This window comes from Dromiciops gliroides, chromosome 2, assembly GCF_019393635.1.
Source record: "Dromiciops gliroides isolate mDroGli1 chromosome 2, mDroGli1.pri, whole genome shotgun sequence".
NCBI lineage: Eukaryota > Metazoa > Chordata > Mammalia > Microbiotheria > Microbiotheriidae > Dromiciops > Dromiciops gliroides.
Window position 1 is genome coordinate 55,242,941 of NC_057862.1, and position 71,738 is coordinate 55,314,678.

At 42.5% G+C, this 71,738-nt stretch overlaps 2 protein-coding genes across 2 annotated transcripts; one reads left to right on the forward strand and one right to left on the reverse strand.

Moving 5' to 3' along the window:
• Positions 1–338: 338 nt before the first annotated feature.
• VDAC2 (voltage dependent anion channel 2) lies at positions 339–22,728 on the forward strand. Its single transcript, XM_043982728.1, has 10 exons — positions 339–473; positions 729–786; positions 2,159–2,227; positions 3,630–3,679; positions 13,557–13,709; positions 13,813–13,865; positions 14,465–14,692; positions 18,195–18,345; positions 19,418–19,475; positions 21,944–22,728. The coding sequence occupies exons 2-10, from the start codon at positions 753–755 to the stop codon at positions 22,033–22,035; spliced, it is 888 nt and encodes a 295-aa protein (XP_043838663.1). The 5' UTR covers positions 339–473; positions 729–752; the 3' UTR covers positions 22,036–22,728.
• A 1,628-nt stretch (positions 22,729–24,356) lies between these two features.
• COMTD1 (catechol-O-methyltransferase domain containing 1) lies at positions 24,357–28,520 on the reverse strand. The gene is made up of 7 exons (XM_043982729.1): positions 28,366–28,520; positions 28,094–28,239; positions 27,691–27,796; positions 27,380–27,498; positions 26,835–26,889; positions 25,682–25,815; positions 24,357–24,638 (listed from the first exon to the last, which is right to left on the reverse strand). The coding sequence occupies exons 1-7, from the start codon at positions 28,451–28,453 to the stop codon at positions 24,483–24,485; spliced, it is 804 nt and encodes a 267-aa protein (XP_043838664.1). The 5' UTR covers positions 28,454–28,520; the 3' UTR covers positions 24,357–24,482.
• Between the last annotated feature and the right edge of the window lie 43,218 nt (positions 28,521–71,738).

Here is a 71,738-nt window from a genome sequence, read left to right on the forward strand (position 1 = left end):
GAAGGGGGAGGCGGGCCTTTGCGTTACGTACCCCCCTCGGCCCCGCCCTTCCCCTCCCCCCAAGTCGCGCTCCGGCCCCGCCCAGCCCCTCGCGCCGCGGCTACAGCGCCGCCGCGGTCCCCGCTGTTCCCCGCCCCCTCTGCACTCGGGCTGCCCTCGCAGCTGCCTGATCGCCGTCCCCGCGCTCTCCGGGTGTCCGAGAAGCAGACGCAGAGGCGGCTTTCGTCGAGCGGGAGCGGCGTGTTGTTGGGCCGGGAGGGAGGCCTTCCGGCGGTCGGAGCGGTGGGAGGGCGGCCGCGGTTGGGAGCCGGCGCGGCGGGCAGCTGCAGGGGGCCGCGGCGGGGTCCTGGCGGGCGGAACGGCGGTGTCTCCTTCACTTCGCCCTCCAGCCGCCGCAGCTACCCCCGGAGCCCGAGCGCGGCGAGCGGCCCGAGCAGCTAGCGGAACGCCGGCGGCCCTCACCCGATCTCCAGGTATAGCCACCCCGCTCCGCCCCTGGCCTGCCCGGGCCCGACCTGGACCCTGCGTAGCCTCCGGCGCTCCTTAGCCGCGCCGGGCCCGGGCCAGGCCCCTCAAAGATGGCCGCGTCGGCTCCGGGGTCCCGGCCGGGGGGCGGGCGCGGCCTGAGGCGCCCCCGAGGCCTCGGCCCCGCCCCGCCCCACCCCGCCCCGCCCTACCCTGATCGTCCCGGGCTGAGCTGACGGCGCTTCTCGTGTCCTTCCCCGCAGGTCAGCCCTTTCCTCGGTCTCGCCATGTCGTCGTACCTGCAGAATTGTGATCCTTCTAGTAAGTGGGCCCGGCTCGGGGGGAGGGAGGGGGTGTTGGTGGGCTCTGAAGGACAGCGTGAGGCCAGCCCGGGGGCGGGGGGCTCCTCCCAAAGTCGGGGCTTCCCGGGCCCTTGGCACGGGAAGAAACGCTTTGCATCTTCCGAAGCGCTTTGGAGAGGCGAGCCTGGGGGCTCTAGAGCGGAAGAGAACTCGGGTGCCTTTCCTTAATGTGAGTGACCCTGTGGGTCCTTACACCCGCCCCCCAAGGCATGCAGGACGCCCCCGGAAGCGGGACCCTTCGGACCTGCACCCGGCAATAGCCCAGGCCTTGCCGGGGCTCGGCCCGGAGGGCTGCTCCTGATAGCGGAGGGGCCGGGGATCTGCGGCAGGGCCGGGGTGTTTGTGTGGGGGTACAGTTGGACAGATAACTGTGCAAGGCTTCTCGGGAAATCGGGAGCCTCACATGGGAAACTTAGGGGTGTAGAAAGTTACATGTGCACGAATTAGCGAAGAGCGAGGCAGGCCTGCAACACGAGGGGTTTTTCTGTAAGGAACTGAAAAGTCCCTTCTGTCTGAGCTCAAGGTCATTCAATGTCCGAGGAAGGGCGTGGAAGCTGCTAGGTGGAGTGAATGAATGAATGAGTGAGTGAATGAATGAATGAACGAACGAACGAATGAACAAACGGGCAGATCTCAAATTCTTAGATTTCCGGCTGAAGTGTCCTATATAGGGCCATACTTAGTTGCCGGCATTAGATCTTCAAAGTCAAGCTGAGTCGGTCTTTTCTAAATACCGGTATTTAAAGTGCCCGGGGCAGCACTTGTCTATCTTTTCTACCTTCCATCCGCTCCCCTTCCCAACCCTCAACTTTGTTATGACCTAAGTGAAGACACTAAGCCAGATAAGGGAGTTGGATACATCTACTATTAAGATTTGCCCATTATCGTTTTGTTGAAGCTATGCACAGTTTTGTGGTGCTTCTAGTCACTGTTCAGCGGTATGCAGATATTCTTTTTTAGCTATGATAACTTGGAAGTTTCTGATAGAAGAATACTGCAAACATGCTAAATTCAGGAACTTGCACATCCATAATAACTTATAAGGAATTTTCAGCATCTTTGGTAGCCACCTCAAACCCCTTTATTTTGAAATAAGGTGTGGTTTGAGAACAATGAGCAGCCACAGAGTTCAATAGAATAAGGATTTAAAAATTTGAACCATATTTATTTGAGGGGGGAGCCCCAAGAAATAAATTGCAACAATATATGAATGCTTGTATTTTCAGGAGTCAAGAGTTAACCATCACTGTAGGTTTACTGTCTCTGTAGAGTTGTACAGGAATAGGGTGGAAGAAGGGAGAGCACTAATACTATGGTTTTTTTCTTACCAGCAATGTGTATTCCTCCATCATATGCTGACCTTGGCAAAGCTGCCAGAGATATTTTCAACAAAGGATTTGGTAAGAACTTAAGACATAAAAGGGATGAATCCCTATGTACCCACTTTTTTTTTAAGGGAACAATGTAAATACCTAATAAGCTTTGGAATTTGAACAAATTGCCCTGTTGTCCTATCTGTACTATGACATAGCCCTTAATAACCTTCCTGCTACCCTTTAAATTAAGGAACCTGTGTGTATGCTGTTCTCTTACTTTCAAGCCCAGATTTGTAATTTTTTTTTTCAAAATGCAGCTTGCCAAATAAACCATGTTGAGCTCCAACCTGAAATTTTTTTTCTTAACTTTTAGGTCAGGCCTGTTGTATAGATCAAACATTTTAGAATTTTGAAATCTTAGTACTATTTGACTTTAGAGAAGTGGGTAACTGAAATCCTCTTACACTAAAGTAAATTTTTCTTTGAAAATTCATGACTCCTCTCTGGTCAATTAGAGATGCTCTAGAATTAGGCAAAACTCTAGGTTTAGAATGGATGTCTGTACTGTAATAAACTGTAACCTACCCTAAGGTTAAAGTTGAGTTAAATTGTTTTATACGTGGACAACTAAACTGGTGAGAAAGCACTTTTGTGTCAGTGCTATAGAAAAAAACCATTGGTCTTGTCCTAGAAATTTTAGCTTCTTTTAATACTTCATATATATTCGTATATATGTATATGTGTATAGATATACATACACACATGTATACATATGTGCATACATATATTTGCTGTGTGTACTTTCACAAATTGCAACCCCTTCATGTTTTATTAGGTAGACAGTATCTGAGTAGCTGAGGCCAGAAGAGTTAATCCCCAGGTAGTCAACCTGATGATGAACTTCTACATTTTACTTGGCTGATCCTTATTGGACAAGTAGTCTATAGGAAGGAAGCCTGAATTCAAAGCCTTTTCAGTTTGATAGGGCATATTAGAGCTTGCATTCTTCTGACAAAGAACCTAGGCTCACTGATAACTACAGTGAGCCATCAGACACAGTAGGATTTTTTTTTTTAGAAGATTTTGGGGGTGGGGTGGGGCAATCAGGATTAAGTGACTTGCCCAGGGTCACACAACTAGTAAGTGTCAAGTGTCTGAGGTCGGATTTGAACTCAGGTCCTGCTGAATCCAGGGCTGGTGCTTTATCCACTTCGCCACCTAGCTGCCCCCCACAGTAGGATTTTTGAGGAGGTATTATCAATTCCACCAGTCTAGTGCAATTAAACAAAACTAACCAAAATGTTCAGTATCTCCAACAAACATTTGGGTACCTGTGGAACATGCAAGAACTCTTTGTTTTTAACCATGTTTTTAACTGTTAACTTAGCTGGGAGGGTGATTCATAATTTAATAGGTAAATCTATTATTGTATTTATTTTATACCACCTAGAATATTTTCATGATTCTTTTTTTCATACTTATTAAGGTTTTGGGTTGGTGAAACTGGATGTAAAAACAAAGTCCTGCAGTGGAGTGGTAAGTGTTTATTATTACATATCTAATTGTTGTTGATATACCTTTACATCAGATTGCAACCCTAAAATATACTTCTGACTAGATATGATCTACCTGAATATTTTTTTCCTGCCAAAGGAGAGACAGAAATGTTTTCTTTGCTTGATTTCTCTTGGGATTGGATATGATTTCTAATTTGCATAGTTGGACTTTTGCCCTTTCATTGCCATATATCTAAAGACTTCTACTACTTTTTTTTGTTTTTGTTTTTTTTGGTGAGGCAATTGGGGTTAAGTGACTTGCCTAGGGTCACACAGCTAGTGTTAAGTGTCTGAGGCTGGATTTGAACTCAGGTCCTCCTGACTCCAGGGCTGGTGCTCTATCCACTGCGTCACCTAGCTGCCCAGACTTCTACTTTTAAAATCATGTTACCCCAATAATTTTGTGAGCTCCTTGAGGGTAGAGATTGTGTTACAAATTCTGTCTCCCTTCCCCCCACCCCCTAATGTTTGGCAAAAGGTGCTTAATAAATACTTGTTAAATTGAGTAGGATACTTCTTGATATGTATATGGGAAAGCCCTCTTTTGGCACTATTTGATGGGGAAGATTTAATATCCAAATGAATTTACAAAAATGTGCATTTTGGTGGATTAGAGATCTATTTTAATTAATAAATTTGTTTTAAAAAGAACATTTTAGATAATAGAATAATATAAAACTATTTAAGAAGGGAAATCTGAGGATTTGGTAACATTTAGTTTTGAATGTGGTTTTTCTGACCCCAGGAAGTTTAGCTTTTTGTCAGTATTAGTTGTTTTTTTTTTTTTTTTTTTTTGGTGGAGCAATGGGGGTTAAGTGACTTGCCCAGGGTCACACAACTAGTATGTGTCAAGTGTCTGAGGCCGGATTTGAACTCAGGTACTCCTGAATCCAGGCGCCGGTGCTCTATCCACCGTGCCACCTAGCTGCCCTGCAATTGTTTTATTTTAAAGGGAAAAATGTAAATACTTAATGAGCTTCAGAATTTGAACAAATTACCCTGTTTTCCTATCTGTACTATGACATAACCCTTAATAACAACTTTCCTACTATTTGATAGATTGGTATGTTGGTGACCATGGGCAGACCTCTCAGGGCCTCAGTTTTCTTGTCTGAAGAGATTGGATTAGATGATTCCTAAGGTTCCTTCTAATTTTAATGACTATGAATAGATATTTGTACGTATATGTATATTTCCTGGTTGAATGAGTTCTACCAGTGGACAGTTAGCTCTTTAGAAATATGTAACTCTCACTTAGTTTCAGATTTGTTCTTAAATTTTTTTTCTTGGACTGCACAGTATCGATAGCTAGTTCCTGCTTTCTGTCTAATTTGTAACAAATATAACATTCTGTTATGATGACAACAGTCAAGAACTTTCCCGATATATGAGGGTTTATGTGAGCCATACGGTCAATTAAGCACAATGCTGATAATCTTGATATGGATAACCAAGAATTGGGAGTACAGGATGTACAATTATAATTTGTTTTCTCAGAGGTAGAAGATGATTGTACCAGACTAGAAGTCTTTGAATTCTGTTTTGCTGTTGGGTGATCAGGCAGCTTAGGTTTTGTGTCCTGGATGCAATCATTTAACCTCTCAGGCCCTCAGTTTTCCCAACCATAAAACAAGGACCTTGGATCAGGTGAGCTCTAAGATCCCTTCTAGTTGTAGGTACCATAATCTGGGGCTTCTAGAGAAGCAGGTGTTGTGGTTAAAGGTAAAGAATAATAGATTTGTTACTGGATTTTGGTACTAATCTTATTCTGATATTTACAATTGGCAGATAGCTTTTTCCAAGAAAATCCCACGAAGTAGGTAGTGTGACTATTACTTAAATTTTGCAGAAGAGGCTACGTGATCTTCTGAATTTGAGTTTGAAGTGATGGAGCTGTGATTCAAACCCAGGCGCCCTGGTGCGCCGCCCCCCCTCCCCACCCCCCTTGTCTTGCCTCTTACTGCACTACAGTGTCTTTTCTATATAAAGTGTCCTTGATTGTCAGCCCCACAATTTAGGACAAATTTCAAGTCAACCTGAAAACATTAAATTCAAATTCATGTTACTTAAACCAGTTAGCATATATTAAGTATCTGTTGCATGTTTGCCAAAATAAACATGACATTTCAGAGGAAGAGGAAAGAAACAGAAGATAATCCCTACCCCTAAGCTAGTGGCAGAAATAAGGAGTACAACTATAAAGCTATAAAGGTAATTCATTTTGATGGAAAGACCACTGGACTGGGAGTCCTGGCTTTGTTTGAATTTGCTTCCTGGCTGTTTGACCTTGGGCAGATCACTTAAGTTGCTGCTTACTTGTTTGTAAAATGCAGATAATAGTATCTTATATAGGGTTTTGAGGAAAGCAATTTATAAACTTAAAAAGCCATATATAAATGAGTTATTGGGATCCAGTGCTATACTGAATAAAAAGACAGGTGCCCTAGGGGAAGGAAAAGCTCATTGAAGGCTGGAATTAGTTCATCATTGCTGGATGGATGGCTTCTTTGAGGAAGTATTGGACTTGGGGCTTCAAGGAAGTATTTGTTTTAGATTATTTTATTGTATTTTTTGTTTGAATGTGGATGAGTCACTAGCAAGCTGCCTTATTTCTCTCTGGGTTACCTGACCAACAGAAATGTGTTGTGGAAGGAAACCTGATTGATGGGAGAAAGGAAGCTTTTCAGTCCTTGGATCCCTATGCCTTTTTGTTGAGGGTCTTTTGGTGCATTGATAAACCAACTTGGTGAATGGGACTGCTGTGGGGATTAAGAAGAGAATCCAAGACTCTCCATTCACTGTCTCAAATTTGAATTTGCATGGTAGGTATTATCTTATGGTGGGAGGGGGAGGAGATTGTGAGGATACCTGTTCATTTTTTAAGTGCCATGGACTTCTGGTCTGAAAGATGGAATAAATTTAAATTCATATCCACAGTTAAAATCAGTGTGTCACACTCCCATAGAAAGGAGGGCCACTAATTCGTATGTAAAGATCCCTGTGACTGCATATTTATTGACTTTGTTTTAACATGTAATAATTGCCCACGTTTTATTGTATTTTTATTGATTTTGTTAAATATTTTCCAATTATATTTTTTAATCTGCTCTGGGCCAGGCTACAGGGGTGTTGTGGGCTGTGATAGGGGCCATTTTTGATACTTCTGGTTTAAATCAATATAAGGAGGCAGAGAAAGGTAGAGTATGATGTGTAGTGTATAGAGTGCTACACTTAGGCAGGCCTCAGGTCAGGTCCTGCCTCTGAGAGCAGCTCTGTGACTGGACAAGTCACGTAACCTCTCTGAGCCTTGGTTTCCTCGACTGTAAAATGATCTGTGATCCTGTGAAATAATGAAAATTAAGGATTATGATGCTTAAAAACATGCCCAGGATTCTCCATCAGCAATTTAGCAAAGAATTACCCAGTCTCTACTATGTGCAAGGCAAAGGCAGCTGGGTGTCAGTAGAGTACTAAGTTCAGAATCAGGGCACCCATAGATCTTCCCTTAGGAGTCTGGTGACTCTGAGGAAGTTGCTTCAGGCCACTCCCCAGGACTTTCTACTCAGTTGCCTCTTGGTGGATTGAGTTACCACAGCAGTAGTAAAATCACAGATACTTGCATATTTTGGAATGTGTAAAACACTGGCTCAAAGGAGAATATTTGTAAAGCTCTTAGTACAATGACACATAGTAGGCCCTCAATAAATGGAACAATAGTCCCTGTCATGAAACTGCTTACATCTTTAATATACTTCTTTCCAGCACCCCAGACTAGCCTCCTGTCTTTCTTACCAATATCACTGCCAAACTCCTACTTGCCATAATTTCCTCATCACCTGAACTGAACCCCTTGCAGATGGCAATACTGATGAATCTGTTCTCAAAGGTCATTGGCCATTTCAACTGCTTTTGACCTTTTCTCAGTGTTCTTTTTTTCTTGGTTTCTCTGAATCTGTCAATTAACTACTCCTACATATTATTTCCTGCATTGGCTTTTGTGATAACACCACTCCTGTCTGACTGCAGCTTCTTCTTGTTCTTTGCTAGATCATCCTCCCCTGGATGAATGTCCCCCAAGACCCTGTCCTAAGGCTTTTTTTTTTTTTTTTTGCAGGCAATGGGGGTTAAGTGACTTGCCCAGGGTCACACAGCTAGTAAGTGCCAAGTGTCTGAGGCCGGATTTGAACTCAGGTACTCCTGAATTCAGGGCCGGTGCTTTAACCACTGCGCCATCTAGCTGCCCCAATAAGGTTTGACTGTAACCTGATAATTGCCAAATCTATTCTTTTTTTTTTCTTTCTTTTTTTTAGTGAGGCAATTTGGGTTAAATGACTTGCCCAGGGTCACACAGCTAGTAAGTGTTAAGTGTCTGAGGCCAGATTTGAACTCAGGTACTCCTGAGTCCAGGGCTGGTGCTCTATCCACCGCGCCATCTAGCTGCCCTGTCCTAAGGCTTTTTTATCTGAATCCATCATGCAGATAGATGATTCCCAAAATCAAATATCTTGGCCTAATCTCTCAGTAACTCCATTTCTCATTTATACTACATGCCCCAAATAGGACTAACTCATCACTTTTCCCCAAAATTAAAACTTAACAGCACCAGACTTTGCTATTTGGTTATTTAAAAAGCTTATAATCTGAGGCAACTAGGTGGTGCAGTGGATAGAGTACCGGCCCTGGAGTCAGGAGTACCCCAATTGCCTCACTAAAAAAAAAAAAAGCTTATAATCTGAACTAAATTGAGTATTTTCATATATAAACAGAAAAGGGATTGATGAAATTATGAGTCCTCTATTATGTACAGTTTTCTATTTTTTTCAAGTGAGGCAGTTGGGGTTAAGTGACTTGCCCAGGGTCACACAGCTAGTAAGTGTTAAGTGTCTGAGGCTGGATTTGAACTCAGGTACTCCTGACTCCAGGGCCGGTGCTCTATTCACGTACAGTTTTCATATTAAGTATATCACCATTAAAGCTTAAAGCTGAACTAAGACTTTTTGGGACACTGTAGATGAAATTAAACATGTAGTTTTCAAAGCTGCCTTGCTTGTCCATGTAATGCTTTGTTGACACTTCCCTTCTTGCCCTCCTCTCCGCACTGCCTTTCCTCTTTTCCTTCCTTAAAAAAACAAAACAAAACAAAACAGCAAAACCTTTGTAACACAAAGTCAAAGTCAAAGAAAACATTCCCACATTGACTGTATCCAAAAATATGTTTCACTCTTCACTTCGAGTCTGTCACTTCTGTCCGAAGGAGGAATAGCATTATTCATCATCAGGCTCCTGGAATTGTGGTTGGTTTTGTGCTGACCAGAGCTTATAGAGACCTACTGTTAGTGCCCCTCCCATCAGTCCTCTTGTCTGCATTCACATGCCTACCACTCTGCATCGGGTCCATCACGACCTCATCCCCTTTTTCCTTGACTGTTGTACTAGCTTCCTAACAACTCCTTTCTTTTGGTCTCTTTCCTTTCCATACAACTATCACAGTAATGCTCCTAAGATGCCAAACAGTCCAACCACATCAATTCTCTACTCAGAAAACCTGCAGCTTCCCAGATAATAGACAACATCCAAAATCTGTCTCCACCCTACCCTTCCCACCTTCTTTCACATTACTTCTCTTTATACACACTCCATTCAAGTCAAAGACCACTAGTGTTCCTTGAATTTAACATTCCATATCCCAACTCTTTGCATTTGCAGCGGCTTTCTTCCATGCCTGGAAAAGTCCCCTGGTAGCCAGGTGACACAATGCTGGAAATGGATTAAATTCAGCCTCAGACACTTGCAAGCTATGTGACTAAGGGCAAGCCATTTAATTTCTGCTTGCCTCAGTTTCCTCATTTTTAAAAATGGGGATAATAAAACCACTTGATGCCCAGGATTGTTAGGATTAAATGAGATAATATTTGTAAAGTACTTTGCAAACCTTCAGGTGCAATAGAAATGTCTGCTACTACTTTTATTAGCTATTGTTTTGTCTCAGAATTCTTATATTCCTTAGACTTGCCTCAGATATCCCCTCCACTGTGAGGGCTTCTCTTCAGGGATTATTTCATTCATTGTTCTTGCTCTCCCAGTACCTAGCAGAGGGCCATAGTAGGTTCTTTTTCCTTTTTTTTTCCTGTGTGGGTTTTTTTTTTTGGCAGGGCAATGAGGGTTAAGTGACTTGCCCAAGGTCACACAGCTAGTAAGTGTCAAGTGTCTGAGGTCAGATTTGAACTCAGGTACTCCTGAATCCAGGGCTGGTGCTTTACCACCATAGTAGGTTCTTTCTCTTTTTCTTTTTCTTTTTTTTTTTAAGGCAATGGGGGTTAAGTGACTTGCCCAGAGTCACACAGCTAGTAAGTGTCAAGTGTCTGAGGCTGGATTTGAACTCAAGTACTCCTGAATCCAGGGCCTGTGCTTTAACCACTGTGCCACCTAGCTGCCCCCATAGTAGGTTCTTAATAAAATCTTGTTAATTGATTTTTCCCTTCCAGTTGCTTTGTTCTTTTCTTACTCAAATTACCTTGTATTTACTTTTTTTTATGTTGTCTCAGTGGAATATAAGCTTCCCAAGGACAGTTTCCATTCTGTCTTTGCATGCCCAGAACCTAACACGATGCTTTGTCACATTTTGTCGTTCTTGATCAGTCATGTCCGAATTTGTTGCCAGGGCCTTACCCATGGGGTTTTCTTGGCAAAGATATTGGAGTTGATTGCCATTGTATCTCCATCTTACAGTTGAGGAACTGAGGCAAATAAGGGTTGAGTGACTTGCTCAGGTGGACTCAAACAATGAGCATTTATTTCTTAGTCACAGGGTGGAAGGAGGAAGTTGTTGCTAGCCCCTCGTTCTCTACTTTTAGCCAGTCATATTGTTTGCCACATCTCTAGCTATGTAACCAACCATGTTGCCCTCAACCCCATGTTCTATCCTTTGTTTTGTGTTCCCCAAAACCTTCAGTGGGGGGCTGTTCTTTTGCTGGAGGCCACTGGCTAGAAAATGAGGCCACCACCGATCCCTTTATTAATAGATATGGCACCCTCTTAAACTTATCTTGGTCAGAGAAAGGTACCTTGGTTTACTTTTTTGCTAAATTTCACTCGTGGCTATACCTGAGATGTTATGGAAGTAGAATCAATATACAAGACTTGGCAAATGAGTGAAAAGAGAAAGCTCAAAGATGGTGACTCCCTTGTGTTTACCTGTATCCCCCAAGGATAACAGAATTCCTTGAGGCAGGAATAGAACAGTGATTAGCAGGAGAACTGTATTTCTGAATCTGACCCTGTACAGACCAGCTGAATGCTGAACTGAGTCCAGAAATAGTGAACCATGACTTAAACAGTTACAAGACAAAATCAGTTAGCTTTAAATAGGATCAATAAAGTGATACAGAATCAGATTTCTTTGGCTCATGGCTGTGAACCTGTAGTCCTATAGACTGTTGGTGTGGTCACCTGACCTCTGTTTCTCTTCTCTTCCAGCCTATTTTCTACACAGTCGATAAAGTAATATTCATAATGCAGAGGTTGTAGAAGCGTAGTAGTAGCTGACATTCGTAAAGTGTCTTTTGGTTAAAAAGTGCTTTTTCTTGTTGTATGCTCACAAGGCTACCACATTATTACCGCTTCCATTTTACAGATGGGGAAACGGGAGTAGAAAGATTAAGTGACTTGCATTTAGCCACACACTTAGAAATGTCAGTAGGGGAAACTTGAACCCCAGTGTTTTCTCAGAGTCCAGTGCCCAATTTTGCTATATATCCCACTGACCGTATATATCACTCCTTTATTAAAATAGACACCCTGCTGTCTCTAAGATAAAATACAGGTGCCTCAGGTTGGCATTTTTTCTTTTTTGGGGGAAGATATTTTATTGATTCTGTTTTTATATCATGTTTATTTCAAATATTTCCTTCTCCCTCTCCTACCTAGGAGATCGTCCCTTATAATAAGGATTAAAAAAGAAAGGCAGTAAAACCATTTTGGCAAAACTAGCCATTGTGTCTGACAGTGTTTGCCGTATTCTGTATCCTAAGTCCCCTACTTCTGCATCTTCAACCAGTCATTTAAGGCCTTCCACAGCCTGACTCGAGCCTACCTTTTCAGTCTTACTTGACAACGCACCACTTCACAAACTTTGTGTGTCACATAAACTGTACTACTGTTTTATACCTCCCTCTGTCCATTATCACAGGCCTATTCCCCATTCCTGGAATGTCCTCTCTGAGCCTCTCAGAATCTTCTTCCTTCAAGGTTCATCTCAGGAGGTTCATCTTCCATGTAAGGGGAAAGTATTCTCTCCTCATTTCCTAGAACCAGTTTTTTCCATTGTGCTTATCATTTCTTATACCTTATATTTTAATGTGTTTTTTTTTCTTGTGGTACATCTCACACACACCAGTAGAATTTGCATTCCTCAAGGACAGGGACAATGTGATTTTTTTTTTTTTAAAGAAGTCATAACATCTTGCATAGCGTCTTTTGCTTAGTAGTCACTTAAACATGCTTGTTGGTTTATTGAATTAGTACTTCATTTTAGTGACTGTCCAAACTAAAAGACTATTAGGAATGTGAATATGATAAATCAAGTAGAAATTGTCCCTGGCGCTGTTTTAAATGAGCCATATCATTGCTCCCATCCATTAAGATAAACGAAATTATCTTTTTAATCATGATGTGAAAACCAACTTGGAAAGGTTTGTTTTTTTATTGTACTTAAGTATTTCATTGGATCTGTGATCTGACTGATGTGCATTTCATCCACACATCTCATTCTTTATGATTGTTGTCCAGTCCTCTCATAGATCCTCTGCTAGGAGCCTTTTTAGACATCTTAACATTTGGGCTGCCAGTCTTTCACTTGTTACATGACCACAGCTGATCTTGATTTCTGGACCATACATTGCTTTTGATATCTTATATCATTTCTTGTGCATAATTTGTTAATAATATGCTGCTGTCTGTTGGCACTCACCATGAGTCTTTCCATTTCTCTTTGTGTGACCTCTAATTAGAGAGACTGATGTTACAAGATTGATAGCCACATAATATCACTGGAAGAATTGGTTTTAAAACGTGGGTTTTTGTAACAGGGAGAAGCATGGGGTTTTTAAATTGTACCTACAAGTGAACAAATAATTTTATGGTTCGTGATGTTTAAAACAACAAAGAAGTCTGAGTCCCCACTCTGAATATGAGAAGATAATAGAATGACTGAGTGGCAAAGAAAACTATAAGAGACTTTAGACTACTAAATTTTTAGTCCAATCCCCTCACATTATGCATGATGCCACAGTCTGAGAAAGGAATATCTTTATCTACAAATAATTTTGATAGCAAGAAAATAGATATTTCCTATAGCAATTATTTAATGATTACTAACAAAATAGTAGGTATGACTCAAAGCATTTGGATTCCCATATTACAGTAATACTATATTTGAGGGTTATTTTTTCATAGCAGAAATGTTCTTTGTATATCTGTGTATCTCCATATACTTAAATATGGAGATAGTCATAGACATTCATATGTCTCTTGATGTACAAATATGGTATGTGTATATATGTGTGTGTGTGTGTGTATATATGTATATATACACACATACATACATACTTGCATACATACTGCTAAATGTTAAAAACCAAAAGGGGAAGTCCTTAGATTTCTTTAGAACTAATGTTTGTATTATAACATGTAGTTAACTGGTTAGAAATTCTAGAAATAAATGGCAGCCAGTTATTTGAAAGTTAATTTGTCAATTCTTTTTGCTCTTAAATATATCTTAGTAAATTAGGGGTTTTTTTTAATTAAGCAGCTTACTTTTAGGTATGGAAAGTTCATGAAAAAATTTGCTGTCTTAATAGGAATTCTCATCATCTGGTTCATCTAATACAGACACTGGTAAAGTTTCTGGGACTTTGGAGACCAAATATAAATGGTGTGAGTATGGTCTGACTTTCACAGAAAAATGGAACACTGATAACACTCTGGGAACTGAAATCGCAATTGAAGATCAGGTAACAGACAGTTAACATCTATTTAGTGTTTCTAAGTTATATGTTTTCTTTGTTTACAAAACCAAATTAATCTGAATTAGTTCCTTTTCTCCCCTCAAAATAGATTTGCCAAGGTTTGAAGCTGACATTCGACACCACTTTTTCACCAAACACAGGGTAACCATGTGTGTTGTTTTTTAAAATTAAAAATAGTATCATACATTAAAAATGTACTATAAGTTCATGATAAATTGCTTATTTACTATAGTAAAAAGCCATTGTTCTCCTTAAGTTGCCATTAGTATCACTGGCCTGAATTAAAGTATTTGCTGCATTTTCAGTATGGTGCTAATTTTGTGTACATTTATAAGAAGCTTTTGTGGACCTCTTACTACCACTACTTAAAAAAATCCTCACTAGTGATGAAAGTTCTGTTAACCCATTATTATTATAAACCTTAGTTTATAAGCTCTTTGAGGGCTGGGGAGAATGTCTTTTGTCCTTCTTTGTATCTCCAGCTTTTAGCTGGTTCCTGTAACACTACAAGCACTTAATGCTTATTGATTGACTTACCCCCTAGCAGCAGGGGTCCTCTTTTGCTCTGTCCCCACTTCATTGAACTCGATTATAATATAGGTATTCTGCTTATCTTCTCAGTAATTAGTTACATTTCAATTAAAATTTTAAATAGTTTTTGGTCCTTTTTTCAGGTCTCTAATAATGTTTGCATATGGGAGTGTTTGCAGTAGAATAAATTTTTAATCTTTTTATTCCAGAAAGAAAAGTGGTAAAATAAAGTCTGCTTACAAACGGGAATGTATAAACCTTGGCTGTGACATTGACTTTGATTTTGCTGGACCTGCTATTCATGGATCAGCCGTTTTTGGTTATGAAGGTTGGCTTGCTGGCTACCAGATGACCTTTGATAGTGCCAAGTCAAAGTTAACAAGGAATAACTTTGCAGTGGGCTACAGGACTGGAGACTTCCAGCTGCATACTAATGTGTAAGTATTTCTTTAGCATGTTTTATTCATATATATATATATATATATATGGGGGGGGGCACGCAATTGGGGTTAAGTGACTTGCCCAGGGTCACACAGCTAGTACTTGTCAAGTATCTGAGGTCAGATTTGAACTCATGTCCTCCTGACTCCAGGGCCAGTGCTTTATCCACTGTGCCACCTAGCTGCCCCCTATTCATATATATATATATATTTTTTGTGGGGCAATGAGGGTTAAGTGACTTGCCCAGGGTCACACAGCTAGTAAGTGTCAAGTGTCCGAGGCCGGATTTGAACTCAGGTCCTCCTGAATCCAGGGCCGGTGCTTTATCCACTGTGTCACCTAGCTGCCCCCTATTCATATATTTTTAAAAAGAGTGGTGTAGCATAGCAGACAGAGAGCCAAGAGCTAGGATCAAGTCCCATCTCTGACACATGCATAGCTGTGCAGCCTATAGTAAGTTGCTTGACTTCTGAGTACTAGCAGTAATCTTCTGATATATTGATAGAGGGTGTTTTCTCACTTGGAAGTCCCCTATTCCAGTGAAATCATACATATCCAATATTTATCCCTTTCCTTAAAAAACAAAAATAAAACCTTTCTAGTTACACAAAGTACTCATTTTTTCCATCATTTGGTATTTTTAGATCTCCATAAAGTGAGGTGAATCTTCTGGTGGGTTTAACATAAAAAGAACGCAGGACAAAATTCTAAATTCAGGCTATTGGTGCTGAAAGAATAAATGCTTATTTCATCTGAAGCTTTTGCTTCTTGGGAGTGGCTGTGATTCTGCTACCCTGCCACCTTTCACTTGGCTGAAATCTTTGTGCTTTCATTTTGTGTTGGGAAAATGAAGTATGACATTAACAAGAAGAAAGTTTGTTGTTATTTTCTGGGATGTCTTCTGGCTATGACAGAGAGAACTTTGCACCACTTTGTCATAGATAATGATTGCCACCCACTTCTGGTTCATGGGGCCACAAATGATATTGCCAGAGAAAGCACTGAGAAAGAGCAGTGTACTTTTGTTTGTTTTTGGTTTTTGTGGGGCAATGAGGGTTAAGTGACTTGTCCAGGTCACACAGCTACTAAGTGTCAAGTGTCTGAAGCCAGATTGGAACTCAGGTCTTCCTGAATCCAGGGCTGGTGCTTTATCCACTGTGCCACCTAGTGGCTCCCGAGCAGTGTACTTTTGGGCAAAAAAACACCTCGGAAGCATAACAATGTTTTATCATTGCTGCTGATGCTTCAAAAGGAAAGGCTTATGAAAAAAGGCAAATTTGGGAAGTGAGTGACCTGGTTAAGTAAGAAGTTGAGTTTCTGAAAGTCAAATTTGCGCTTTTGGACTGCGGCTTAAAACGTATCAAAAGTGGGTTCTTGGCTAGAGACAGAATGCACCTGGCAAGGACAAACCAAATGAATTGCCCTGGAATCATGCAAATCTAATGAAACTTAAGCTGAAAAGAGGGACTGAAAACCTTCCTGTCCACCAAGCTAAATGCCAGAGGAGATAGAATGGAGCATTAGGCATGACTTGTACAGGAGGGATAGGGAGGGAAACTGTCAAGAAAAGAATTCTCATGGCACCAGGTGAGAGTTTCTTAGAAGGAAAAAAGCCCATCTTATTCATCAAGTTAGGTTTTTAAAAGATGTGGAGGAGACAGAAGTGAAGGCAGGGAACAGGATGAATCTAAAAATGTGGCATGGCCTCTGAGGTTGGTGTCATAGGTACTAAATAAAGGACAAAATTATTTGAGGCAGATTTGGAAAGCTCAGGGAGACAGAAAGTAATTCTGAACTTTTTTAAAGCCGTGCTGGGAGAAAGGATCAAAGAAGGGATAGAATTATGGCTCCAGGGAGTAATGGGGAAATTGGTGGATAATGGAGAGAAGGAAGAACTACTCAACTCTCTGTTTCCATTTTCTCTTCCAAAGAGAATCTAATGGCTAAATGGGGCACTGAAATGAGCTAAATAAATAGTGTGATGCAGTATCATCAACATTATGTGTTGATCAACTGTGATAGACTAGATTCTACTCACCAATACGATACAAGAAAGTTCCAAAGGACTCATGATGGAAAAGGCTCTCCAAATACAGAAAAAAAAAAACAACTATGGAATATGGATGCTGATTGAACCATACTATTTCTTTGGTGCTGTTTTCCTTTTTTGAGGTTTTTCCTTTTTGCTCTGATTCTTATAACATGACTACTACAGAAATATGTTTAATGTTATTATACATATATTATAACCTGTATCAGATTGCCTGCTGTCTTGGGGAAGGGGGGAGGGATGGGAGGGAGAAAAATTTGAAATTGGAAATATTATAAAAACAAATGTTGAAAACTATCTCTACATGTAACTGGAAAATAATAAAATACTTTTATTTTAAAAAAATAGTGCGATGGTAAGGAACATCTAGCTGACTTGGGTGGGTTCAAGGCCCAGGCTCTGAGTAGTTCTCTGTTTTTTGTTTTTTTAGTGAGGCAATTGGGGTTAAGTGACTTGCCCAGGGTCACACAGCTGGTAAGTGTTAAGTGTCTGAGGCCAGATTTGAACTCAGGTACTCCTGAATCCAGGGCTGGTGCTCTATCCACTGCGCCACCTAGCTGCCCCTAGGTCTCTTCTTAGTATCTCTTATAATACTCAGAACTAACTGGTAGGTGTGATTACTGACCCCATTCATTGTCAGTGATTTTTTTTTTTTAAAGATTGTGGCATGAACTTCCTCTCAGAGGTTTTCATGCAAAACGTAGGTGAGTATTTGTCTGCATTGTTATAAAGGGGATCTCTCAGATGTGAGTTGGACTGGATGGCTGCCTCTGAGGTTCCTTTCAGTTCTGAGATTTGGTGATACTCTTCAATTAACTTGACAAGACTTTGCAACAAAAATAGAAAATGATTTTATTCAAACATAACACTTTAGAGGGGCGGCTAGGTGGCACAGTGGATAAAGCACCAGCCCCGGATTCAGGAGGACCTGAGTTCAAATCCGGCCTCAGATACTTGACTCTAGCTGTGTGACCCTGGGCAAGTCACTTAACCCTCATTGCCCCACCAAAAAACAAAAAACCCCAAAATAAACATAACACTTTAAAAATGCTTTTAACTTATTTATTAAAGGACAAGTATGCATTTTGTTTTGGGTTTTTTTTTTGTTTTTTTTTTGGAGGGCAATGAGGGTTAAGTGACTTGCCCAGGGTCACACAGCTAGTTAAGTGTCAAGTGTCTGAGGCTGGATTTGAACTCAGGTCCTCATGAATCCAAGGCCAGTGCTTTATCCACTGCGCCATCTAGCTGCCCCCTGACTAGTATGCATTTTAACTCTTGCTTTATTGTTAAATAGCCTTATATAAAAAATTTCTTGGTTGTGTAGTTATTAGCCAAATATGTCCAGAAATCACAGTCTTACCCTTAAAAATGGTTGTGGCATTTGTCTCAATGGCAGTGAGTAGTAATGTATCTTCAGAATGTTAAATAATGTGAAAATTATTTTGCAGCAATGATGGGACAGAATTTGGAGGTTCAATATATCAGAAAGTGTGTGATGATCTTGATACTTCTGTAAACCTAGCTTGGACATCAGGCACCAACTGCACTCGTTTTGGCATTGCAGCTAAATATCAGTTGGATTCAACTGCTTCTATTTCTGTAAGTAATGTTGTGAGACGGGTTTAAGTATGGCTGTGTTTTGGGGACTATTGTAATTGTCAATTAGACCGAGTTTTTCTTGAGGTAATGATAAAAGTTTTTTTTTCAAATGATATAATAAGGAGCTCTTAAGTTAGAAATGAGTTGTTCCAAAAGTTCACTTGAAATTTAGAATTTATTTTTCCATAGAGACGGTATTAGTTTTCCTGACTAGGGCCTTTTTATAATGTAAAGTAATAATACTAGTATTATTCTAATGATACAGTATTATTTATTATAATAGTAGAACTAGCTGTGAGCCGTGTGTGTGTGTGTGTGTGTGTGTGTGTGTGTGTGTGTGTGTGTGAGAGAGAGAGAGAGAGAGAGAGAGAGAGAGAGAGGGAGGAGGGGGGGAAGGCTTAGCAGCTCTAACAACAGATGCCTTTCATTAAGTGGAATTCACCAGGGAATGATTGCCCCAGGAATGAAATAGTTAATGTCATCTGAATGAATTATTTCTGCTATATAAAATTATCCAGTGACAATGAGTGGTAGTAATGTAGTCAAGTTTTAGATGATCTTATTTCAGACTTAATCTCTCAACTAACACAGCAGACAGGAAACCTAACTTAGACTTCAGGAAAAGGAAATTAATCATTTTCTTGAGTGAATAGTGTATGTTTTTTAGTTTGTAGGATAATTGAATGATGTCTTACTGTTCATCTAAATAGGAAATACTATTTCCCACTATATTCTCCATTACACAGTGGTAGAGACCTAGTTCTAAGATTCTACAATTGAGAAGAAAAATCTAAGCCATTTGTGGTAAACTTTTATCCTCGGGCACACTTGTGGATGTAGAACAGTTATATTCTATATGGTGTGTGAATGAATACAAAATGAGTTATTTCAAGTTACTTTGAACTAAGTACTTGCAAAATTAGCCTGCTTTTATCTGAATCAGTGAGAACCACTTTTTTTTGTTAAATTTGGCTTTAACACACATTTGTTTGGGGGCATTATAAAATGGGGAAAGGGAAGGGATATCTTTCCATTTCTAATTTCTCATAGCTGTTTTTCCACCCCCCCCCAGGCGAAAGTCAACAATTCTAGTTTAATTGGTGTGGGTTATACTCAGACCCTGAGGCCTGGTAAGTTTTCTTATTTGTTAAACTTATAAAACCTGTTTTCCACACAATCTTAGTAATCTTATCAGCATACTATTTTTATGTCTTTGTATCTTAAACATGTTGATGTATATATATTTTTTGCCAACTTATTGTCCAGGCCACGGTATTTGCAAATTTTTCTTGTAAATGTTTCAAAACACCGTAGTGCCTACACTGGGTCATTTTGTGGTGATGACTGCTTTGCTGGTTAGTGTAAACTCTCACAGCTTCTACCAAGCTAGAAAGTCTTTGAACATGGACTGAGTGTTGGGAACCAAGTACAGAGAAACATCAGGCTAGCTTTAGTGTAGTATACTTTTTGGCTACAGAAACTCTTTACAGGTGGTCCAGAAGATGCCTTTAGTTTCTTAACTGGTCACACACACACCTTTGCTATGGTCTCACACTTTTCTTCCTTTGCAGTATTTTTTTTTTTTTTAGTGAGGCAATTGGGGTTAAGTGACTTGCCCAGGGTCACACAGCTAGTAAGTGTTAAGTGTCTGAGGCCGGATTTGAACTCAGGTCCTCCTGAATGCAGGGCCAGTGCTCTATACACTGCACCACCTAGCTGCCCCCCTTTGCAGTCCTCACCCTATAATTAGCCAGATAAGCTACACACTCATATTCTTTCAAATCCCTTAGCCCTTGTCCTGCTACCACTCTTGCTTTGCCAGGTCCTAACCCTTTTTAATTACCTTGCTGCTTGCTTCACTGGTGCTGGAGGAATTAAAATTGCCAGTAAAAATTTACCTAATCTCAATTTTGCTTTTACTACCACCAGACAATCTTTTCCTCTCTATAGTTCTGCATCTGTGTAGTTGCTTTTCCAAACTTACTTCTGCAAGCCACGTTTGCCATCCCCATCCTTCTCAGCAGGGGACTTTGCCTCCAATTCATGAATTTCTTCTTCATCCTATGTTTCAAATTTTCTTCACATCACTAAAGTCTTTTAAGAGGTGACTCTTCATTCTCTCCTGAAGTTTGCCCCTTTAAATCTCTATATATTCATCCTGTATTTTTCTTTTAACTTACCTCAACTTCTGCTCACTTTTCCACCTCTTGCAGACTGGTATATAATCTCACCACTCAACTGAAACTATTACCAAGGATATAAATAATAACTTGGATGTTAAATCTGATCACTCCTTCCTAATTCTCATCCTTCTTGACTTCTTGTAGCCTTTGGCCTTGTTCAGTTCTCTTCCTGAGTTCTATAACACTGGTTTCTGCTGGTTTCATTGCTCCTTCTTAGTCTTTTTTGCCTGATCATTATCCACATCCTACCATGTAACTCTGGTTGTCCCTTAAGGCTCCATCTCTTGGTGATGTCATCACCTTCTATGGGCTCCATTATCACCTCTGTGTAGATGACTTCTCTCTGGCTATCATGTCCAGCAGGTGATGCCAGATATCTGACCTGAATGTTTTTGTGGGCATCTCAGATTTGATATGTCCAAAATAAACACCTCCTCCCCTTCCTGAGCTCCCTATTTCTGTTACCCAGGTTTGAAACTTAAAGTTCTAAACACATCCTTCCTTATCCCATCTTCGGGATTGTTATTTGCTAAGGATTGTGTATTCTGTCACCACAAGACCTCTAAAATCTATCCGCTTCTATCCATTCCTAAGGCCACCACCACCCAAATTTAGGTTCTTGTCACTTTTTGCCAGGATGATTTTAATAGCCTTAGAGGCTCTCTTTTTGGTCCATTCTCTCTCTACACAGCTACCAAAATAATTTTCCTAAAGTACAAGTCTGAACATGGCATTTTAAAGCCCTTCACAGTTTGTTTGTTTTTTTTTTGGTGAGGCAATTGGGGTTAAGTGACTTGCCCAGGGTCACACAGCTAGTAAGTGTTAAGTGTCTGAGGCTGGATTTGAACTCAGGTCCTCCTGAATCCAGGGCCCGTGCTCTATCCACTGTGCCACCTAGCTGCCCCCCTTCACAGTCTTTTACTCCAGCCTACTGTGCCAGGCTTGATTCACACATTCTTGTGTTTTTTACCAGACTATTCTACTTGCTCTTCCCTGAACTTGGCTTACCATCTTAGGCCTCCTTGTCCCTAGAGGACATTTGCCTATCACTGTTCCCTCCTAGACAATCTCCTCAATTATTGGAAGGCCCCCAGAGCTTCATGTTAGGAGAAAGAAGCCAGCCCTGGATCTCTGGGTTTTCTTAGTGCCCTTTCCTTCCTGAAACCATTGTGCACACTCACCTCCTTCCGTGTAAGCTCCTTCAGGACAGGGCCTGGTTTTTGTATGTTGCTTGTTTGGTTAGTATAAGACTGATGAAATCCAGTGCTCCAAATTGCCCCCTAGTGGCTAACATTCATGTTCACTACATTTAGAACTGTCTTGGCTAAATGAGAACTAAGAGAAAAACTGAAGAGGGATGAGAGGAACGTGAAAATGCTTTGGGAGGTGTCATAGCTCTGTTCATCTCATTGCAGGTGTGAAGCTTACGCTGTCTGCCCTGGTGGATGGGAAGAGCATCAATGCTGGAGGTCACAAACTTGGGCTCGCCTTGGAATTAGAGGCTTAGTACAATTGAAGAAACCTGTGGGGAAGGGATAGCTAGCAGAAGATTTGGCCTTAAAATGTATTTCCAATGTGACCAGCAGGCTTTTTTTTTTTTCTAAGAGGGATGATCTAAACAAGGGATGATCCAAACAAGAGCTGTATTTTAAATATTTAGGCAGTTACTTGTTGGTTTCTAGTTAAACTGGTTATCTATCTAGTTACCAATGCTGCAGTAGTGCAGTCACCTATACATTATTTAAATGTATTTAACTGTTAAATGAGCTGCCCACCAATAATGAAATAGACCTTTATGAAAACTGTGCAATTGTGTGCATGTTTGTTTTTATGTTCCTTTTAACAAATTTGATATTGCCATTGGATGAGATGGATCAATGGATATTTTGAGATGAGGTACAAAATTTTTGTTAATTCACCATCATTAGAAATACTTTTGGTATCCCAGAACAGTACAAATTATGAATAAAACAAATATGCATAATTGTGCCTCCAAGTATTTGCAAAGTTAAGGCTTTGATGACTAGAGTCAAATTGCAAGCATTCCCTTTGGTCTCCTTGTTGTCTAGATCATAATTTATTTTTCCACAAGCTCTTCACTCTTATCTGTGCCACAAGTCCTTTTTGCCCTTAGAGTAATCTCATAAACTTTTTTTTTAAAAGAACAAAATAAAAAAATATGAGGATATACGATTTTCAACTTTTTGGTCTAAGTTTTTGCAAATTTTAAAGTGGTTTATTGTTGGAACCCAAGGAAGAGATGGAAATAAGCTACAAAGAAGGAAAAATTAAAGAAGTGGAAATAAGTATGTAGCTCAGAAGGGTTGTATTGCACCTTACCTACAGGTAGGATGGGGAGTAGTAACAGAGAGAGGACTTGAACATGGACACTATGATGGCAAGAACTGAATTTGGAGTCAGGATCTGCATTAGACTAGATAACCCCCGAGGCTCCCTTCCTTGGATGCTTTATGCAGTCTCGAATGTGGATATTTACAGAGGCTATTTACCATATTAAAGATTAAAATGTTTTAATATTAGGAAGAAAATAGTTTTGACATTATGCAACCCAGGGGCAGCTAGGTGGCACACGGGATAGAGCACCGGCCCTGGAGTCAGGAGTACCTGAGTTCAAACCCGGCCTCAGACACTTAACACTTACTAGCTGTGTGACCCTGGGCAAGTCACTTAACCCCATTTGCCTCACTAAAAACAAACAAACAGACATTATGCAACCCCCCCGAAAGGGTTTTAGGATCCCCGGACCCTTTGAGAACCATTGATATTTAGAATTTACACTATTAGGCAGATGTGAAAATGAAAGTAAAGCAGTAATAAGCCTTGCAGAGGTGAAAAAACCAGCAAAAAGTTTCTAAGTAGTTGTTTGCAAAAGTAGCTGCTGCCACATCTCCTTGTGGTTTACAAGTGGATATTGGCTTTGGGTAAGGAGTGAGCAAGCATTTGTTGTCTACTCTGTGCCAGGTACCTTGCCAAACACTAGGGAGGGCAAAGAAGCCAAGAAGCTACAACTGCTTCTCTGGGAAATTCAGGTGTTGACAAAACTCCTTAAGGCTTGTAAAAGTCAACGGTCAGGTTAGAGGTGAGTTCACTTAGTTGTAAGGAATTTCAGAGAGGCTCTAATCTCAACCCCCTCATTTTACACATTAGAAATGAACTTTGAGCAAAAAGGACCTGTCCAACGTCATGTGAGTAGTTAAGGCATTGCTCAGGTCAAAACACAGACACCATGCCAAACTGCCTAATGCTCTCGGTGAGGATGGAGTATCTATACACCTTAAGAGACTGGTGGGGTTTTGGACCAAGTATGTTTAATGCCAATCTTTCAGAAACAGTTCTAGGTAAAATGTGCTACCTTTGTGCAGCTGGTTAACCAAAAAACAAGTATTTAAGCCTCCTGTGTTTTTTCTTTAGGGGAAGGGGCAGCTAGGTTGTGCAGTGGTTAGAGCACTGGGCCTAGAGTTAGGAAGCTCTGAGTTCAAATTCAGCTTCAGACACTTGGGCAAGTCACCCCATAATCTATAAAATGGGGATACACTGGGGAAGGAGATAGCAAATCACTCCACAATCTTTGCCAAGAATACTCCACAGACTTATCCATGGGGTCAGATAGTGTCGGACATGACAAGAAGTTTGAGCTAGCGACTCCAAATCTTCCTTTCCCCAGAACTCCTATGGGGAATTTGAATGTCCACTTTATATCGTCTATTGATTACAAATGCAGCCTCTGCTTCTAATTCTTGCTGTGTCTGTTCTGCCTGCTGCTCTGGGGCATTGGGAAAAACACACAAAGGAGGTTCATAGGGTTCCGGGTCCCAATCCCTCATTTTAATTGTCCTTTAAAAAAATTTGTCCATAAGCTCAAGCTCTTCCCTTCCCAAAATATAGCATTGCCAGCACCGGGGTCTCTCCCTACCCTGAGACTGGTTAGGTCCCCTAAATCTTGAAAGCCAAAGTGAGGCCATCTCCCAGGGGTAGGAGGCTGACGTGGACCCGGGAGTCCCTCAGGATCCGCTCATTGAGATCTCGGACACACTGAACAGCCCCATCTCCCTTCTGTGGCTTGTTGAGTACTTCCCCATTCCATAGGACCTAGGACAGAAACAAAGGGCAAATGAGAAAAAGGCCCTGTGAGACACTGACATAGGGCTTGAAATATATTGACTGTATACATTCGATAAGCCCCTACTGTATGCCTAGGCCCCAGAAATACAAAGATAAAAAATGAAAGTCTATTCAAGGATCTATACAGAACTTCCCAGGAATAGAGATCAGGGATATTTTGGAGCAAATCAAATTGAGAATTTTTATACCTTTTAGAGGAGCAGTCATGAATAACTTGTGTTTTAATATTCTGAAAATGAATTTCAATATAAATTCTGAAAAAATAATTATCAGGAAAAAATGCAGTTGGAATGGCACCTGTTTTTGTTACCAGAAGAAGCAAGAGATCCAGAAAAATGCAGAGGTCCTTTAGAAGTATGTTGCAACAATAACAAAAGCATGTTCCTTTGTAATCCTAATGTATTTTACTTTTTGCATTTAAAAACATTTTTCTGAGAATACTTCAGCGGACTGCCAAAGGGGTTCATGAAAAAAAAGGGCCGAGAAACCTGTTTTAGAGGAAAAATAACAGACTGAAATGTTGCTGCCTGCAACATTTTAGGAATCCTGCCTTTAAATAGACCACGTGGTGAACAGTTACTTAACTGTCTGGATCAGCTGCTTAGCCACTAGGGAAAGATGGGGTAAGACAAAGTCAATTCTCTTGGCATAAGAGAGGTAGTAAACAGATGGGTTGACATGGGGTGGTGTGGATACAGTTAGGGCCAGAATGCAGATGGTCTAGATCCTTCAGACAATAGCGGGGTAGGGTCGTAACTGACATTTCTATAGATAGAGCTACGGTTCACAAGGTGTTACATTTTATCTGCATGACTGTAAGGTGACACAGACAAGCCCATTTTGCCGATGAGGAGTTAAGTGATCTGCCCAGGCCCACATAGCTAGTAGTAAGATTGGACTTTCCTGATGCCAGCATCGGCTTCACTCTGGCATAGGGTCCTGCTGTGACGCTTTCACCCTTTTTATTCTTCATGTCCCAGCCCTACCTCCAAGCCCACTGTGGCACTTACATTGCTAATAGCAATGATCCCACCAGACCGAACAAGCTTCAGACACCGCTCGTAATAGGTGCCACAATTCTCCTTGTCACCATCGATGACGGCCATGTCAAAGGTGCCAGCTGCCCCTTCAGACAGTAGTTCATCTGAATGGAGAAGACAGGATTTAGGACACACACCCGCTGCAGTGTCCCCTAGAGTTCATTTGCAGAGCCCTGTACGGAGTTCTCAAAGCTGTGTCCTTTCACACATCCACCTCTGAAAGGGAACCAGAGGAAGGATGTCTCTTTGCAGAGCCACTGCTCTCTCAGAGGTTAAAGGGACAGAACTAGGACTCATCTGGGTGGTCTCTTGAGACCATGCTTAGAACCACTGGGCTTAAAGAAAATTAGAGCTTGTTTGCCCATGGATCTCGATCTCTCTCTCTCTCTCTCTCTCTCTCTCTCTCTCTCTCTCACACACACACACACACACACACACACACACACACACACACACACACGAGACCTACAACAACTTAGCTCATGAACATGGGACCTACGTGCCTTCAGAGACGCTGCTGCTGCTGCTGCCCTAAGAGGCTCATCCTTCTCTCCCTAGGTTCACGGCTTCTCATGAACCTACTTAGGGCACTATGGCCTTCTTGCCTGGCTGCCTTGGGAGGGGGGACCCTGTCTTATCTGCCAAGCTGATTGTGCTGCTCCTTCCCATGGATTCGAGCCCCATGGCTGAGGGGGAATGCAGGCTGTGGAGGAGCAAACAGGACAATTAAAACTCCATTGGAGGCTGTCTCCTCAATGAGACTGGGAGGTCCCCAGGGTTTCCTGAGGGTGGGAACTTTCTCTTGGGCCTGAAATCCAGGGTTTCCTGGTTGTTGTTTCCCACGAGTAGGAAGTGTCTGCTGGTAGAGCCATATGTCCTTTGTCCTCTCTGACTCATTCCTTGGCAGCTCAGCCAAGCACGCCCAGGGGTGTGATCTGCTTCGTGGTCACCCCCTCCTCCCGTACCTTTGGGCCCCAAAGACAGCCTTGCTCCTCTCAGGAGGGGCAAAATCCAGGACTGGAGGGGTCCCCCCTGCTCCTTGCTAGCTCACCCACTGGGCTCTGACTCCTGCTGCCTGTGGCTGGGAAGCCGGTCCAAGTGGCTCACCAATCCATGTACCTACCAAGGGTCTGCAGAGCTGGCCTCACCCGAAGGTCAATCTTCTGCTCCTCACCTGCCTGAAAGGGTAGAGAAATGGGCTCAGGTGGGGAGGGGTCCAGACCCTCTATCCTCTGGGTGCAACTACAAAGGGGAGAAGATGGAGCCTGACTGCTGCCCTTTCTAAGTGAAGTTGAGTTCTTACATGGAGCCAAAAAGGACCCAGGCTGTGGGGGTCTCAGCATGGATCTGCAGGTTCTAGCTTAGAAGGTGGCCTATCAAAAAAAAAGGGGGGGGGGCAGCTAGGTGGCACAGTAGATAGAGCACCGGCCCTGGAGTCAGGAGTACCTGGGTTCAAATCTGGCCTCAGACACTTAACACTAGCTGTGTGACCGTGGGCAAGTCACTTAACCCCAATTGCCTCACCAAAAAAAAAAAAAAAGGTGGCCTGCCCTTGTGAGCTTGTGAGTGGAAAGGCCCTAGCTTCAAGAATTCATACCCTTCCCCTCATCCCTCACCATCCTCCCGGATCCCCAAGTCCAGAGCAGAGGGATGGGGTACATCACTCACCTCTCTCCAGAAGGGCCTTCCCAGCTCAGTGGGAGCAGCATCAATTTCACAGGCTACCACCCGCCCTGTGGCCGGTAAGGCCAGGGCCAAACTCAAGGCAGCATAGCCTGTAAAGGAGCCTGGGGGACACAGGTAATGTAAAGGGGGGGGGCTGATAACCTGCAGAGAATGGAGCCCAGTTGGTGATCACATGAAACGAATGGACAGGTATTGGCGGGGGGTGTGGGGGTGTGGGGGGTGTGGAGGCAAACCCTGCTTGTGGACAAGATCGGCACCCTCTCCCCAGTCCCCCTCAAGACGCACACACTTACCAATATCCAAAGCCTTCTGCGCTTTGATGAGGCGGGCTAGGTTGGCCAGCAGCTGTGCCTGCTCACAGGTCATCATGGAATCCCCCTGTGGCTGCTCCAGGGTGAGCTGGAGGGAGGGTGGGATGGGAGGAGTGATTCGCGGCCTTCCGAGTGGGGCGAGTCCTCGTCCCACCAAAGCCAGCGTATTAAAGCCCATAAGCTCTCTAAGCTCCAACGTGTCCCGTCTCGCCTGAGCCCTCGTTGACCTTCTTCCCTCTCCAAACCCTGGATCGGGGCTGCGTGGGAGGTATTCACGCAGGTGCAGCCAGAACCCCTTTCTCCCCCACCCCTGCTGGGTGTGCCCCCCGTTTCTCCTTCCCGCAGACCCCCAGAGAGGGACAGATGGGGACCCTTCCCAGCTGACCTTCCGGAGGCCCCGCAGCGCCGGGTGCTCTCGCATGGAGCGGCTCAGCACATACTGCCACAGGGGGTCGTCTTCAGGGGGCAGCAGCCGGCGCCCCGGCCCTCGCCGCTGCTGGGGGGTCGACAGCCACTGGGGGACTTTTCTCCCTGCGGAGAGGGGGCAGAGCGCTCAGCCAGAGGGCCCCCCAACCCCCCTTTTCTCCCTCCCTCCCACGGGGCGCACGTGGGCGCACACCGCAGCCCCCGCCCGGCGGGGAAATATGAGGGGCTCACCGAGGAAGACTCCGGTCACGAAGGCCGCCCCCAGCACGGCGGTGCCCAAGGCCAGCTCGGCAGGCAGGGAGAGCCGCGATAGGACCATGATGGTTCCAGGGCCGGCCGGGACACATGGGTCAGAAAAGGAAGCTTCGGGCCCGAGCCGCTCGGGAGGGGCGGGGTAAGAGGCGGGGCTATGCCATGAGGGCGGGGTCTGTCGTGGGCGGGGGTGGAGCTGCAGCTGGGCTTCCTGCGAACGCTCTTGGCCTTCACCGGCCAAGCCGCGGCCTTTGGAGCCATCTCGTGGCCGCATTCGGGAACTGCAGGCACCAGGGCGTTCCTTGCCAACCGAGGCCGGGCAAGTGTTAGTTTTCGGTGCGATTAAAAGATCAGTGGCTCTGGAAGACACTTGGGTTCAAACCCTACCCTTGCCATTCACTAAGTAACCTGGGCCTCAGTTTCTCCAGCTGTAAAACGAGGGGGCTGGACTAGATGCCCTCTAAGAGTCCTTCCAGCTATGATCCCCCACTACAGAAAGAATTGGACATATGAGATTTACGGATGTATTATTAAGACTGGCCAACTTTAGCCTCTACTATACCCTTGACTGCGCCCCCTTCCCTCAATCCCCGCCAGCCACGGACACAGGTGAGTTTAGACTTTCCAATGATCTAAGACAATTCCGAAAGACTTAGAATGAAAAATGCTATTATTTACCCCCAGAAAAAGAACTGATGGAGACTGAAAGCTGATCAAAGCATACTTTTAAAAAAATTTTAGTTTTCTTTTTTTTTTTTTGGTCTGTGTTTTCTTTCACAACATGACGAATATGGAAATATGTTTTGCTTGACTGCACACGTACAACCTATATCAAATTGCTTGCTTTCTCCATGAGGGAAGAGAGGAGGAGAGAATTTGGAGCTCAAAATGGATGTTAAAAATTGTTTTTATATGTAATCTGAGAAAAAATGAAAAAGAAATAAAAATTACAAAATAAAACTAAGTAGTTTGTGCCATCCGAAGCATGAGGTCCGCAGTTCCATATCGTGTAACCAGGTCAGTCTTACAGGGGTGACCCAAAAGCTCCCCTGAAGTTCCCTTCCCGGACCTTGCCACGCTGCCAGGGACAGATTCGGGGCTGCGCTGCCACCCAGTGGCCTTTTTGCTAATTGCACCCAGTTAGAATAGAAATCTCACCTGCACAGACATTCTCATATCCTTTCCCTGGAACCAGCCTGGACTGGCTGCTTGGCATATTCTTGACCTCAGCTTTCTCAGCTTTCTCCACCCACAGACAGCATGGAGTAGGGGGGAGGAAGAAGGAGGCCCCTGGCATGATTCTACTCACCAAATTATGCTTCCCTTTATTGGGAATGAATGAGATACCGGCACAGAGTATGAATGAGGTACTTCCCCCTTCCAGGAAAACCATTTCTATTCTCATATCCCCAGTGCCTTGCATACAGTAGGGCTTATTAAGTGCTTGTTGAATTAAATAAATCAAAGGATGATGGAATCATAGATTTAGACCTGGGAGAGATCTTAGGGGTTTTCTAGTTCAATGCCCTTATTCTACAGATAAGGAAACTGGGGCCTAGAGAAATTAGGTGACATACTCTTTGTCACACATATCAATCAGTCAGAAAATCTTTATGGCTCACCTAATAATAATAGCTAGCACTTATGTAGTGCTTTCTGGTTTGCAATATACTTTACAAATATCTCATTTGATAACAACAATCCTGGCAGGTATTATTATTATCATCATCCCCATTTTACAGGTGAAGAAAAGGAGAGGTGATAGGGACCTGAATTCAGGTGAAAAAAAAAGACAATGGATGGGAGAGACGGGAAAGTAGAGCTGATGAGACTTGGCAGTCGATTGGTTATAGGAGGTAAGAGAGAGGCAGGAAATCAAGAATGATTCTGAGATTGTAAACCTGAGTGACTGGGAGGATTTTGGTGCCCTCAATAGAAAGAGAGAAGTTTTTTTGTTGCTTTTTTGGGTGGTTTTTTGTTTGTTTGTTTGTGTTTTTTTGCAGGGCAATGGGGGGTTAAGTGACTTGTCCAGGGTCACACAGCTAGTAAGTGTCAAGTGTCTGAGGCCGGATTTGAACTCAGGTACTCCTGAATCCAGAGCCGGTGCTTTATCCACTGCGCCACCTAGCTGCCCCCCCCTTTTTTTTAAAACTTCTCTCAGGGCAGCTAGGTGGCGCAGTGGATAAAGCACCGGCTCTGGATTCAGGAGTACCTGAGTTCAAATCCGGCCTCAGACACTTGACACTTACTAGCTGTGTGACCCTGGACAAGTCACTTAACCCCCCATTGCCCTGCAAAAAAACACAAACAAACAAAACCCAAAACCAAAACAACCCAACAAAATAAAACAGCCCAAACCAACAACAACAGGAGAGAGTATCCAGGAGAAAGGAGGTGCTAAATATTGTCATCCCACAGAGAGGTCAAGAAGGATGAGGATTGAGAAATGGCCATTTGATTGAGTGATTAAGAGGTCATCAGTAACTTTGGGAAAGCAGATTTGTTTGCACAATCAAGACCAAAGCCATATTGCAAAGGAGTTTGGAGTGAATGAGGAGAAAGAAAGTGGAGGCACCAGTGTATACAGATTTTTCTAAGGAGTTTTGCTTTTAATCAATCAAACATTTATTAAGCATCTATCATGTGCCAGGCACTGTGCTGTGTTGGGCATACAAAAAGAGGCAAAAGATAGTCCCTGCCCTCAGGGAGCTTTCTTTCTAATGGGGGAGACAATATGAAAATGAATATATACAAAGCAAACTTTATACAGGATAAATAGGAAACACTTAACAGAAGGAATGTACTGGAATTAAGAGAGGTTGGAAAAGGCTTCCTGTAGAAGGTAGGGTTTTAGTTGGGATTTAAAAGAAGCCAGGAAGGATTGTAGTTGGAGCAGAGGAGTGAGAGCATTCCAGGCATGGAGGACAGCCAGAGAAAATGCCCAGAGCTGAGAAAGATGGAGTGTCTTGTTTGTGGAACAGTCAGGAGGCCAGTGTCACTGGATTGAAGAGGGGTGTGATGTAAGAAGACTGGAAAGGTGGGAGGGGACTTTGAAAGGGAGGAGAGATATAGGATGGATGATAGCTTGAGGAGATGGTATGGTGAAGTGAGGTGGTTTTTGTTTTTGTTTGTTTTAAGGACGGGACATTTTTGTAAGTAACAAGGAAGGAGCCAACAGATGGGGAGAGATTGAGAATTAGAAGGGGAGGGGAGGGGACAGCTAGGTGATACAGTGGAAAAAGCACCAGCCCTGGATTCAGGAGGACCTGAGTTCAAATCCAGCCTCAGACACACTTACTAGCTGTGTGACCCTGGGCAAGTCACTTAATCTTCATTGCCCCACAAACAAAACAAAACAAACAAAACAAAACAAAACAAAAACAAAGAAGGGGACAGGTGATTGTAGGGGCAATTCACCAAAGAAGACAAGAGAGTTTGGGATCAAGGATGTAAATAGAGAAGCTTAACAACTCTCTGTTGAAGGAATGAATAAGTGAATAAACAAAATGAGCACCAGTGTATGTGAAAAACTTTGTAGCAGGCAGGGGCTACATAAGTGTCAGCTATTTGTTACTGTTCTAATTATTTTTGTTGCTCACCCTCACTCGTTCCCTGTAGGAGCTCCACATACAGAGCTGTCTCCTCCAAACTACATCCTCGTTTCTCCCTCTACACCAGGATTTTTTTTTTAAGTGAGGCAATTGGGGTTAAGTGACTTGCCCAGGGTCACACAGCTAGTAAGTGTTAAGTGTCTGAGGCCAGATTTGAACTCAGGTACTCCTGACTCCAGGGCCAGTGCTCTATCCACTGTGCCACCTAGCTGCCCCTACACCAGGATTTTCTAACCTGGGTTCCAATCCATAGACAGATTTTGGGGGCTCGAGTACCCAGATGGGAAACAAATCACTTCTTTAGTTCGATAGAAGCATTTTCTTTATTTTTATGCACTTAAAACCATTATTCCCAGAAGGGGTCCCTAGGCTCCACAGACAAAAGGGTCCTCAGGACACAACAAAAGGTTAAGAAATGCCTTTCTTGGGGCAGCTAGGTGGCACAGTGGATAGAGCACTGGCCCTGGAGTCAGGAGTACCTGAGTTCATATCCAGCCTCAGACACTTAACACTTACTAGCTGTGTGACCCTGGGCAAGTCACTTAACCCCAATTGCCTCACTAAAAATAATTAATTAAATAAATGAATAAATAAATAAATGCCTTTCTTCAGTCCTTTCTTTTCTCCCATGATCTCCCCAGCCTTTCTCCCCCTGCACCTCCCCCCCCCCCAACCATCTAGGGGAAATTTTAAGGAATACAGGCCAGCAGAATTGGGAGAGATCTTTTTTTTTTTGGCAGGACAATGAGGGTTAAGTGACTTGTCCAGGATCACACAGCTAGTAAGTGTGAAGTATCTGAGGTCAGATTTGAACTCAAGTCTTCCTGAATCCAGGGGGGTGGCTTTATGCACTGTACCAGCTAGCTGTCCCCTGGGAGAGATCTTAAAGCCTGTCAAGTCTAACCTATTCTTTTTACACAGAAGGAAACAGAGGCCTGTGAAGACAAATGAATTTGTGCAAGGTCACATGGCTAGCTGATTTGCCTTATCTTCCTGGCCCCGTGAATTGAGGGTCATACCACCTGTCCCTGGCTACTTTGTAGGGAGGTTGTGCTAAGGACATGACTAAAGTGAACGTCCTTTGGCTTTTGTGAAGGAAGAGCAAAGCCTACTTAGCTCTGGGCTGGATAAAACGGGAACATTTGAGTTGGAAGAGCAATGAGTCAAATGCAATCAATTTATAAGACCTACTATGAGTCAGGCCCTGTGCTGGGCACTGGGGTGAAAGACAAAATGAAACAATCCCTGCCCTCAAGGGGTTTCCATTCTGTTGGGGGAAGACAATGTTGACAGATATAATTCGATACAAAATCTATACAAATGAGTAAAAGGTAAAGGCATTTGGGGGGATAGGGAGTGGGGAGAGAGCTCCCACCCTCTCAATACAAGGTCACTGACAGCTGGAGAGAGAAATATAAAACTTGGAGCACACAAATCCCATGGGGACTATCAAAGACTAGAATTGGTGGGATAGATGGCATTTGTGAGAGAATTTGTCTCCTTGCTCCTTCCTGGTCTATTAATCCATCATCATCCATACACCTTCCAAAATTGAGATTCCTAAGGTACAGATCTGATCATTTCTGAATCCCCTACTCAGGAGTCTTCAGTGGCTCCCTATTCCTTCATGATCAAATACAAAGCTCCCAGACTTGGCATTATCAGTTTTCTATAACATGCCTCTACCTCCCTTTCTAGCCTTATTTCATAGAACTCACGTTCATACTTTCCATTCCAGTCAAACTGCTGTTAGCTGTTTTCCTGTATGTGACCTTCTATCTGTTTCATGGCACTGGTGGTCCAACATATCTGGAATACTCTTGCTCCTCACCTTTTGCTTCTTAGAATCCTTGGCTTCCTTCAAAGAACAGCTGAGCAGGGACACTCAGGTAGCTCGGTGTAATAATGGTGAGGTGATGGATTTGGAACAAGAATCTTCTTACTGCTTGTATGACAGTGGGCAAGTCACCTTTCCCCCCTCTGGGCTTCCCATCCATAAAAAGGTTCCCTCAACCTCTGAATCTATGATCCTCTGAGTTAAGGGAATTTGTCTGAAATAGATGGATGGAAAGAGGAAGGAGAAGGAGAAATGTTATCAGATTACTTGGCTTGTTGTTTGGGGAGATGGTATTTCTTCAATGTTCATTGTGTGCCCGGCCTTGGGTTAGGAGGTAGGGAAGATCCAAGGGAAGTCACTGTGCCTGAACTTTCTAGGGAGACGAGACATATGCACGGAAAATGATTAGAGAGCAGTTAAAGGCAAGATCAAATAAAATACTATCTTGCAGAGGTGGGTGACAGTTGGGTGCAGAACATTTGCATGTGCTGTTAGACTTTGTTGATGTGATAGTTTTGCTAAACTTTTTTCCCTTGTTCTCTGTTATAAAAGCTGTATGACCTTGGGCAAGTCACTTAACCCTGATAGACTCCAAAAAATAAAATAAAATATTTTTAAAAGATGTCTTTCTGGATAGGGGAAGGATATATGTGTATATATACATGCAATGCATGTATACATATGCTTGTTTAGATAAATATATATGCACATGCACATGCACACATTTAGGTAATATAAGATAATAGGTATCAAGAACAATTTAAAATAAAAAGAATGTAACTAGGGGCATCTAGGTGGCACAGTGGATAGAGCACCAGCCCTGGAGTCAGGAGGACCTGAGTTTAAATCCGGCCTCAGACACTTGACACTTACTAGCTGTGAGACCCTGGGCAAGTCACTTAACCCCAATTGCCTCACCTCCCCCCCCAAAAAGAATGTAACCAAGTGACAAACTCTACCATACAGACAACAAATGCAGTCAGGAGAGGGAAGAGTGTGTTTTTTAGCCTTAGCACTGAACGTAGGACCTTGCATACAGGTGCTTAATGAATAGGTGCTTATGAAATATTTATTGGCTTGGATGGAATTAAATCAGTAAACTGAGTTCTAATCCATCGTCACACACTTAGTAACTATGTGACTGTAGCCAAATCACTTGACCTTTCTGTGATTCAGTTTCCTCATCTGTAAAATGGGGTTAAACGATAGTAGCTGCCTCTAAGAGGCAGTTGGCCAGGGTCACTAGGTGGGTCAGGTGACTGAGCACCTGTCTGGAGTCAGGAAGACTCATCTTCCTGAGTTCAAATCTGGCTTCAGACACTTACTATCTGTGTGACCCTGGGTAAGTCACTTCCCCCTGTTTGCCTCAGTTTCCTCATCTGTAAAATGAGCGGGAGAAGGTAAGGGTAAACCATTCTGGTGCCTTTGCCAAGAAAAGCCCCAATGGGGTCACAAAGATTCGGACATGACTAAACAACAGCTCAGGCTGGTCACATGGGTTAACAAATATAAAGTTCTTTCCAACATTAAAGCATGATATAAATGGTAGCTATACTTATTCTTTTTGTTTGTTTGTTTGTTTGTTTTTTTAGTGAGGCAATTGGGGTTAAGTGACTTGCCCAGGGTGTCTGAGGCCGGATTTGAACTCAGGTCCTCCTGAATCCAGGGCCGGTGCTCTATCCACTGCGCCACCTAGCTGCCCCTAGCTATACTTATTCTTATCAATCACAATATTAGATAACAAGACACTTATATTGTCTTCCCCTTACAACAACATGGGGAATGGATGATACGAACATTTCCATTTTACAGATGAAAAAATTGCCATTCAGTGAAGGCTGGTGACTTGAGTGGGGCAAAATAGGCTCCCCTGCCTCTTCTGAGTGGAAGCTTTTTTTTTTGGTGGGGCAATGAAGGTTAAGTGACTTGCCCAGGGTCACACAGCTAGTAAGTCTCAAGTGTCTGAGGCCGGATTTGAACTCAGGTCCTCCTGAACCCAGGGTTGGTGCTTTATCCACTGCACCACCTACTTGCCTCTCTTAGACTGGATTTTTCTTTTTTTTAAATTTTGGAGTGGAAGCTTCTTGGAGAAGGGGGGACTTGAGGCAGGTCTTGAAGGGTGGTAGGATTTAGGTGGATAAAAGGGAGAAAGGAAGACATTGTCATCCTTACCATCATCAAAGAGCATTTATTGAACACCTCCTGTGCATAATCCCTACTTTGTGGGAATATAAAGTGTTTGCCAAGTGAGTGAGAGGTACAGATGGGAAGTGCTAGAGGAAGTCCAGGAAGGGAAAAAGTTATGGGCCTGGGCAGGAAGGGAATGCTATTGCTGATAAGTGTTTAACAACTGGCTCTCCAGGGGAAAAAAGTATGCATCTTACACTTGGAAGTTTTATCTGCTTTATTAACATTTTTCCCCATCAATTTTGAGACAATATAATAATAATAATAATAATAATAAATAATTAAACACTTTGTAGCATTTGACAATTTCTGAAGTATAAGTATTCATACTGAAATTAAATTTTTTTGGTGAGGCAATTGGGGTTAAGTGACTTGTCCAGGGTCACACAGCTAGTAAGTGTTAAGTGTCTGAGGCTGGATTTGATTTTTTTTTAAGGGCAATGGGGGTTAAGTGACTTGCCCAGGGTCACACAGCTAGTAAGTGTCAATTGTCTGAGGCCGGATTTGAACTCAGGTCCTCCTGAATCCAGGGCCGGTGCTCTATCCACTTCGACACCTAGCTGCCCCCATACTGGAAATTTTATGATCAGCTTTCCTGAGCCTTTATGAGTTGGCTCTAGCACACTCCTATAGTTAGTGATACCAGGTAGGAGGAGGGACTTCAGTTGGACCTTAAAAGACTAGGGGACGGGGCAGCTAGGTGGCACAGTGGATAGAGCACCAGCCCTGGATTCAGGAGGACCTGAGTTCAAATCCGACCTCAGACACTTAACACTTACTAGCTGTGTGACCCTGGGCAAGTCACTTAACCCCAGTTGCCCCGTCCCCCCCCCAAAAAAAAAGACTAGGAGAAGTTAAGTAGGGGGAGAAGATGGGGCCATACTCTATCATGGACTCTGACAGCAAGACAGATAAAGACCCAGAAGCAAGGGTGTATGTTTATGCTCCATGAAAAGACCAACTTGACTGAAATGAAGGATCGACTCATAGACTGTTAGATCTGGAAGAGACTTGGGCATCATCTCATCTACCTTCCTCATTTTACAAATGAAGAAACTGAGTCAGAGAGAGAGGAAATGACCCCCCCCCATTGACTGTGCTAAGAATTAACAGAGGGGCCGAGACAAAAGCCTAAATCATTTGATTCCCAGTCCTGTCCTTGTGGGGAGCAGCTGAAGGTAAGCATGGATGGGTGGATGAGGGGCCAAATTATCAGAGGGCCCTGAATGCCTTGAGCTGACCACTGAGAACTCTTCCCCTGGGTCCTCCAGCTCCTCCTCTTGGCCTCCTTCCTCACCATCTGTTTATGTAGGACGCTCCAGAAAGGTCACCATTGCTGTTGCCCCCCACGAGCAAGCTGGGGCCCAGGCTGCCGGTGTCTGCCAAGGCTCGCTCTGCCTTTGAAATTAATTTTTAATAGAATGAAACTAATGATGTGTTCTGGGGTTCCCAGATTTGAGTAAAACATTAAAACAACACCAAATTGCCTCACTGCTTGAGATTATTGGCTTTTCATAGTAATAATATAATCATCTACTAATGTTCTGCCAGGAAGGGGGGCGGTGTACATGTGGGGGCAGAAGAGCAGGCTCTCCAGTTAAAGGGTCAAACATTCCCAGTGTTGGGGGTTCCCACAATAGAAAGAGCGCCCCTCGGCTCTATGAGGACTCTGGCTCTCCCTACTTCCCATTCTGTAGCACCCTAAGTTTTCCAAATTGTTCTCCCCACACCCACCCTTGTTGAGGTAAGGAGTGCAAGACTTTTATTTTAGCTGTGAGTAAGCAGCTGTGAAGAGGCTAATGCAGGGTCCCAGAGATAGTACGGGCCACAGCCAGGACTTTCCCAGTAGATAAATTTTTTTTTTTTTAAGTAAAGGCAGAGCTGAAAGGGACCTTAGCCACCATTTAATTCAATCTGTCCATTTTATGGAGGAGGAGAGTGAGGCTGAGAAGGATTAAATAGGTCACACAGGTACTAAATTGCCAAGCTGGGATTTGAGTTCTGACCTCTCTTCCTGATACCCCACACTGTCTCTGGGATCAAACAAACCAAGCTTTGGTTAGACACTCACTCTGGGCTTAAGGTGTGTGTGTATATATATGTGTGTGTGTGTGTATGTGTGTGTGTGTGCATACAGTGGTCTAGGATGCCTGGAATCCTTTCTCAGGTATTTTTATCACCTGTGTGACCCTCTGAGGGGGGAGGCAGGAAGCTGAGTGAATGCCTGCTTTGGGGTCGGAGGAGCTGGCTTTCATCTTAGGCACTGTCACTACCCAAGTGTCCTCAGCCAAGACACTACATACACCTCCATGCATTTCCTTTTCCTCATCCGACAAATGGGGTGGGGAGTAGGTCTAGGATGCTCAAATTCTAGGGTCCTAAAGGGACTACAAGAGAACATTCAGCCAACTATCATCTGTCACAGAGATTAGAAAGTATGTGGGCCCCCCAAACCCCCCCCCCCCAATCTAAAGCCTGCATTTCCAGCCAAGGATTTTGTTCCGACTTTCTTCCATGACCAACCAGATTTGTCCTTTCTTCTTTTAACCATCCTCATCCCTCTTGGGGAAGGGCTCATTCAGAGAAGGGGGACAAGGGAACCTTATGGAGAGCAGGCACCCGAGGCCCCAGATAATTCACAAAGCAGATAATGAAGAGCTGGCTGGACATGTAGGGAAAGACAAATGGCTCCTCAGGTTATCAGACATTGTAAACCTCAAGTGGCCAAATGTTTGGTGTCCTGGGGCACGGACCAGCTTCCTCTGAGCTCAGCTTCTTTGGCCCAGGGCTCACCCCTCCTCTCTCCTCCCCGCATCCCCAAGCCCAGCCTGGAAAAATAGCTAATTGTCCTCCAGATTGTTCATTTACCACCTTCTCTGCCCCTTTCCCTCTTTTCCACCCTCCATTGCTGAGTGGAAGGAAACCACATTCACAGACCCACGGGCACATCTGTGCTCACATGTTAGCGCCTAAGGGATTCTGGATTCTGTGCCTTGGGAGCCCACCTGCCCAGTAAATTGAACCTGCTGCCCTGAGCTCTGGAGCAGGATCTTCCTCTTTCTCACTGGGGGGTGGGGTGGGGTGGTGGTGTGTGTGTCATTATGTAGCCTTAGGTGGTAAAATCTATCTGAGAAAGGCCCCCTCCTCCCATTGCTGATCTCCCCTGTTTCTCAGGCCTCTGCCAGGCCCTGCCTCTGGCCAGTGATGGGGCTGTTGGTAACCGGGAGGTGGGGGGGGGGGAGAGAAGGAAACGTCACAATATATCCCCGTCAGATTAAAAAACTAATTTGAAAAGATTAATGTATTCCATTCCTGTTAGGCTGGCTCCGATACCTCTGGGCCAACAGCCTCTCTCCCTCCTGATTATTGAATTTTTATGGCCTGGTAATTAATTGCGGATTCCCTGTCTTTGTTCCATTTCTTTTTCTCTGACATTTTAATTCCAACAAAAAGCAGTGGTCTCCATGCAGGCTCTCTCTGGAGATCCTAATGGTCTATAAAACAAAATGACTTATGGATGGGGCACCCACTTCAGTTGGCGAGCGATTGTTGGAAACCTTGCTGATCACGCAAAATTTAATTTTTCCACCTTCCCCCCCCTCCCCCTTATTTCTTGTCTATTACACGGCGGCCCTTGAGTCTCACTAACAAATGAGAGTAACAGTGTCAGCCTTAGCAGTTACTGTTGCTACAAGAGCTTTCTTTGAGGAAGGGAAGAAGGACCAAAGTAAAAAAAAAAAACATTGTCTCATAGCTGGTTTCATCTAATTATAAATGAATAAACGTCTCTGGCCCAACAGATATGACCCGGTTATCGGCACAGGCAGCGGTTAGGGGAGGGAGACGACTCCGGCAGATTCACATTTAAAGAGGCCCGTTAATCTGATTGGGGTGGGGGGCTTGGACCCACTGCTCCCCCTTTCATCTTTGCCAGTCCTTAACTAAGGAAACAGCTTCCTTTTCACCTTCTACAGGGGTCTTTTTGGGTGACTTGGCACCTCCCAATTAGATAACAAAGAACTACAAGGAATACAAGGGCAGGAGGGACAGGGCGATAAATAAAATCTTACTCTGCCAGGGCTTGGAAGGAAGGTGCCTAACAAATGAGGCTCCACTGAGCTGCCGAAAAGACAAATTCTCCTTCTAATTGGGTCAGCCCGAATGGCCGTCCTGAAAAATAGCTCTCAAATAGTTCAGGCAACTCTCTCCCTCTAACTCCGCCCCTAGACTCTCTGCCCTGCTTTCTCTCTCTTCCCCCTCTCTCCCCCCTTCATTTCTCACCCGGCTGGTCCTCAAGCCTTACCATTAGTGGGAGGAATTTTGGCACCTGGGCAAAGCGGCCCAAAGCTCACCCTTATTTGGGGTGGGAGGGCAGGGCACATCTTACGCTGGGGAGAGGAGAAAGCGGTCTCCGACACTTTGTCAAGACTGCCTTGTAGGGGCACTGGGAGTGGAGTAAGGTAGGGTAGGTATGTTGAGAGAGGAGCTCATCCAGCCCTCCACCTGGTAGCTTCCTATTTCTTTCTAACCAGATGTTGAGCTCTGTTCCTTCCGCTCAACTGAATGACTGCAAGTGACGTCAGAACTCTCTAAACTAATGGCTCTCTAAATTTAACACCCTGGAACAAAGCACCGACTGCCCTACCCTAGTTGAGGCTCTGGCCCTGGGGAAAATTTTGAAATTGGTGCTTCCGCCCGCCCCCCCCCCCAGCTCTAGTCATATTAGAACCCTGAAGTGTAGTATTCCAACAAGACCTTTTCTTTCCCAACCCTTGCCCAGAAATCCTTGCTCTAGGTCTTTCTAGCTCCCTGTCCCCCAAATACAATTTATTATTCTTCTCAGAGCCTTGCTTTAGGCTAAAAGATCTTCTCTCCCCTCCCATTCCCTATATCTTTCCCCTAGAAAGTCCTTATGTCTGTCATAGGATCATAGATTTAGGCCTGGAAGGGAACCTTGAGATCATGTGGTCCAACTTCCTCATTTTACAGATGTGAAAACTGAGTCCTAGTGGAGGGGAATTGATCTGCCCAAGGTCACATATTGAATAAATGGCAGAAATAAGGTTTGAAACCAGGTCCTGGGTCCATGATCCAGTGCTCTCATGACCATGCTGGCCTTCGATAAGATAGATTCTGAAGCTGAGGATTATGGTGGGCGGGGGAGGCAGCGTTATTATATATTTAAGATGTGGGACCTTTTGAAGCCTTCAAGTGACAAAAGGGTGACACTCTTCTCGGGCTTCTTCGCCTTTGGCAAAGCTGTAAAGCATGATCATGTGAATCCATTTTAATCTTAATTAAAAAAAAAATTTGTTGAGGCAATTGGGGTTAAGTGATTTGCCCAGGGTCACACAGCTAGTAAGTGTTAAGTGTCTGAGGTCGGATTTGAACTCAGGTCCTCCTGACTCCAGGGCCAGTGCTCTATCCATTGTGCCACCTAGTTGCCCCCCATGAATCTATTTTAAAGATGAAGAAACTGAGGCCAAGAGAGATGAAATGGCTGAAGTCACATAGCCAGGAATGAAACCATGGCAGTGAAATCACTTTGTAAATGGCTGCTTGATGAGCAGATAACAGGAATAGTGTGAATTAAGTGGGTCAGCTGCAAGGACTTCTGGGTCCATGCCCTGGTCATAGATTAATAAAATCTTCAAGTTGACACCAGCCCTGGAGTCAGGAGTACCTGAGTTCAAATCTGGCCTCAGACACTTAACACTTACTAGCTGTGTGACCCTGGGCAAGTCACTTAACCCCAATTGCCTCACTAAAAAAAAAAAAATCTTCAAGTTGGAAAAAACCTCAAAGGTCCTGGTACAGGGAAGGGTTGAATGAAAAAAGCTTTGTTATTAAGCCCTTGGTATATGCAAAGTTCACTCTCTGTATGGAGTGAAGCAGACCTGTATTTGAATGCTGCCTTAGATATTTAGTAGCTATGTGATTCTGGGCAAGTCACTGAAACTCTTTGGGCCTGTTTCTTCATCTTTAAAGTGTGTGTGTGTGGTGGAATTGATCGCTTCTACAATCCCATCTGGTTCTAGACCTATGATTGTCTGGTCCAGGGGTGGGGGTCCATGAATCTTTTTTTTTTTTTTAAGTGAGGCAATCTGGGGTTAAATGACTTCCCCAGGGTCACACAGCTAGTAAGTGTTAAGTGTCTGAGGCCGGATTTGAACTCAGGTACTCCTGACTCCAGGGCCGGTGCTCTATCCACTGTGCTACCTAGCTGCCCCGGTCCATGAATCTTTTAAGAATTTTGATAACCATCTTTTCATATAATTGGTTTCATTGGCAGTCCTCTGTATTTTATTTTATGCATTTACCAACATGATTCTGAGCAGGATCCACAGGCTTCACCAAGATTACCAAAAGGGGCCAGGACACAAAAATGGTTAAGAAGTCTTGATCCAACCCAGTTGGATCGAAGCCATACCTGAGCAGGAATCTTCTCAGTTCCCATGAATGCTCTGGCCCTTCAGAAAGGATCTTTGGCACCAAGATGTTCACCTTCTTCATCATAACTGGTTGTTAACTTCACCTTCCCTGCACCCTGGGGCCCTATTCTCCAGTTGGCTTCTCTCCATTTTTTCAGAACACTGTCTATTGGTCACATTTCTGCTTCCAAAATTCTTTTCTTTTCTTTTCTTTTTTTTTGGCAGGGCAATGAGGGTTAAGTGACTTGCCCAGGGTCACACAGCTAGTAAGTGTCAAGTGTCTGAGGTCGGATTTGAACTCAGGTCCTCCTGAATCCAAGGCCACTGCTTTATCCACTGTGCCTTGAATTTTTGCTAGAGACCTCCAGGGAATGTGCCTCTTGGAAGTTTCTACCTAGGGCTCCTGCTCCTGCCTTCTGGGCCAACCTGAACAAGGCTAATTTATCTTTCCAAAATAATCCCTAAAAACCTCCAAGAGGCAGCTAGGTGGCACAGTGGATAGAGCAATGGTCCTGGATTCAGGAGGATCTGAGTTCAAATCCAGCCTCAGACGCTTGACACTTTACTAGCTGTGTGACCCTGGGCAAGTCACTTAACCCTCATTGGCCTGCAAAAAACAAAAAACAAACCAAACCAAACCAAAACAAAAACCTCCAAGAAACTTTCCTAGACTGATGCAGGGTGGGGAGGGTGTGGGAAGGAGGAAAGGAGAAAAGGAGAGATGAAAAGCATCATCATGTTGGTGGAATGGAAAGTCCATTGAGTTGGGAGGAAGTCCTATATTCTAGACCCACTGGGTGCTGGAATTGTACTACCTCTGCAAGCTTATAGCTGATTGTTAAATTTCAGTGTGAGCATTTTGTTGTCTGTTCATTTCAGTTGTGTCTGACTCTTTGTGATCCCATGGTTTCCTTGGCATCTAAAGATACCGAAGTGATTGGCCATTTCCTTCTCCAGCTCATTTTGCAGATAAGAAAACTGAGTCAAACAAGGTTAAGTGACTTGCCCAGGATCACCTAACTAGTAAATGTCTGAGGCCAGATTTGAACTCAGGAAGATGAGTCTTCCTGATTCTAAGTCCAGTGCTCTATCCACTGTGCCACCTAGCTGCCCCATGGCATTTATTTACAGCTCACAATTGGCTAATGCTACAAATCAGGGCATGATTTATTGCTTTGTCGATTGTCTGGACTAAAGAAAGTGATAGAGAAAATATGAATAATACAGATTAACTTGAAAAGGGTATTGTATTGTTGTATTACATCCTCCCCCCCCCCGCCCCCCAGGCTAGCTGTTAAACATTTACCAACACAATCTCCGCTTCCAAGGTTCCTTCCCATTCTGATGTCTGGCACTTAATTTTCCCTTCTGTAAAGTGAAGGCATTGAACCAGATGAATTTTTTTGGGTGGGGCAATGAGGGTTAAGTGACTTGCCCAAGGTCACATAGCTAGTGTCAAGTGTCTGAGGCTGGATTTGAACTCAGGTCCTCCTGAATCCAGGGCTGGTGCTTTATCCACTGCACCATCTAGCTACCCCTGAACCAGATGATTTTTACAGTCTGGTACAGCCTTAAATCTATATTCTTATGATCCTGTGATCTAGGGAATGTCTTCTCCTTTCATCCCATCCAAACCCACCCACGCTTAACATGTCTAATAAAGCTTGTTTTTGGAAACCTGCCTATTTGCAAATAGGCCACTCTGGGTTATAGAGAAATCCATTTAGGGTCATTCAGGACAATTAGCTGTAGGACGATTAGCTCTGATTTGAGCTAAGAAGCCTTCAAACCTTTGTTCCAATGAGAATGGAATGTTGGCTCTTACCATTCTCTGCCTTGCAGTCAGTTATCAAACCAAGTGCCTCAATGCTGCTGTTCCATTATTTATTATGCTTAGTGCAAATCTGAAGGTTGACATTTGAATCACTATTTTCTCCTCTTCCACCCCACCTCCAGTTGTGTTGATCCTGTTGTTGATTTTGGTTGGCCCTGTTTGCTTGGGCAGGCCCGCCTATCCAGATGCAGACCGATGAGTGTATACTGGGGGGTGGGGGGGTGGTGGTGACACCCCTCCTGGGGACTTATGTATTTGTTTTTCAGGTTACTTTTGTCCTGTGTGGGAGCCCCAAATTCCTTGAGATTGTGTCTGTGTCACTCATTCAGGTATAGAGAGGTGTGTGTTTACATGTGTGTGTGTGTGTGTGTGTGTGTGTGTGTGTGTGTGTGAGAGAGAGAGAGAGAGAGAGAGAGAGAGAAACAGAGAGACAGACAGACAGAGACAGAAACAGAAAAAGAGACAGAGAATCTCAGGGTTGGAAGGGACTCTAGCTGATCAAGAATCCACTCTATAACCAGGATAGAGATAGGGACTAGATGCATGATTTCATTTATTGGGAACTCCCAGTTGAAGAAATCCTCTCTATTGCTGCAGGTTGGCACCCTCTCTGAAGTATATAGTGTTAGAGAGTTACCTTAAATACTGAGAGGTTAAGCAATTTGTCCAATGTCACACAGCCTGTATGTGTCAGAAGTTGGGACTTGAACTCAGGTCTTCCAGATCAGCTAGCCATTGGTCATTCACTGTTTGTGTGAACATCTCAAATTAGGGGTCTTTTCTTCAGCACTTAGCACAGTTCTTGACATGTAACAGAAGCTTAATAAATATTAATTGGCTATGTTCTAGTCCTGTTTCAGGATCAGAACTGCCACTGACCCATTCTTCGACTATGTTGTTGTTCAGTCCTTTTTGGTTGTATCCAACTCTTCATGACCCCATTTGAGGTTTCCTTGGCAAAGATACTGGAGTAATTGGTCATTTCCTTCTCCAGCTCATTTTACAGATGAGGAAACTGGTGCAAACAGGGTTAAGTGACTTACCCAGGGTCACACAGCTAGTAAGTGTCAAATGTCTGAGTTCAAATTTGAACTCAGGTCCTCAGGGCTGGTGCTTTATCCACTGTGCCACCTAGCTGCCCCCCCCCCCCCATGACTCATTCTTAATGAAGGCCACATTAGCTTTTTTTTTTTTTTTTTTTTTTGCAGGGCAATGGAGGTTAAGTGACTTGCCCAGAGTCACACAGCTAGTAAGTGTCAAGTGTCTGAGGCCGGATTTGAACTCAGGTACTCCTGAATCCAGGGCCGATGCTTTATCCACTGCGCCACCTAGCCACCCCCCACATTAGCTTTTTGTAAGGAACACTCCCCATTCCAGATGTTCACCAAATATCTCCTGAATGATCCATTCTAGAATTTTCTAAGGAATCAAATTGAAGATCACTGGCCTATTGTTTATAGACTCTATTCTCTTCTTCTCCCCGTCTGTTTGCCCTTTTCCTATCTTGGGTACCTTTCCTGTTTTTCATGATCTTACAGATATCACAGATAGTGACTCAACTTTCAGCCCTTCCATTTCTCAGGATGTGAACCTTCTGGGCTAAGTGACTTGAACTCATCAAGGACAACAAGGTGTTTGCTTCTTCTCTCCTTACTACTCTTGGGCATCGACTTCCTATGAATCATTATTGTCCTGTTATTTCAGTGTAAATTCTCCTTTGTAAAGAAAACAGAAATTGAGCATTTCTGTCTTTGCTGTCAGTTATTATCATCCCATCCACCCCAGGCAAAGGTTATATGCCTTCTTTGATCGTCCTTTTCTTCCCAATATAGCTTCTTAAAAAATGGTAATCAAACTCTTTTTGTAGTCCTTAGCTGCCTTTGCCAGCCTCAGCTTATTCTGAGATTTAAATTCCCGACACTTTTTATAGGACCACGCCTTCTTCTTCTACTCATCTTCCATTACCTGGCCTCGCTTCCTTTTTCTGCACATTTGCTTTTAAGATGTAAGTTGGTTGGTGAGTTGGTTTCCTGTGCATCCACAGGTTCTTTAGATAATCCCATTTTGCTGCCTCTTTGGATTTATTTCCCTTTGTGTTGTCAAAATTTCATTCTTTGATGATGGGAGGAAGATGAGGATTGATTGATGATGAGGACTGATTGACGAGGAGGAGGATTGAATGATGAAGATAAGGATTGATTGAAGATGATGATGAGGATTGATGGATGATGACAAAATGTATGGTACTTACTTTGCTGGGCTATTGTGAAGAAAATTCTTTGTCAGGTATAAGGTACTATATAAATGTTATCTATTACTGTTGTTACAATAATCAACCTCATGGGTTTATTGTAAGGAAATCTCTTTTTAAAGTACTATATAAATGTAGTTTACTACAAAAAAAGATGAGGAAGATGCTATCAGAATGATCTGGAAGGACCTGCATGAGCTGATGCAAAGTGAAATGTACTATATACAAAATAACAGCAATATTGTGAGCTGATCTGCTGTGAATGACTTGGTTATTTTCAGCAATGCAATGATCCAAGACAGCTTTGAAGGTCTTATGAAAAATGCAATGCATCTACAGAGAGAGGACTGATTGCATCTGAATACAGATTGAAGCATAATTTTTTTTGTTAGTTCCTTTATCTGAAGTTTTGTTTTTGTCTGTTTTCTTTCACAATCTGGCTAATGTGGAAATGTTTTGCATGACTGCTCATGTATAGCTTATATTGAATTGCTTGAGTTCTTGGGGGGTAGGGGGGAGGAAGAGAATTTGGAACACAAAGTTTTAAAAAAATTGATGTCAAAATTTGTATTTACATGTAATTTGGGAAAATAAAATTCTAAATATGAAATTTCATTCTTGTCCATTTCACATGCCCCATGAGCTGAGTTTCTTTGAAGCATTTTAGTCCACAAGATCCTACCTATCTTTCCTCTGAATCCTTTGAAATCTGGTTCCCCCAAATCTAAAATGAATGCCAGGCTATGCCAAGATTTCCTCTCTTTCTTTATCACAAAGTCTAGGATAAAGTAGTTACTTCTTCCATTCTGATATGTTTCTTCCTGTTAGTGAGAGTCAGGTTGAGAAGAGAATTTTCCTTTGCTGGTTCCCCTGTCTTTTGACTTCACTAAGGCAAATAAAGTCCCCCATTACTACTATATTATGCTTCTGTATCAGGCTTGTCATCTTTTCCTAAACTTCTCATTTATTCCCTCTTTTTATACAGATTATCTGTAGTGTACTCCAGTGTCATAATCACTATTGTTTCTCATCCCTTTGACCGTCACCCAACTATTCTCCATCATACAACCTCTCTCTCTGGTTCCTGGGTTTCTTCACATGACTATACCTTCTTAATATACAACACTACCCTACTCCTTACCCCCTTTTCCTTCTCTTACTTCTTTTGAACAAGTTATATGCATCCAGAGTCACAGTCCTGTCATGAATTTCACACCCACTAAGTCCCAGTGATGTGTACAGGGTCAGATTTGTCCCTTTGCTTAAGACTTCTAGTGCCTCTTTTTGGGGACTGGAGGGATGGAGGGGGTTAATTTTGAGCCTTCACATATAGACATTTAAAGCCATAGGCTTTACTACTGGCTCTTTTCTTGCATTTTTTCTCTTGTGAATTTCTGGAGGTCTCAGCCCTGTTCTTTCTACTTTATGGCTACTCTTACTAGTATCTTACTTAGGGAATTTATTTGCATCCCTATCCTTTTTAGTTTTAGTTAGTTTAATTTAGTTTTGATTAGATTTGTAAGACACCAGACAAATAGATTCTTTTGGTTAGCTTTGTAAGACATCAGACAAATAGATTCTGTTAAATCTACTCCATCTCTGACTGGGAGACTGTCAACCCTATATTATAAACTGTGTTACAGAAACCTAAATTCTGTTCTATGACACCGTCTTTTTAGTGAGTGGCTCACTTCACAAATTACTCTCTGTACCTAACAATCAAGTACTGAGTTAGATGTCATCTTATATTGTTCTTAGTTATTTCCTATATCTGAATCTTTTTTCCTTAATGGAAGTGGAAGGAAGTTTTGACAGAGAAAGCTCCCTGGAAGAGGAAGGACTTGAGGTAGACCTGGAAGAATGCATAAGAGCTGGACCAGTGGAGGATATCAGGATATAACTTACTGAGGGAACAACACAGGTAAAGATATCAAGGCAGAAATGATTATGCTTTATTATGGGGTAGGCTGGGGGACCAACTTGATTGAAATGGGGGTTAAAATCATAGAGCTAGAAGGAACTTTAGAGATCATCTAAGCATAGTACTTGTGACATAAGAGGTCTTTGTTAAATGCTTTTCATTCATTCATTAGCTCATTCTCTTTTTTTTTGCAGGGCAATGAGGGTTAAGTGACTTGCCCAGGGTCTCACAGCTAGTAAGTGTCAAGTGTCTGAGCCTGGATTTGAACTCAGGTCCTCCTGAATCCAGGACTGGTGCTTTATCCACTGTGCCATCTAGCTACCCCTAGCTCATTCTTTAATTCATTGACCTAGTGCATCTTTCAGCATGAGGCAATATGAAAATATTATGCCAATTGAAGATCCATTGAAGGAAATGGGAAAGAAGGGAGGAAACAAGCATTTATTAAGCAATGACCACGTGCCAAGCATTATTCTAAACACTTTACAAATCTTCTCATTTGATCCTTACAACAACTCTGGGAGGCAGGTACTCTTATGATCCCTGTTTTTCAGATGAAGAAACTGGAGTGATATTTCACCATTCCCAAGTCTACTTGAGTTCTTTACACTATTCCATCAGTGAGGAACAAGCGGTGAGAGTGATCAGAGTCCTATACAACACAGGGAATGAACAGCCATGTCAGGAAATAGAGATGAAACCAGGCTCAAGGCAGAATGGGAGGTCCCTGACAGTGAAAGTAATGGGTGTTGGAGGAGACCCTGGTTGAAGAGTTCTCCAACTTTCTGAACTTTTACTCTTTAGGAATCTGTAAGTAAAGGAGATAGAGTAATGCTCCCTAGGTTCTTAGGGGTGGGGATTCTGAGTCCAAGTAACCAAATAGGACTTTTTTTTGGGGGGGCAATGAGGGTTAAGTGACTTGTCCACGGTCACACAGCTAGTAAGTGTCAAGTGTCTGAGGCCAGATTTGAACTCAGGTCCTTCTGAATCCAGGGCCAGTGCTTTACCCACTGTGGCACCTAGCTGCCCCCTGTCCTAGAACTTCTGATTGGGTTGTACTATATGGTCTGATTGGTTTCAGGCTGCCTGTGTTTAGAAGGATCTATGAACATGTGACCTGTGACACTCCTTCCTCTGATTCCTGTCTGCTTTAAATATTTTTCAATGAATAAGTATTTATTTTCTTTCTCTCCCATCCCTTCATTTAAAGGAAAAAAACAGTAATAAAAACACGACCCTTTAAAAAAATGTGCACAGTTAAGCAAAACAAATTCCCACATTCTTTGTGTCCAAAAATCTGTTTTTCATTCTGCTTGTTGAATCCATCATCTCTCTGTCAGGAGGTGGGTAGCATAGGTCATCATCATGAATTCTTTGGCATCACAGCTCATCATTGCATTAACCAGAAATCTTCAGTTTTTCAAAGCTGTTTTCCATTACAATGCTGCTATGATTGCATAAATTTTTCTCCGGGTTCTATTTACTTCACCCTGCATCAGTTTATGCAAGTTTTCTCAGGTTTCTCTGAAACCATCCCCTTCATCATTTCTTACAACATGACAGTATTCCATTGCATTTATCTACCATAATTTGTTCAGTCATTCCCCAATTGCTGGGCATTCCCTCAACTTCCAATTCTTTGCCACCATAAAAAGAGCTGCTACAAATATTTTTGTACATATTGGTCCTTTTCCTCTTTCTTTTTATCTGTTTAGGGTATGGGTCTGGTAGAGTTATTGCTAGGTCAAAGGGGATGCACAATTTAGTAACTTTTTGGCCATAGTTACAAATCACTTCCCAGAATGATCAGTCTAATTCATCTCTCCACCAACACTACATAAATATGCCTGTTTTCCCTAAGTCCCTCCAGCCTTTTTCATTTTCCTTTTTTGCTATCTTTGACAATCTAATGGGAATGAGGGGGAACATCAGAGTTGCTTAGTTAGCCTAACCTTGCTTTCTGGGGCAAGAATTCCTTTAAGAGAGGCCAGAGTCTTCTTAATTCTATAATGAGAGACCAGAATGGAGATCCTTAGGAGAGGGAACAAATGACATAATCTCAGGCATGGGGTATAGAAGGTAGTGTGGTGAAATGGAAGAAGACCCAAACTTGGAAGTCAGGAGATCTGGGTTCTAATCGTGACCTTTTCACTCACTCATCATGTATCTTTGGACAAAGTACTTCACTTCTCTTGAGCCTCAATTTCCATGTCTTTCAAGTGAGGAAAGTGGACTAGATAAGTGGTGTCAAACTCAGATAGAAATGGGGCATGGTTATTGGGTGGGAAGTGACATCATTAAACCATACATAAGGATCCCTGTAGCCTGCATATTGACTTAGAAAACAATTTTTATCATTATATATGTTTTATTGTATTTTTATTTACTTTGTTAAATATTTCCCAATTATATTTTAATCTGGTTTTGCTTTTGGGGGTGTTGCTGGTTGGTGTTTGACATCTCTGAACTAGATTTTCTCTTTTAGTTCTAACAACACACTCTTTTAGTGTGGTTGACATTAAAACCTTCCCTAGAAAAGCAGGGGACTCTGGATTGATGAAGGAGATGGAAGTCTACTATGGGATGAACTGGTCAGGGGAGAGGGGAGGAAAAAGGGGGCTTTATAAATCAGAAGAGGCAGAGAGCAGAGCCACAGAGGAAAAATATCGCCAATTTCATACTGTTGGTGTTTGTCTTTCATTTTCAAATCAGACCAAGACATCATGGGGTAATGTCTTGACTTGCCTGTGAATTGGATTTAAGAGAGGGAGAGTTGAGCAAAGTCATTAGCCTCACTCTCCCTTCCTGATTCATCAAAGTCCAGTGACAGTTTCATATAATTTTACCCAGCATCCTTCAGTTTAGTCTTAGGAATCATAGGATTGAGAACTGGAAGGAATTTTAGAGAGTATGTTGTCCAGCCCTTCATTTTAATGATGAGGAAACTGAAGGGGGGGGGGCGGGAAGTGACTTGCCCAAGGTCATGTACGGAGGTAGAAAGTAGCAGAAGTAGAATTTGACCTCAGGTCCACTGACTCCAAAACAGTAATCTTGTCACCAAACCATATTTTTGTTGGGCTACATCTTCCCTCCCTTCCTTGCAGGGTCCCTGCCCAGCTATTCTCTTGGGGACTGGCTGCCAGTGGTGTGCCAGGCTGAGCAGCCCTTGGTAATTCCCAGCCTCCTCAGGAGGCCAGGGGAGCTGAGGGCTGGGAATATTCATCTTCTCTGGGAGCCTGGTCACGAGCCATAACATTGCTCCCCTCCCTTCCCCCCCAACTTATGACTTCATTTATCCCGCTAATGCCCACCATTGATTCAGCGTGGGGGGAAAAAAGTCCAGGCACATTTGGGGAGCCAACATCATTAACGTTTAATAATTTAGACCTAGTTAATGGGATAATGAATTTACTGACAACCAGAGTGCGGTTTCAGTACTTACACTTCAAGAAATACTGACTCCTCAGATCAGCTTTGCAGGCAGGAAACTTATAACTCAGGGAATTGTTGGGGAGTGAATTCACCAGCTTCAATCCTGCCTGGAAAATACAAATTGGAACACAGGGTGACCTGCTCTTGTCTCCCCATTTCCTCTCATCCAGGTGGCAATGGGCATCTGAATGTTAGGAAGGGGGACACAGAACCTTCCCCGTTAGCATTTTAGGGGGCAGGGGAGCAGGCAGCACTGGCCTTGTCTGACCTAGAACTCAAGAACTGAAAGGGATCTCAGAGACCATCTAGTACAATCCTCTACAATATATCCAATAGTCATCCAGTCTTGGCTTGAACTTCCATGGTAACTCTCCACTTTTAAACCACTTTATTTATTTATTTTTTAACAATCAAGTTTAAATTTGGCTTTTTGCAACTTTTGCCCATGCATCAAATAAGTGAAAAAAGAATTTGTTAAGCACTTACTGGGTCCCAGACATTGTGCTACAAATTCAAGAGCTAGCAGTTCCTGCCCTCAGGCAGCTTACGGTCTCATATCTGACACACATATAGAAGAGTGGTGTCTAGATGAAGTAACAGGTATAGAGAATCCTTAGGGAAGTTTATTGACATAGCCTTTCTAGGGGTGTTGGTTGTTGTCGTTGTTGTTGTTTGTCCTTTGTTCTCTTGAAGAGGACCATGACAGATGTCATGACTTGCAGTGAATTGGATTTGAGGGAGGGAGGACTGTACAAGGTTACCAACCTCACTCTCCTCCAGAGCCATCTGGGTGCAGTGGCAAGATATTCATCAGGATGACTGGAGATGACCCTGGGTGTTTAAGTCAATTGGGGTTAAGTGACTTGTCTAGGATCACACAGCTACTAAGTGTCTGAGGTGAAATTTGAACTCAGGTCCTCCCGACTTCAGGGCTGATACTCTATCCACTGCACCACCATGATGGCAGTGTTTATTTGATTACTGAACCCAGAAGGAGAGGTAGAAAGAGGGGTAGGGTTTACATGAACATCTGTGTCAAGAAAGAAAAAGCCAGGGAGAAGATGATGATGCTTGGTGCTGGTGAGTTCAGAGCTAAGTAGTTTAGTTCTTCCCAGGGCATAGTTTCTGGAGATCTGTTTCAGAGGGGTGTGCATCAGTATCAGGGCAGAAAATAACATCCTGGTGATTCCCTGGACAAAAACTCCCTTTTTTGGCTGCCGTTGGTTCAGAAATCCAAAGTACCCATTGTTCCTAGTTCTCCCACCCCACATCCCCAGGCAGGACAAGGCTAATCCCTTTTCCATGTGACAGTCTTTTAAATACTTGAAGATAGCTATTGAATTTCCATTTCCTCCCCTTCCTCCCTCCCCTTTCCCCCCAACAAAGTTTTCTATCCTTTAGGCTAAACATCACCAATTTTATTTTGTTTTCAGTTTGGCAAGCCTGATGTGCCCATGGGAAAGCCATTTTGGCTCTCTGTGATTGCTGCATCTGTTTCTGGATTTTCATCAACCATCCATCCCTTTAAAAATATGGCTTCAGTTTTAGACATGTTGAGTTTAAGATGTCTACTGGCTATCCAGTTCAAGATGTCTGAAAGGTAGTTGCAGATTTGATACTGGAGGTCAGCAGAAAGGTTAGGGCTGGATAAGTAGATTTGAGAATCACCATTGTAGAGATGGTACTAAATACAGGAGAACAGAGGAGATCAACAAATGAAGTAATAAATTGGGAGGAAAGGAGAGTGCCCAGGACCCCTGTGGGACACCCACAGTTAGTGACCGTGACCTGAATGAAGATCCAGCAAAGGAGACTGAGAATGAGTGTTCAGAAAGGATCTAAGGGGGGCAGCTAGGTGGTGCGGTGGATAAAGCACCGGCCCTGGATTCAGGAGGACCTGAGTTCAAATCCAGCTTCAGACACTTAACACATACTAGCTGTGTGACCCTGGGCAAGTCACTTAACCCTCATTGCCCCACAAAAAAACAAAAGAAAAAAAGAAGAAAAAACCTACTATGTAAAAAGAAAGGATGCAGGAGGAGAACCAGGAGATGATGGTGTCCCAAAAACCTGGAGAGAAGAGAATATCAGAGAAGATGGCGATCAATAGCATCAAAGGCTACAGAGAGGTCAAAAACAACAAGGAGTGAGAAAAGGTTACTGGATCTGATAATTAGGAAATCATTGGCAATTTGGGGGAGAGCAGCTTCAATGAAATGATGAGGTCAGAAGCTGGATTGTAAGGGGTTGAGAATGAGAGGAAAAAGAGAGAAGGTGGGGGCAGCTAGGTGGTGCAGTGGATAGAGCACCGGCTCTGGATTCAGGAGGACCTGAGTTCAAATCCAGCTTCAGACACTTAACACATACTAGCTGTGTGACCCTGGGCAAGTCACTTAACCCCAATTGCATCACTTAAAAAAAAAAAGGGGGAGAAGATAACTGTTGTATATGGTCTTCTCAAGGAGTTTAGCCAGAAAGGGTAGAAGAGACAATATTTAGCAGGGATTGAAAGATCAAGTGAGGATTTTTATTTGAGGACCTGGAAATGGTTGTAGGCAGTAGAGAAGGAGGCAGTAGACAAAGGGAGACTGAAAATAAGTGAGAGATAGGGGTCAGCTAGGTGGCACAGTGTATAAAGCACCTGTCCTGGATTCAGGAGGATCTGAGTTTAAACCCGGCCTCAGACACTTGACACTTACTAGCTGTGTACCCTAGGCAAGTCATTTAACACTCATTGCCCCACAAAAAAAAAAAAAAGAAGAAGAAGAAGAAAAGAAGTGAGAGAGTAAATTGACAGAAGGGAGAAATCTTCTGTTTTTTTTTTTTTAAGTGAAGCAATTGGGGTTAAGTGACTTGCTCAGAGTCACACAGCTAGTTAAGTGTCAAGTGTCTGAGGCTGAATTTGAACTCAGGTCCTTCTGAATCCAGGGCCAGTGCTCTATCCACTGCACCACCTAGCTGTCCCCTGGGGAGAAATCTTCTGGAGGAGACTGGATGGAATGGGATTGCTTGTGTGCTTGTAAAGGAGCTTGCCTTGGCAAGAAGTAGGGCCACCTCTTTCTGTGAGACAGGAGTGGAAAATAGGAGATGGTGGCAGAACTATATGTGTCATATGAGATGAACTGGGGTCAAGTTCGTGGACTTATTGTTTTCACAAGTCCATAATCTTCCTTTTTTTGTGTAAAGGGTGTGTGTGTGTGTGTGTGTGTGTGTGTGTGTCCTATTGAGTCAATCAATGACAAGATGCTAAACCCAGATAACTTGGTCAGGGAAAAACAGTCAATTAACCAATCAACCAGAAGTGTGAACTAGGTGTGAACAAGTCCTAGAAATTTTTATTGATTCAATCAATCACAGGTTTTAGACTAAACTGAAAAGTCTCTGATCAATTTAGGAATCCTTGAAAGCCATTGGATAAAAGGGGCTGATGGACGTTACACAGTGAGTGTATTAGTGTTGGCTGAGGAAAGTTGGTTATCATCCCTAAAATAGCAAGTCAGGCCAAGAACTCAAGGGGAGAAGGAGGGAATCATTCTAATTAAGCATCTAAGAAAGAATTGCTCAGGGAGGAAGAGAGGAGAAGGGCCCCAGATGGCTTTGGCTTCCACCTCAGCCTTGGTCTGTCTCTTTTCCTCTCTGCCTTGGCCAGAGGAAGACCTTGTGAACTTTGGAGGGCTGCAGGATTTAGACTTTTTAAAAACTGACATGTTATACCCTGTGATCCAGTAATACCACTGCTAGGTTTATATCCCAAAGACATCCCCCCCCCCCAAAAGAGAAAAGAACCTATTTGTGCAAAAATATTTATAGCAGCTTTTTTTGTGGTGGTTAAGAATTAGAAATCAAAGGAATGCTCATCAATTGGGGAATGGCTAAACAAGCTGTGGTTTATAATTGTAATGGAATATTATTGTGCTACAGGAAATGACAAACAGGATGATTTTAGAAAAACCTGGAAAGATTTACATGAACTGATATATAGTGAAGAGAACAGCACCAGGAGAACATTGTATACAGTAACAGCAATATTGTTTGATGACGAACTGTGAATGATTTAGCTATTCCCAATAATACAATGATCCAAGACAATACCAAAGGACTAATGATGAAACATACTATTTAACTCCAGAGAAAGAACTGATATTGAACAGACTGAAGCATGCTATTTTTCACTTTTTTCTTTTATTTGAGTCTTCTTACACAAAATTACTAATATGGAAACATTTTACATAATTGCATATGTGTAACCTATATCTGATTGCTTACCACCTCAGGGAGCAGGGAGGGGAGGGAAGAAGGGAGGGATAGGATTGGGAACTTAAAACTAATAAAAATGTTTATTAAAAAATAAAAAGAATTCTTGGACTGTGTGTGTGTGTGTGGAGGGGCTGGCATGCCAGCCCTTATCCTGGGAGCAGCGATGGTGAGCAGCCCTGCCTGATTTGGGAACTGAGGACAAATTAGAAACATTGAAGAATGATAACTTCAAGACTCTTATGAGGAATTTAGCAGAAGTCTAAAATATTCCTAGAAGTCATAGTCATAATCAGTAAACATCACTTTAAGTGCCTACAATGTTCCAGGCACTGTACTAATCTGGGAACCCAACTAAGAAATAGAAAGACAATCTCAAGAAGCTTACAATCTTTTTTTTTTCTTTTCAGGTTTGGGCTCTGGAGAGCTACTTTTTAGTGTTTTTTTTAATTTAAAAAATTTTAATTTCTCCTATTTATTTTATTTTTTAATCATAAAAGTACTTTATTGTTTTTCAGTTACATGTAAAGATAGTTTTCAACATTTGTTTTCATAAGATTTTTAGTTCCAAATTTTTCTCCCTCCCTTCCTTCCCTCCCTCCTCCCCAAGACAGAAAATAATCTGTTATAGGTTATATATGTACAATCACATTAAACATATCTTTGCAGTGTTCATGTTATGAAAGAAGAATCAGAACAAAAGGGAAAAACCTCAAAAAAAGAAAAAACAACAACTGAAAAGTAGAAACAGTATGGTTCAATATGCATTCAGAATCCACAGTTCTTTTTTCTGGATGTGGAGAACATTTTCCACGATGAGTTCCATGGAATTGTCTTGGATCATTGCACTGCTGAGAAGAGCCAAGTCTATCACAGATGATCATCACACAATGTTGCTGTTGCTGTGTACAATGTTCTCCTGATTCTGCTCACTTCACTCCTCATCAGTCCACTTAAGTCTTTCCAGGTTTTTCTGAAATCTGCCTGCTCACCATTTCTTACAGCACAATAGTATCCCATTACATTCATATGCCACAACTTGTTCAGGCATTCCCCAATTGATGGGCATTCCCTTGATTTCCAATTCTTTGCCACCACAGAGAAAGCTGCTAGAAATATTTTTGTACATGTGGGTCCTTTTCTCTTTTCTATGATCTCTTTGGGATACAGACCTAGTAGTGGTACTGCTGGGTTAAAGGATATGCAAGAAGCTTACAATCTAATGGGGGAACACAATACACAAAAGGAAGCTGAAGACTGGGGTGGGAATTAGAGGGTATTGAAGTAGGGGTTAAAGCCAAGAAGATCAACTGCTTAAGGAGATCAAAATGTTATCTAAAGCAGGCTTTGGGAAGAGCATATTGGTTCACCTTCCAGCCTTCCAATCCAATGAGAGAGGCAACTAAGGGTACTCAGAAGGTGTTGAGTGAGTGTCAAAGGGTGTCATCTCCTTGCAGAGGCAGGATCTTGGTGAAGTTGAAACCAAGCAGAACAGCTGATGGGAAATGAAGTGGAAATTCCATGGGTTCTCTGTGAAGGGAAGAGAAGTAATCCCAGGAGCAGGGAAATTCCCCTTTGTCACACATGCCCCCTTATTTAACCTCCCTTAACCTACCTCTGATTATCCTGGCAGGAGAGTGGGTCATGAGTCTTTTAGGGGAATGCTCTGTACCAACTGTTCTTACTACATCACCTTAGTAAAGGTGATATTTGAACTCAGGTCCTTTCTAAAATCTAATTAAGTCTAGCTGACTAAGTGATACCACTGATACTCAGTGTGGGAAAGCGTAGCTCTGGGGGCTTATGAGTAATAGTATTAGACCAAAGGTTCTTAACCGTGTGTGTGTGTGTGTGTGTGTGTGTGTGTGTGTGTGTGTGTGTGTTATGGACCCCTTTGGCTGTCTGATGAAACCTATGGACCCTTTTTCCAGAATAATATTTTAAAATGCATAAAATATGTAGGTTTACAAAGGAAACCAATTATATTAAAATAAATTTATCAAAATATATATTTTTAAAAATCCACCAAATTTTCTGATGCCAGGTTAAGGACTCCTTTATTAGATAAACAGCCTGCAACCCCTCAGTACTATTCTCTAGAACGGGGCTTCTTAAATCTTTTCCACTTGTGACCCCTTTTTGCCTGAGAAATTTTTAAGCAACCCTAGGTATATAGGTATATAAAATAGGTATACGTAACCTTTTACTGTTGCCAATTTTTTGTGACCCCACCCCACATTCAGTTATGTGACCCCATATAGGAACGGACCTACAGTTTAAGAAGCTAGGCTCTAGGCCAGCTAGGTGGTGCAGTGGATAAAGCATCGGCCCTGGATTCAGGAGGACCCGAGTTCAAATGTGGCCTCAGACGCTTGACACTTACTAGCTGTGTGACCCTGAGCAAGTCACTTAACCCTCATTGTCCCACAAAAGAACAAAAACAAACAAAAAAGATAAATATAAACCCCTGTTTGCCTTCTATTTTTTCTTTTTTTTTTTTTTTGCAGGGCAATGAGGGTTAAGTGACTTGCCCAGAGTCATACAGCTAGTAAGTGAGAATTTGAGCTCAGGTCTTTCTAAGTCTCCACTAAAATCCACTGTGCCCTCTCTCTTCCTCAAAGAGATTGTTATATATGAACATACAAGAATATACTATATAACAAATACTATACTATACAATATTATATTGTATCTTATACTACATATAATTATACAACATTGTTGTTGTTACTATTCAATCATTTCAATTGTGTCCAACTCTTCATGACCCCATATGGGGTTTTCTTGGCAGAGATACTGGAATGATTTGCCCTTTCCTTCTCCAGCTCATTTTCCAGATGAGGAAACTGAGGCAAGCAGGGTTAAGTAATTTGCCCAGGGTCACATAGCTTCCTAACTCCAGACCTGGCATTCTATCTACTGCACCACCTAGCTGCTCATAATTATGTAACATGCAATACACACACATATACATACATATATATACACATGTTATGCACATAATATAGATGTGTATATACACATAATATAGATGTGTATATACACATCTATAATGCAATGCATGCATGTACCTGTATGTATATACATGTGCACATGCATACAACCCTATATATATGCTTATACATACATATACAATACATTTATTATTTATATACCAATTATTTATTAGATCTCTTATTAATGTATTTATATATCTTTATCTATTATATCTCTTATTTATATCTCTTTATCTCTATTGCTATAAAGCACTGGGCTTACTAGTCAGTCTCCCATTACATGGGATATGGACAGAGATACAGATATGGATATAGAATTGGATATGCATCTAGATATTTATATAGATATGGAAATGAGAAATTGGGAAATTTATATTGGAAATGGGAGATGTATATATCTTTTATGAATACATAAATAAGAGATATAATAAATAGATATAATATAGTACTATAGTAATAGAGATAGATATATAAATATATAAATAAAAATACAATAAATATATCCTATCTATATCCATATCCACATCTATACCCATTTCCATATCTATATAAATATCTAGATGCATATCCAATTCTATATCCATCTCTGTATCTCTGTCTATATCCCATGTAATGGAAGACTGATTAGTAAGCCCAGTGCTTTTATTTTTATTTTATTTTATTTTTTATTTTTGAGGGTTAAGTGACTTGCCCAGGGTCACACAGCTAGTAAGTGTCAAGTGTCTGAGGCCGGATTTGAACTCAGGTCCTCCTGAATGCAGGGCCGGTCCTTTATCCACTGTGCCACCTAGCTGCCCCCAAGCCCAGTGCTTTTAAGCATGTGCAGAAGGCTGAGTGGACACAGTTTCCACATGGACTTTGAAGTAAGAGGAGATGATCTTTAAATGGCTCAAAGTCTCTAATAACACGGTGGATGTTAAATAACTCTTTGATTGGCTATGTGCAGCCGGAGCTAGGAATGCCTTCCCAGAGCACTAGGTGGCCAGGGCTCCTTCCTGCTCTTGGAGTGGCTTCTTCCCGTGTTGTGTGTTCTGGTGAGAGAAGAGAGACTATGTTGGAAGAGGAGAAGCCTTGGGCCCTCCCCCTTTGAGGCTGATACACAGCTTGTGAATGTGGGTCTGGATTCTTTGCCTTGTTGGAGCTGGAGGCCCAGGAGGGTCTTGTGGGCAGCATATACAATGCTGGTGGCCGGGAGAGTGAGAAGCAGCCTTCAGCCTATCCTTAGCCGAGACAGGGACTCATCCGGCATCAGAGTCACATTTGGAACTGAACTCTGTGGGACCAATGCTATGTAGAAATGGTGTTAAATCTGAGTACCCTCTCCCCAGAGATAAGGTTGGACAGAGAAGAGTGAGCCCCCCAGGTGTTTAGGAGAAATGTTTGTGCTTCTGTTCTTGCTACATCTTTGAAACAAACATCCATTGGTAAAAATGAATCAATGCTGATTCGTTAAGTAGAATGAAGACACTAAATATGGGCAGCTAATAGTGGAGGGAACACATTGGAATGGAGGCTCAAGCAGCTAGCAGTAGAGAAAGATGCTTTAAACCATCAGGACAGCCCTGGAAATCTGAGGGGGACATACATCCAGCTTGGCTCTGGGAGAACAAAGCCAGAGAAATCACTATATATGAAGAGGGAGTGCATTATAGACTTGTGAATGCAGGGAAGTAAAAGATGGAGTTTCAAGCCCAGGAAATGGCTTGGAATCCAATTAGGCTAAAATACAGAGTCATCAAGGTGGTCAATATAAAATGGGGCTGGATAAGGAGGTGAGAAGCAGGTTAAGTGCTAAGGAATTTGTATTCTATCCTCTAGATGATGAGAAGCCACTGAAAGTTTTTGAGTGAGGGAGTGGTGTGGTCAGATCTGTATCTTACGAAGGTTATTTTGGCAGCTCTGGGGATGATGGCCTCTCGTGGCTCTGTGTCCTAGCTAAGTACATAGAGACATAATACCAACTTACTGATGAATTCTTTGGTCATTGCAATCAATACAACAGATAGAAATACAAAATGACTGTCAGTCCTTCCACTTTTGTAGTTATGGTGGTAGAATGACAATAACTGGGGACAATATTTAGACCATCTATGAACATTAAATTAGCTGTTGGTACTCAGAACATGAAATCCTCGACCAGTCATCGATGAGTGGATGTACCACTGGGGAAACTTAATCAATCATATCATCCTTGACACTCTGGACATAAACAAAAGACAGAAGACAGAAGGAAGCTGGAGCTAAGTGAGATGTTATTTAACAGGTTCTTTCTTGGACAGGCAAATAAAAGATTTGGCAGAGCTGGTTTCTTCACGCATCCAAAGGAAAAAGAAATGGCATTTCACAGACATTTGGTCATCTTGTTTTACACTGCTTGTGATAAGTACTTACAAAAAGCAAATGCTGTGTCAGTGCCAACATCTGCTGTAGAGAATGAAGAGGTAAAGAAACCATAAGAAAAAATGTGATTGTACCTTCTAAATTAAAGCAACATATACTCGGTGACTTTAATGCAAAGGCAGCAGTAAGCAAGAAGGGTGAAAAATCTAGATTGCAAATAAGGAATAAGAAAGTCCCAAAGGCTGTGATGTATTCTACATAGAAGCTTCTCACCTATGCATCATGAATACTTTCTCTGGGGAAAAAAATGGCACTGGACCTGGTGAGTACTAGATAAAATTACAAACATCTATGGTGCCTTATTACTGAAAAAAAGACAATGGAGACAACTGGCCCACATGCCTCCTTTTCCATCCATGTAAAATTATGAAAAAAATCTATAACCTGAATAATACCACCGCCCAGAAATCTACATCTAGGATATTCTTTATGAGGATGCAGGAACCCCCCCCCCCAGAAGGCTTTTGCTGACATCAAGGGCTGGATTCAGGTGTCCTCAGTGGGCTGAGTAACATGGGCTTTGTCTAGCCCAGGCTGAAGACACTTGGTTTGTGGGCACTTTGGGTCCTCAAGCCTTGGAATGAAGGTTTGGGTGTGTGTTAAGGGAGGATGGATGTCCAGGCTACTTTGTATGAGCTTCCCTGGCTCTTTCTGATGTAGCCATTGAGAGACCTCATGACCAAAAGAGTGATATATAATGGACAGGGTGCTGGACTTGGAGTCAAGAAGACCTGTGTTCAAATCCTACCTCAGATACTTAATGGCTGTGTGACTCTAGGTAAGTCACTTAACCTGCCTCAGTTTCCTCATCTGTGAAATGGGGTTAATAATAACACCTATCTCTCAGGAGCGTTACAAATATTAAATGAGATAATATGTATGTAAAGTGCTTTGGAAACCCTAAAGCACTATATAAATATTAGCTATTATTTAAAAAAAATATCAAGAAAGACAGGGGGGGCAGCTAGGTGGCACAGTTGATAAAGCACTGGCTTTGGATTCAGAAGGACCCAAGTTCAAATCTGACCTCAGAGATTTGACACACTTACTAGCTGTCTGACCCTGGGCAAGTCACTTAACCCTCATTGCCCTGCAAAAAAAAAAAAAAGACATAGGGATAAGGCTAGATAGATTCCATCTCCCCAACCCCTATTTTCCCACCATCACCCACAGGTCCCCCTACTATCCTTTTCCTGTCAGCCATCAGTCTTCAATGAACCTTGGCTCCAGTTAAATCCATATAAATCAGTGAGAGAGTAGGATTTGGTTTACAAAAATTCAATTTATGCACAATTTGTTGAGGAACAAATCAATTATATCAAGGGCACCAAAGTGTGCTTGATCAGCTAAGCTGCTTAGAATATAGGTGGAGAAAGTTACTCTGGCCCTCTCTCTTAGAGCCAGGCCTGCTCTATCTCTACATCTCCCCTTCAGAGTTTTGGAGTACCTTGAGGAGTTGAGGTCTCTATTGCCATAGTCTTGAGTCCCCACCAGCTATGACCCCTCTGTTGTTAGGGGCTCAGTGACTATCATTCCAGGTCCAGTTAGCCATTAAACACTGTTGGCTTTTACAATGGGAATTTGCTTCAGAGATATATATATATTTTTTTAGTAAGGCAATTGGGGTTAAGTGACTTGCCCAGGGTCACACAGCCAGTAAGTGTTAAGTGTCTGAGGCCAGATTTGAACTCAGGTATTCCTGAATCCAGGGCCGGTGCTCTATCCCCTGTGCCATCTAGCTGCCCCACTTCAGAGATATATTAAGAACAAATGTATAACTCTGAATCCCTCCAAAGACTCTTTTATTTAACACGAGGTTAACTGTTGTAAAGAATTAATTGTTATTTGAGGTTATTATGACCTCATCTTTTGGCTAGAATAAAAAAAAAACAAACCTTGGCCTGCACTGGCCTGGAGCTCTGTAAACGGCACGGTGCTCCACCCACTGGTTGTAGCTGTCACCATGGCGCTGGCACTTCACATCATCACCACTCGCTGACGCTTAAATGGGCCTGGCAAAATTATAATAATTGGAAGCCCAGTGAGGGCAGTCATGTGACTGTCAGAGCAGGCTGTGTGTGGTCAGCCTAGAGTCTGTTGGGAAGAAGGGAGGTTTTTCGTCATTTTAGCTTGAAGCTGGAAGGCAACAGGACGCTGCTGTGTGTTTTCAGCTGATTCCTGTGAGGTGGTGTTGTTCAGGTTATATAATTTCCCTTTCCCCATTTTATTTCCTTTCCCTTAATCCTACTGATCCTGTTTGTGTTTTTTTTTTTTTAAGTTTGTTCTTGTTAAATAAATCCTGCTCTGTTTTGAGGGAGGCTGTTGGTCTCCTTCCCTGCCCCAATGTTGTGGTGAGCCACCTAGCTAATACTCCCCAATTAAAAATTGGTCCCTACACTGTCCAGAACTAGTTACATAGTGTGTTCTTAAGTCTATTCAAGGTACTTCTCTTACATATCATCATGACTGTCCTGGAAGCTAGCTTCCCCAGCCTCATTCATTCAGGTGGAGAGGTTGTGGATGGGGCTTGCACATGCACCAGATCCCCCCTTTACCCAAGGTTCATCGGTCCATCAGTTCAGTTACTTCTAGGTCACTTTCAGTCTGTTCCATTGCCACAGACTAAACTCCTCCCCTGGGTATACTGCGGAGGAGCCAATGTCTACTCTTGGTCATGAGCAAGCTTTTGTACAGGAATACTTCAAGATATAGTGAAAGCAAAAGTACCAACATTTCCCCTAACACCTTTGAGACATCCTCTCCTTACACTATCTCTTTGGGGACATTGGCTTGAAACTTAGCTCAGCTCCTACATAGCATTGGTCCCACCAAGTTCATATCCAGATGTGGCACATCGTTTGCCAGAGATCCTTGTGTCCTTGCTTTCGTGTAGGCTGTCTTCCATGCCTGGAATGCTCTCTCTCTCTTTCTTTTTGGTGGGGCAATGAGGATTAAGTGACTTGCCCAGCGTCACACTGCTATTAAGTGTCAAGTGTCTATGGCTGGATTTGAACTCAGGTCCTCCTGAATCCAATTCCAGCGCCTTATCCACTGTGCCACCTAGCTGCCCCTATGCTCTCCCTCTTTACTCCTGCCTCCTGGGATCTCCAGTTCGGTTCCAGGTTCAGCATAGGTACGACTTTCTACAAGAGGTCTTTTCTGATGTCCCTCCATTGTTAGTTTTTTGTATCTGCTCACTTATGCCCCAAATTACTTTGTATTTATTTTGAATATATTTTGTCCTAACTTATCTGTGAACATGCTGTTTCTCATCCTACCTTCACCTCCAGTAAAATATGAACTCTGTTAAGGTAGGAATTGCTTCATTTCTGTCTTTGTATCTCTAAAACTTTTCACAGTGCCTGGTACCCTGTTGTCATTGTTCCGTTGTGCCCAACTCTTCTTGACTCCATCTGGGGTTTTCTTGGCAAAGATTCTGGAGTGGTTTGTTATTTCCTCCAGCTCAGTTTACAGATGACTTAAATGACTTGCTCAGGATCGCACAGCTGGTAAGTATCTGAAGCCAGATTTGAACTCATGAAAATGAGTCTTCCTAACTCCAGGTCGGGCACTCTATCCACTGCACCACCTACCTGCCCCATAGTGTGAGATACTGGATAGAGTTTTGGACTTGGAATCCCATCCCCTAGTCCTTACTAGGTGACCCTGAGTAAGTCACTTAGCCTTTATGTATTTTGGGCAACTCTCTAGGACTCATCTGCTAAGTCACAGAGATAGTGGTGAACTGCATTGGTTAGGGGAATCCTGGACACTGATAAAATCTCACTTTCTTCATGTGCCCATGTAATAACTTCAGACATTTACATGGTGCTTTAAACATTTCCTTATTACTATTTTCTAAGGTACATGGTGCAAGTACTATTATTCCTGTTTTATAGAGAGATGAGGGCTCTGCTCCTAGGCGCACGGCTAGCAAGTGTCAGCATCAGAATCCATCTCTAGCATGGCTTCTCCCATATCTTGGACACTTCCCATTCTTGGGACATGGAAGGAGGCCCAATCATATCTGACTGACCCTTGGGACATGTTTCTGCTGCCTCCTCTCAAATAAGGCTGCTTGGCAGGACTCCAGGACTCTTGGAGACCAGTGGAGGGAGGAGCCAGTGAGGAAGTAGAAAAGACATTTAAGAAGATGAAATTGGAAGGAGCAGCTGGACCTGATCAATTTCATGTGGGAGAAATATGAGCAGGAGATGACACAGTCTTAAAGTTTCTTAGGAGTCAATTCTTAAGCTATAACTCATCTTTCCATGATACTTTAGGGTTTACAAAATCCTTTCCTCAAAACAGTGCTGTGAGATAGGTACTGTGTCACCCCCATTTTATAGATAATGGAACTGAGTTTTTGAGGGGTTTGGAGATTTGCCCATGATGTTAGTGTTAGTGTGTCATGCATACCAAAAGTGTGAAGATAAGAAAAGCATGTGGGAAAAATTGTAATATTACCTTCAAAAAGGTGACCGAGAAAACATCAGCAACTACTTACCTACCTGTCTACTTTATTAAAAATAGATAAAATAAAAATTTTAATCTCTAAAATCCTTATGTGAATGGTCTATGCACATATTAAGAGCATTTTTGATGAAACATGAGGAGGAAAAAGATTGACTTTTGCAAATAAGTTTCTATAGCTGACCAGTTACACAACTGAACAAATAGTAGAGAGAATCTAAGATCTTGATTTGCTCATTATTCACTATCATTCATGCACACATATTTTGATTCAGAGTAAAATATATCCTTAAATATTCTTCTCCAACAAGATCCACCTATTTTTTGTTTGTTTGTTTTTGTGGGGCAATGAGGGTTAAGTGACTTGCCCAGGATCACACAACTAGTAAGTGTGAAGTGTCTGAAGCAGGATTTGAACTCAGGTCCTTCTGAATCCAGGGCCAGTGCTTTATCTACTGTGCCACCTAGCTGTTCCCTACACCTATTGGTTTTTCTTGAAAAATAATATTCTATTTCATTTCCATGGATATATTGAAACCATACAAGATTCCTTGATAGATATACATATAGACATAAATTGGTTCAAAGATCCTGATTACCACTTGTGATGAAATAATGAGATTTAGCAGATACTCAAACACGCACCTGGAGATTAATCTAGACTGGTTGAATCAAGTGAGAGTGATTAACTGCTGATTAGTATACTTCAAGTTAACTAGATTGTAATCACACCTTGAGAACACCTTCAGAACCAATGGATTTGGATGATGCCAACCAATCAGCTTGAAGCAGTGTGTAAGGACCGCCTCTGTTCCAGATCTATAAAAAGCTTCCACAATCAGCTTGCTGGAGAGAGATCGTGATTGAAGCAGGCTTGTGGCAGAGGACTTGAGGAAGAACTGGACCAGGCTGGAACTCTAGGCCAATAGGCTTTTTTCTTAACTTTCTGAACTCTATGGGAATATCTGTATGTTTTAATAAATGTTTAATGCCCAAGGACTGGTGCTAAAGCTTCTAATTTGTTTTTGTTTTTGTTTTTTGCAGGGCAATGGGGGCTAAGTGACTTGTCCAGGGTCACACAGCTAGTAAGTGTCAAGTGTCTGAGGCTGGATTTGAACTCAGGTACTCCTGAATCCAGGGCCGGTGCTTTATCCACTGCGCCACCTAGCCACCCCTAAAGCTTCTAATTTAAGGCGACCACAATTTAGATTTTAAACATCACACACTATTTGGGGCATAAACTGGAAGGACAGATATGTTTGTTGCTGTCTTGGAGGAAGTCCTATCAACTAGATGCTCATCTTTGTGGATGATGTTGTACTGATTGGATTTGAACTCGGGTCTCTTCTGACTCTGGGTCCAGTGAGCTTTCCAATATACCTCTGGCAGAATTCTATAGAGCTTTCTCAATGAATTGTACAATTACAGAATGATAGAATTTCAGGGTTGGAAGGGACCTTAGTGGATATCTAGTCCAAGACACAGGTCCAATGTGTTCATCTGTTTTGTTTAATTGTGTTCTTTGTTAGAAGGGAATGTTCTGGAGTGTGTGTGTGTGTGTGTGTGTGTGTGTGTGTGTGTGTATTGGAAAATGATGGTTATATAAAAATAAATAATGTGATTGTGCTATAAGAAATGATGATGGGAATGGTTTCAGAAAAATCTGGGAAGACTTGTATGAACTAATGAAGGGTAAAGTGAGTAGAACCAGAACAATTTATATAACATTCCACACATCCACACATCATACTTTGCTCATCCATTCCCCAATTTTTTTGGCAGGGCAATGAGGGTTAAGTGACTTGCCTTATTGTAAAGACAATGTTGAAAGACTTAAGAACTCTGATAGAGGCACCAATCAGTTATTTCAGAGCACTAAAGATGAAGCATGCCAACCACCTCCCAAGAGAGGTGATGGACTCAGGGTAAAGAATAAGATTTATATTTTTTGGACATGGCCAATATGTGAATTTGTTTTGCTTGATCTATTATAAGGGTTTCATTTTATTTTTTCTTCATGGGGGACAGGTGGTGGGAGGGAGAGGAAAATAAATTTTTATTTATAAAAAAAGTAAAATAACATTTTAAGAAAAGACAGTGTGATCAAGGTGAATGGTGTTTTAGAATTGGGAAGGGAAGACCTACCTTTCAATCTCACCTCTGATACTATCTACCCCATGACCATAGGTATTTAACTCCTGGGGGGTCCTCATTTTTCCCATCTGTCAAATGGAAATAACAATAATAACTATCATATTCACCTCATAAGGTCCTTGTGAGGCTTTGCACAATTAAAAATGCTATATAAATGTCAGCCACTGTTATTATTCCTATGAACCTCATTGAACCTGGGGCCCACAAGTACTGCTCAGCCGACATGTTTGGTGTTATAGGGAATTCTAACTCTCCAACATCAGCCAGCAGATCAGGATGGAGGGAAGTTTTGTTGGAGAGACTGTCTGGCCTAGTGATGACTCTACACAGCCTTCTTTCTTTTTTTCTTTTTTAAACCTTTTACCTTTCCAGACTTTTTTTTTTTTTTGGTGGGGCAATGAGGGTTAAGTGACTTGCCCAGGGTCACACAGCTAGTAAGCACAGCCCTATTTCTGCAAGGGACTGGCTCATTTGGGAGGAAGATGAATCATTGTGTGGGGGATGATTAGGCCCATTTCAGGAGCAAGGGAATTATCTAAAGAAAAACTCTGAAGTCAGGACTGGCAAATTTGGTTGAGTAGGTGAATGTAAATCAGTTCTCCATGATAAATGGGGAATTCATCCTCACCTAATTACCTCCTCTAATGAGTCACAAAGCAGACCACACTGGAGCTAGAGCTCGACGAAGGGCATGAGTTTGTCTTTACAGAGACTGTGTGTGTGTGTGTGTGTGTGTGTGTGTGTGTGTGTGTATGAGCTCACACATGCCCATTTTTTAATGTGTTTGGGCATGTGTCTTTGCATGTGTGTGAGCCCATGTATCTGGGGGGTGGGATTCCCAAGAGCTGGAGCCTCACAAAGTTTCTTCCTCAGATGCCTCCCCAGGTCATGGGCTTTTTCTTCCCTCAGTCCTAGCTCTTTCCCATCTGCATTTGTTTTTAACCACTTTGGATAGGGGAGCTTGGCCTTAGGCTGACCTGCTCTGTGGCTAGCTGGAGGTTTTAATTAGGGAGGTCTTTCTGTCTGGAACATCTCATGGGTCCCTAGACCCACCTACCCCCAACCTTAAGAATCCAGAGGGCCAGTACCTGACACTCCTGCTCCTGTCTTTCAGATATAATAACAGATCCCCCCCACCCCTGACCATTTTCTCCTGGGAAGCCCAGACAAGTGCTCACAGAGTTTGAGGGATCCCTCAACCCACTCTTACTGGTTGGATTTTAAGTTCCTCCAACTTGGTTTCTTAACTGTGGCAGCTTGACCTTTTGACCTCTGGGATTCTCCATCTCTTTGGGCTGTGGGGAAGAGGATGAGACTGGATTTGTGGACTTTAGGGGGCATTCTTCATCCTTAGGGATCACTGTTCCATTTTGTAGCCACCCACCTTGTCTGGGATACCCCATCTCAATGTTATCTCAGACCCCAAAGTGGCCTTTCCCATATTCCCAGGAAGTTTGGCAGAGTAGATTAGGTTTTGGGAGACCTGGCTTCTAGGACCAGCTCTGTGACCATGGTCAAGTCACTTAACAGATTCATGTTTCAGTTTCCTCGTCTGAAAAAAGGGAAAACAATCATAGCCCTACCTACCTCATAGGAATGTTGGGAGGATCAAACGAGAGAAGGTATGGGAGAGTGATATGAGAAGTATGGGATGCCTTTATATTGATCTCTGCATTGTCCTTGAGGTCTAGAATCAGCAAATGGTGGCATGACCTCCATCCTTCTCACTGTAGACCCCACAGGAGCCTCTGGGTGCCTGTTTCTCTCTCTTTTTTTAAAAATCATAAAAGTATTTTATTATTTTCCAGTTACATATAAAGATAGTTTTCAACATTTGTTTTTATAAGATTTTTAGTTCCAAATTTTTCTCCCTCCTTCCCTTCCCTCCCCACTCCCCAAGACAGAAAGCAATCTGATATAGGTTATATATGTACAATTACATTAAACATATTTCTGTATTAGTCATGTTGTGAAAGAAGAATCAGAACAAAAGGGGAAAACCTCAAAAAACCAAAAAACCAAAAACAAAAAGTTAAAATGGTATGGTTCAATCTGCATTCAGAATCCATGGTTCTGTTTTCTGGATGTGGAGAACATTTTCCATCATGAGTTCTTTGGAATTGTCTTGGATCATTGCACTGCTGAGAAGAGCCAAATCTGTTACAGTTGGTCATCGCAGAATGTTGCTGTTACTGTGTACAGTGTTCTCCTGGTTCTGCTCATTTCACTCCTCATCAGTCCACTTAAGTCTTTCCAGGTTTTTCTGAAATTTTCCTGCTCGTCATTTCTCACAGCACAATAGTATTCCCTTACATTCATATACTACAACTTGTTCAGCCATTCCCCAATTGATGGGCATTCCCTTAATTTCCAATTCTTTGCCACCACAAAGAGAGCTGCTACAAATATCCTTATACATGTGGGTCCTTTCCCCTTTTTTATGATCTCTTTGGGATATAGACCTAGTAGTGGTATTGCTGGGTCAAATTGGATGCAGTCCCATAGTCCTTTGGGCATAGTTCCAAATTGCTCTCCAGAATGGTTGGATCAGTTCACAACTCCACCAACAATGCATTAGTGTTCCAATTTTTCCACAGCTTCTCCAACATTTATTATTTTCCTTTTTTTGTCATATTAACCAATATGATAGGTGTGAGGTGGTACCTCAGAGTTGTTTTAATTTGCATTTCTCTAATCAATAGTGATTTAGAGCATTTTTTCATATGACAATAGATAGTTTTGATTTCTTCATCTCAAAACTGCCTGTTAATATCCTCTGTCCATTTCTCGATTGGGGAATGACTTGCATTCTTATAAATTTGATTTAATTCCCTATATATTTTAGAAATTAAGCCTTTATCAGAAACATTGGCTATAAAAATTATTTCCCAGCTTTCAGCTTCCCTTCTAATTTTGGATGCATTGCTTCTGTTTGTACAACCCCTTTTTAATTTAATGTAATAAAAATAATCCATTTTACATTTCAAAATATTCTCTCTCTCTTGTTTGGTCATAAATTGTTCTCCTCTCCATAGATCTGAAAGGGAAACTATTCTTTCCTCTCCTAATTTACCTATGATATCACCCTTTATGTTTAAATCATGTACCCATTTTGACCTTATTTTAGTATACAGTGTAAGATGTTGGTCTATGCCTAGTTTCTGCCATACTATTTTCTAGTTTTTCCATCAATTTTTGTCAAATAGTGAGTTTTTATCCCAGAAGCTGAAGTCTTTGGGTTTATCAAACAGTAGATTACTATAGTAATTTACTACTGTGGGGGAAGTTAGGTGGCGCAATTAACCGTCATTGTCCTGCCCCCCCAAAGTAATTTACTACTGTGTCTCCTGTGCCTAACCTATTCCATTGATCCACCACCCTATTTCTTAGCCAGTACCAAATAGTTTTGTTTTTATTTTATTTTTGGTGAGGCAATTGGGGGTTAAGTGACTTGCCCAGGGTCACACAGCTAGTAAGTGTTAAGTGTCTGAGGCTGGATTTGAACTCAGGTCCTCCTGACTCCCAGGCCGGTGCTCTATCCACTATACCACTTAGGTGCCCCATCAAATAG

Bases quoted from the DNA above. Each gene is read 5' to 3' on its own strand.
- COMTD1 (XM_043982729.1), bottom strand. From the start codon at position 28,453: ATGGTCCTATCGCGGCTCTCCCTGCCTGCCGAGCTGGCCTTGGGCACC. The intron at 28,240-28,365 runs GTGAGCCCCTCA...CCCTCTCCGCAG, and splicing joins CGTGACCGGAGTCTTCCTCG to GGAGAAAAGTCCCCCAGTGG. The intron at 26,890-27,379 runs GTGAGTGATGTA...CTACCCTTTCAG, and splicing joins GAAGGCCCTTCTGGAGAGAG to GCAGGTGAGGAGCAGAAGAT.
- VDAC2 (XM_043982728.1), top strand. From the start codon at position 753: ATGTCGTCGTACCTGCAGAATTGTGATCCTTCTA. The intron at 13,710-13,812 runs GTAACAGACAGT...CCCTCAAAATAG, and splicing joins AAATCGCAATTGAAGATCAG to ATTTGCCAAGGTTTGAAGCT. The intron at 14,693-18,194 runs GTAAGTATTTCT...ATTATTTTGCAG, and splicing joins TTCCAGCTGCATACTAATGT to CAATGATGGGACAGAATTTG.